The sequence below is a fragment of the Condylura cristata genome, unplaced genomic scaffold, assembly GCF_000260355.1.
Source record: "Condylura cristata isolate star-nosed mole 26May11 unplaced genomic scaffold, ConCri1.0 scaffold00014, whole genome shotgun sequence".
NCBI lineage: Eukaryota > Metazoa > Chordata > Mammalia > Eulipotyphla > Talpidae > Condylura > Condylura cristata.
In genome coordinates this window covers 49,524,324-49,596,412 of record NW_004567115.1, presented here as the reverse complement: position 1 = coordinate 49,596,412, position 72,089 = coordinate 49,524,324, and positions in this window count along the sequence as shown.

Genomic DNA, 72,089 nt, shown 5'->3' with positions numbered 1-72,089 from the left:
AAAAGAAAGAGGGGAGTTTTGCCTTCGTGATCCAGCAAACTCCTGCTATGACGGTACAGGGTGCAGCTGCAGTGATGAAGCTCCTGGAAATTTGTTACCAGGGACTTGAGAAAACACAAATAAGACCTATTTCTGGATATGTCATAAACTTACCGACGTGCTCCTCTATTTTCCTGCAGTTACTGTCAATAGACCCTAAGCCTAGGCAGCTCGTCTGTGTTCCAGGACCCTCTCCTACAGCAGAAGTCACAGCCGCAACGCTCTGGCATTGAATTTTCTACCTTTGACCTAACATGAGCCAGAATGTGACAGAGGAAAAGACATTATTAAAAACTTAAAAGTCATCCCCTAAGGGTTATCTAGCACATATTCCTGGACAGGGCCCAAGACATTTGGGTATATTTCCCTCCAATTTTTTTCTTAGATGTTAGTGAAGTTTCTAGCTCTGAGGATGCCTGGGGGCAACGCGGCTGTTGTGCACGGCCTGACAGCCAGCCCTCCCGCTCCGTGCGCCATCCCTTTGGGACAGAATGCATGGGCTTCTGGTAATGTAGCCTTACTAGCCTCTGAATTTAGAATGCCCTTGACTGAAGTCTGATTTCTGAAGGATCTGGAAATATTAATTGTTAACTGGTTAGTAAGGATTGGTTTAGAAAGTCCAGGAGTCGGGAAGTGCACCACAGGACATGATAATGTAAAAGCACAGGACTGGCAAAGGTCAGGGTGACTGTCAATAGACCCTAAGCTAGGCAGCTCGTCTGTGTTCCAGGGAGGCCTACACTGAAAGACCCGAAGGTTGGACAGTAGAGCCATGTGACAGCTTGCTCTTCACATGTGCAGGAGTAGATACTGACTGAGGGCAGTGTGCCTGTTCCTGTTTAGGTGTGTCCCTGAGGTCTCTGAATTAGCTAGGTCTGGGCTTCCTTACCGTTCACTGGCTCTTTTCTCTAAGCAGGCTTCTCACTGGCAGACCCCGCAGAAGTTCAGTCCTTTCAGGTGGCCTAATTTGACAGTCATCAGAATCACTCTGCCTTAACCTTTTGCTTACAACAGTCACAGGCATGTTGAGGGTCAAAGGAAAAGTGAATAGACTTCACCTTGTAATAGAGAAGGGGAGATTCTAGGACAGCATGGGTCTGGATAGAGCACCGTGGCTATTTTATGGAAAGTACAATGCAGCCATTATCCATGTGCAGGCTATAGTGGAAAGTGGTTCCTAATGAAGCCCGAGCGGTTGGCAGGCTCAGTGGATACAGGAAACTGTACATTATTTAACAATGTTGTTTTTTCTAAGACATGTTGAAAGTCATGATGAAGTTTAAGCATGGGGGTATGAAAGGACGGTTTGGTGCAGCACAGAGAACAGACAGAAAAGCACAATTGGGTGTGAGGAATCCAGTCAGGAAACGAGGCTGCTCAATGAGGCAGGACACAGAGGAGCTGGAACCAGGGCTGTGGAAAGACACGGGAAGTGAGTGGACTTAAGAAATACAGGAGCTGAAATCAAGTGGATCTGGAGAGTGGGAGAAAGAGGCTTCCAGAATAATTCCCGGTGTCTGAGTTGGGATATTATACGAACGGCATCTATTACCAAACAGGCAAAACTGGAAGAATATCGGAGTTTGATGAGAAAGATCACGGTGAGCTCAGTTCCCGATTTAGAGAGAGCGGAATCGGCACCTTCGTGCGTGCACTTATCCTCATGGGGCTGGCCTTCCCGTGAGAGGTCGGGGCTCAATTAAGCATTCGAGTCATCTAAGTAAGGGTGTTACTTGTGGCATGAGCATGAATAAGATTTTCTTAGGGGGATGCAGATATTGATATAGACTGTATAGGAAGACACTTTTGTGAGGTGACAAGAGAAGGTACAGTTGAGAAATTAGAGGTGAACTGAAGAGAGTGGTCACCTAGAAGCCAAGGGCAGAGATGCTTCAGGTAGGGAACTGCTGACACAGAGACTGTGGCTAAGAGTTCACCTCAGGTAAGGTTTAACCGCGGTCCCTAGCTTTAGTAACCTGAGAAAGCCTAAACTTCTTACCATCATGACAGGAATTAGCTTAGTGAAATGAACTAAAATATTTTGTTGCTGATTTTTTAAATTTTCTGATATTTGAAACTAAACATTTCTTAACAAGGAATTGTAAAAAAGGTATGAACTTCAGGAAGCATAAAATAAGACTGTCATTTGAAGCCAACTATTATTTATTCCACTACAGGCACAAGGAAGAGAGAACATCTTGGTACAGAGTTGAAAATCATTACATATTCAGGAACATAATCCCTACCAATATACTTTTGGGGGAAAGTCAGGCTTTAACTACTTTCTTTTGAACTAAATTTAAATTATATTTACTCTGTATTTTACATGATAGCCTTTTTTAATGTCAGTTGGTAATTGTTTATTTTTTAAGGTAGGGATTTCAATACAGCTGGAATATATAAATATATAATTGTGTAATAACATATGTGAAAATACAAAGTATCCCTTAACTGTATTTTGATGATAAAAGCACATTTTCATTTCCAAATGATCAATTTTAATATATTTACATACATAAGATTGTATGTATTTTTGTATGCATGCAAAGTGACTATTAAGCATAATGTAAACGCTTTCTTTTTCAAAATGAAATTCAAGTCACTGATCTTAAAATGAAGAGAACAGTAATACTTTGTCATATTTTTATGAAGAGCATATTTTATTAAGATGAATACTTTTAAATTAAGCCAATCACAACATGGTTATAGATCTAATATTTCTCATATCTCTTTACTTACAAAAATGAATTTTTTTTTGCACTGGCATTAAAATAATGAGAATAAGGACACTGGTTTAGTTTAAAAGGTCTGATTTCTTTTTTCAGTATCCATGAATGGATTCATGAAATCAAACCATGCATTATGTTTAAAATACTTATTGGAACAGCAAATAAATGCTTTGGGAGATACTTTTCGAAACTCAAAGACCTAGAAAGTTAAAAGGAATTTTTAGAGAATTACACACAGCAGTGTAGATCTGCAAATCTAATTATTGCTTGATATGAAGTTGGAGCAGTTGGCTTACTTAGTGACTGATCCACATCAGAGGGGTATAATTGCCCCGTCATCCTCAAGTACACAAGACTAAGGAACAAGAAACAGGCCATACGTCCATTTTGCACATAACAGTGAAGTGTCTACTCCTCAAAGAGAAGTAAAAAAATCAAAGCATTATGGGAAAACCTACAACTTTGTCCAGATTTTACTCCATTTAAAATATATTCTGGCCGTCGATATGATTAATATGATTGATGTGTCTGTATATTTAGCTAGTTTTTATCTGGTGACCCGTGGGTATAAAATATTGGGTCTGATTTCGTTTCCAGAACTCCATATTGAGTTACCTAAGTTCAGGTGATTTGGAAGGAAGCTCTAGTCTCCTGCTTAGATAACAGTAACCTAAACTGCAAAAAAAGGTTGGTAGCCCACCTGCTTACACTAATTTATATATAGTTTTCTCTTCCAAGAGCCCAGATAAAGTGGACATGAAATATAATTGTAATTAGGGAGATGCTGAACTACCAGAAAGTAAATGGGGGTACTTAGTCATCAAGAATACCTGCTGATTCCCAGGTAGAGTTGCTACTTAACTTACCTGCATGCTGTGCATCTACTAACTATTTGTATTTCTGGAAATAACCATTATTCAAATCACTAGTGGCCATCCAATTAAAAATATAACCAGTATATCTCACCTGAACAAGTATGTCAATTGAGCCAGTGACAAAGTTATTAAAAAAAAAAATGAGGTCTGCTGACATTGATGTCAGACTTCACATAATGGTCTACCATTTGCCTTCAAATACAAAGGCAAAGTCAATAGATGAGTAAGTGGGAATTTTTGTACGAAGGCTGGTAGCAGGAGATGACATAAAGCCAAGGCTGGCTGCTGTGAGGACATGCCTCCCAGGGAAGGATAAGAGGGCAGGTCCTTTGTCAGGATGGGAGGCCTAGAATTTACATGTAGGTGGAGCAAAAAAGCTCTGATTCTATTTTAGTATTATTTTTGAAGGGCCGATTGACTTTTCTGATAAGTATGTCAGGATTCCCATGCTCAGGAGTAGTGTTGAAAACCAAATTAAAGTCCAAAATTTCAAAACTGGAAGAGCATGTAGGGAACAGGCTGTATCAGAAAAGGCAGATGACCAACTTATTAGTGAGAAAAATAGTAACAGCCCAGAAGAGTCAACTGGAAATTACATTGAGTTTCTGATGAAAGGGAGTCTACTTGTTATTCCTGCCTAAGATACTGAGGAATCTAAACTGAGGAATCTAAGAGATTCTGAGACTCTAAACTGCATTTTTTGTAGTTTGATAATCTCAGAGGGAAGGTGATACACTTTCTCCTTAGTAAGTCCAGACAAGACCAGCAAGAAATGAAGTTCAGCTGGAATTTGGAAAAACATTACTGACATTCAAAGCCTTTTCAAACACTGCCTTATTGGTATGTGAAGTTTATGGGCTTATAAACTTAGTACAGTTTCCGGTCTGATGATCTATGCAGTTATAAAGTTACAATCAATGAACCAGTTGACATGATCTAAATATAGTAACTATTCTCTTTTTTTTCCTTTACTTTAGAAGCCCTCTAGGCCTTGAATAGGGAAGGAAAGCCACTAAATAGTCTTGGAAAAAGGTAATGTCTCTTGTTCTATATGTGGTTTATCTCCTGAGATTTTTAAAAAGTATAAATACAGGTTAATATCTTTTAAAGGAACTCCAGGCACTTTTTTAGACACTTCGAAGTACACAACTTGTTCCTCATGTACTCATCATGATTGTAGATTTTTTTTTTTCCCAGAAAAGGGAAATAGTAAAAGTCGTCATCGAAGGAAGCTATAATTTACAGAGTGGTTTCTTAATGGTTTGAAGAGTCATTACAGCCCTTCAAAGAAACACCCTTCACAGGGACGCTTGGGTTTCCCGTCTTGTTTATTATGTGGTTTATGACATTCAAGTCCAGGCAGGGTTGAGTCAGAGATGGAGAAAGTGAAACTTAGAGGAGGTGACTCTCACTCAGCACCTGGTGAGGAGCAAAAGGTGGCCACCACTTCTCTTTATGCCCAAACCAATGATCGTTTCAAAAGATTCCCAACCCTGTGCACTATGTGATTTTATTTTTCTACGTCAGACATCTTAGTACTGTCTCTTTCTACACACACACACATGCACACACACACACACACACACACACACACCTCTTAGACACCAAGTCCCACTAATGAGGGAAAATATTATATATTTGAATTACTAAGGTTGAGCTGGTTGACTACAAACAGGGTATCTAACAGGATAAAATCTGCAATTTAAATACAAATACCTTGGTTAGAGATGATGGTGATGACAGTCCTGAATAGAACAAGTAAGATGTTCTTGTTCATTCTAGGGCATGCATTCTTAAGCAAAATTAAGACAATGTCTTCTTTTCGCTTGGGCCTATCCTTAGATCGCTGAGGAATTCTTAACACATTCCTAAACTCTGTCTTATTTTTGACTTTCATGGTCAACATTACATTAGGCTTTCCTTATGGCTCTCTTTATGCAATCAGTCACCCTTCAAGTTTCTCCTTTATCAACTCAAGATAATGGTCTTTTGAACTGATGAGGGAGTGCTAACAGACTTTCCTTGATGCTTTTACTCAGTGAAGCAAAGGGTAACTTTTCCATCCTCCCCAGGCTGGCTGTCAATTCTCGTTTGCTTAGATGAAGCCAGAAAAACTTGAGTCTACTCAAAATATATTGTTTCTAATGTATTTATTTTAATGCCTACATTTATTTTGGTTTAAACATTTTAAGGGTCACCCACAACCGCACGTGTATTAGTGCTTGGAACTTGTGGGTTCATAATAAATAAGTCATTGAATCAAATATGTCTGACAGCAATAGACCTCAAAGAAATAGAAAATGCTTGGTAATGTGAGAGAGATAAGTCGACACCACTTTATACGGCTCCGATATAGTCACCGAAAGGAGAATGTCTCCTCCGCCCAACCCCCCATCCCCAAAGGTGATTGTATCACAGAAGTCTCCTTTCTAAAGACAGATTCTCAATTCTTTGGGAGAACTGATTTTCGGCCAGAGAAGGGCTACAGTGATCAAGGAAGTCCCGGTGGTATAATTTTAGCTTTTGCAGAATTTTCCATTGCTTATTTTCAGCACTACTGCTATTTCATCATTTCAGTGATTGCTCCCCCAGCACTGACTGACGATTTTATTGGATGCAGAAGGGGCTGAGTTGGATTATATTTCACTGAACAGCTACACAGCCTGTGTAAAAACAGTCGTTGGAAATGAAATAATCCCATCTAATTGACTGCAGTGGAAGAGAAACAATAAAACCAGTTGGTGTGAGGTAGACAATCCAAAAGCTAAAGCATAGATGAAACTTCCACCAAATTACTACCTCTGAAGTTGAGATGATAATTTCCATCAAATGGATTAAAATAACTATGGATTAAAAGTTTTGCAGGTTTGGAAGGTATGAAGTTTCTTATTTTATATTTAACATAAAGGTTAAACTCATTAAATACTTAATAAGCATCAAGTTTCTAGGAGTTAATGAACTGCTGCTCTTTTACATAATGAATTTGTAGCAAAATCGGAGGACCCAGTTTGAGGTTGAAATGAATTCCCCGTTATGTCCTATCTTGGATACAGCCTGGTTTTGCTAGCATTTCCATAAGAACAAAACATCGTTATTTGATTTTATTGTCACGCAGACTCATGGACAGGGTCTATTTTGAGGCGGGCAGAAGCGATCTGAATACGGAAGAATGCTGCAGTCTTTTCCTCACCCTACTTCTGACGGATTGCGTGACGCGGCCTAGTTCACGCCATGTTAGGAGCATCCCATGCGTATGACACAGACTCATATTATTTCAGGAGTGTTCTAACTCTTGCTGTACTCCATGGAAGACTTGCATTCCCAAGTTTGGCAGACATGAATTTTGTTCTCTTCTTCACAAAACCACCTAAAGAATCAGTGGCAAAGCGTGTTGAACGTCGGGGAAGTGGACGGTGCCAATGATTTAGCAAAGGCAGTTTCTTAGGCTGCCCTCAGCCAGTCACCCATCTGTCCTGGGCCCCGCACCTGCTCTGGGCTGCACAGTTGGGAACAGTGGGCCTTGCCCTGGGAGCACCTGTCTCGCCTCACAATTCTGGCTTTTTCTTTGCCTGCTCATTTCATATCTCACCCAAATCTTTTCTGGTAGAAGGAAAAAATGGAACATTAAATGAAATCAAACATAGATCACAGAAGGGTGAGAGAGAAGATGTTGCTAGGAAAACCTGGCAATTGTTACATGGGCTCAAAATCTGGTCTAAAAGGTCGGACTCGGGAAATCAAAACCAAGCCCATAAAGTTGGCAGAGTGACCAGCACTGACGAAATGAAACTGCATAAAATATTTTCAATTTATCCAGAAATAGATGAAAGATGATCTGATATGACCATCTTATGCTTGAGAAAAAAACCTGAAGTTCATGAAGACTAAGTATCTTCCTGAGCTCACAGAAGAAATGCTTGTTGACGCTGGAACTCTAAGCATGTCAGTCTGATGAAAGGCTTACATTCTAAGTAGTATGTTATGCTGCTTCAAGGCACCTCTAGAGGGTCCAACATTTTTTTCACAAGAAAGAAGGCAAAAATACAGTTATTGGAAATAGGGTGGGAAGTTGTAACAAGAGTAGGTTAATGATGATTGAGAGGCTGTGAGTTCTGAGCTATTCCACTGAGATCACCTGAGGGAATTGATGTTAATGTGGGGTGGAGTTTTGTTGGCAAGACTGGCTTAAACTTGGCACTTGAGGAATCACTGAATAGGGAACTAGGCAGTTAATTACACATCATAAACAAGAGAAAGGCTACTGAATCAGTCTATTTAGGTAACATTTGGTCTTGATGCCTCGCTAGGGTCTAGGGGATATATTGCAGTTAGAAATGGATTTAGGTAGAGGGGAGAAAGAAGCCTAGTTGCTGAGTTTTTTGAGTTCCCTTGCCTTGCTTTGTGTTCAGTATTGGTCCCGCAGATGTTCATCTGAATACTACTTGTAAGAGGGATCCCTCTTAGTTTGGCAAAGTCATTACTAGTGGAGCATAAATCACTCCTAATTAACACACGGGTCAGCAGGCAATCATCAGCTAATAATGACAATTGCATTCCATGCATGATTTTTTAAAAGGACTTTAAATTTGGCAACAACAATGACTCATATCAGATGTTCATGAGAAAAGAAAATCCACTAAATATTCCACGGTTCTTCAGCAACTTAAAGGCTTTAAGTGGCAAAAAGCAATACTTCTTAAAGAAATGTTGGGGAGACCAGTTGTCTATTATTTTGGTTACTATTCCTTTCACTAGGAGAATCTGTAAAGATCTTGCCCTGATAAGGTTGTGAAATCTTACATAAATCTTCAAATAAATTCCAAGCTGACTTCTTATGTAAATACATCTAATTAATGAATTAATCAAGAGCATAGACCCTATTCTTGAAGGAATAGGAGTGTCTTTATCCTGCTTGTGCCTTGTAAGGCCTTGGTCCCTTGTTATTTAGTCTCTTCTGTTCCCCTCGGAATAATGGTCCTACAGTCCAGGGAAACCAAACCAGCTTTGTAAGAGCACACTCAAGTCAGTCAATGCTCCTGCCTCCACTGGGGCCCTTCACATATACACTTTGCTTCAGGGACACTGGTTTCCTTTTGGCTTCTAAAATATAACTTTCCTCATCTCTGTAGTCTCTGTAGTTGATGTTTTCACCTTGTAAGCCACACCTCTTCGGTCTGAGAACAGTTTTCGCCATCATTCAGACTCAGCTCAAACCCAGCACCAGTGAAGGTGGAGTCCCTGCTGCTCCCACTCTCCCCATCCTCACCACTGACAGCACCCTTTTCTACGCTGCATAATTCAACAACTTGTTATTTGCTTGTCTTTCTTCCTACAGGAGAAGGCATTTTTGAAGGCAGGAATATTGTGTTTTAATTCAGTGTCCCTGGTTTCTCAAGTGAGCCTGGCTCAACCACCTACATAGTAGTGGTGGTCAACCAGTGGTCAGTGAGTGTTCAACTAGTGGTCCATTTGTGGTCAGTGAGCATCCCGATGCTTTCCAACTGTGATCAGGTCCTCTGGGCTACTTGTTTTACCCAAGGAAGACAAAGTCCGTATTTTAGTCTAGAACTCTTTGGAGAGGAAAGGAAGCTTCCAGTGAGATGTCCTGTGTGAATCCAACACTATCTTAGTCTACAGAGACATTTGGAACCTATAAGGAGAGATACCATCCTTCTCCTATAAATCCCTCTTATTTTGAAATCTGAGCCATCTTGAGTTCATGATGAAGATGTAGTCTGGAACCCTGGAATAGATGACTACTTTGTCATCTGTGAAGGGAACATAATCATGGCAGATGTCTCATGGATTTGCAAATGGGAATAAAATACTGAGCAGAGGTTAATCTATAGCAAATGCTCAATTAAAGAAAAATCTCTCTCCCACAGTCTCCCCAAAATCTGGATGCTTACCCCAAATCTGGATGCTCACTTTCAGAATTCAATTACATTCAGGGTTAATTAAGTTTAGGACAGCCATTTAAAAGAGCGTCTAAGGAAAATTATAAACCTACAAAATGAACTCCCATATAAATGATTCTGGAAATAGGACGTGGTTGCAATTTGAGAATGACTTGTAAAGAAAAATATTTGTGCCTACATTTGTCCCCAAGCTACTTCCATGTATATATTCTCACAGAATCCTGTTTTCTCCAGCACTCACCCCACTGTTATTGAACAATGGACTTAGAGTGTATGTTCTCTGTACAAATGGGACGAAGGCAGATGTGTAATTCATTCTATTTTTCTTAGAAACAAGAAACTAAATATAAACAAGAGTAATTCAATTCCAATGAATAGTAATCACTATGCTTTATAATACAACTGAGACAAAAGGAATACAGAAAAACTTGTTACATTCAAATTGTATCTGAAAGGCTTATGGGATAGGCTGTGAAGGACCATTACATCCTAATTTATTCTACTTTATGTTATTTACTTTGGTTTTTGTTAGCTGAACATTCTTGCTTGTGAAAGTCACTTTCATCTCTGAGACTAACAGCCACATACAATGGAGTTTTTGCATCTTTCAATTTTGTTGATTTCTTAATTATTTCTTCTAGTTACAGGAAAATGTTTAATTTATAGATCTTATCAATACAACTATTGACTGCCTCAAGAAAACAGCTTCAGCCTTATAGAGTACAAATTGAGTTTACCAAATAACAAAGAAGAAACAGAAAATACAGCAGAAGAGAGGATTCCAGGAAGCTACGAAACGATTCCATATTATGATCCATAGTGTCTTATGCTGGGCAGTTATTTGGAGAAAGGCACTTCTCTATATTAAAATAAAATAATACATGATGACCATTTAAAATAATTACACGTTCTTACAACCTTCTCATTGCATTTCTCCCTACCCAAGGCATCTGAAAACTTTAATTCTTACATCTTTGATTAGCCCTTCCAATACCAATTTATACTGTCGACATGGGAAATTTCCCAAAGGAAACCGACCCGAACTAAAGTAGTTACTATTTGATTGCTTATTCCAAAACAACCCCTTTCTGATTTTCAATAAGTCCTATAACTTATTAATGTCTTACAATTGTGAAATCACATGGCTTTACATAGTTGATTTCACGATGACAGCGCATCTATACTAAAAATTGAAAAACAACCTAGGAACAGAACGTGATGGCACGATAGAATGAACAGCTTTCGTGGTGAAAGGATTTATATCTACATGTGTATATCTGTAGAAACATATATAGATGTATATATACACATAAACTTGGAGCTAAATATATTTTTCAAATGGAGAAAAAAGCAAACCCATTCTTACTATTTCCCCTAAGTCCTCTAAGTTTCATCTGGGACTCTGCCGAACCTTCTAAATTACTTGTATAAAAAACTGCTGTCCCCAGAGAGCCAACAGGCAGCATTTTTAATTATATGTTTTGCTCTTTGCATATATGTAATTATTTTTTTATAGAAGTTCTGTGTTAGAAAATTTTACAGATAAACCCCCAAAATTAATAAGTCCACTTTAAACGATCAACTTTAAATAATGTTTTTAAAGTTTAAGGCATGGCACATAAGTAGGTAGGGGAAATAAGAGAGTCTTGGGGAATTAAAAGAGTCTTTTATTTTGTGTACCTCCTGGCTGGAATGCAAAACACTGGCATAGAATCACGGTAATTCTTATGACTGCTTTGAGGAGTCACAAATGACTGTGCTTCTGAAATCCGTTCATTAGTTTATTTAAATTTATTATGTCCATACAAAAATGCCTTGCCACAGCAGAAACAGAAAAGCTGTTCTTTCATATTTAACAAGTAATTAATTAGCAAGAACGTGAGTTGCTCACTGTTACTATTACAGCAGTGCAGTTTTTATGTTCGAGAAGCATCATCATCTACTATTTTCCAAAAAGATGCTGTTTAAGTGGGTACGTCCAGCTTATCACAAAGTATACTGACCCCGTAATAGGAACCTAATGAGTGAAGTTAGCATCTGTACCTCCGAAATAAAAACTTAACATCAACATGCCTATTAACAAAATGAGAAAAAACTAATTAAAGCAAATTAGCCTAATGTGCATATGCTGGATAAGACAGATTACTTCTAAAAATCCGAGAAGATAATGGGACCCATATGGGATATGTTTTTGGCATTTTTCATATAAATTGGACAGTTTTAGAGGATAAATATGGTACAAAAGTCCTTACAGGCAATTATGTCTTTACAATGCTGGTGGCTGACATCATAAAAGTATAATTTTAATTGCTATTAATTGCATTAAGTCTACTCTTATTGAATACTTAATGCCATCTCTGACAGTAGTACTAATTTATATACTTTAATGAAGCTTCATGGTAGAAGTTTGGAATTATAAGCCACTTAAACTATGTCTTAAATAGTACATTTTATCTGTCAAGAAGTGCTAGATAGGAAGGCATTTTATTGAATATTTTTTCCCCTTAAAAGCAGGTTTGTGTTCCCCCTGCTTTTCTGCATGTGATAAAGTAATGTTGCTGGTTTTTTTGTAAGATAATTTTTGAAAAATGCTTCTAGGGATGTTTACTATGTGTTTAAAGCACCCGCTGGCTTTCTAATGTGTCACAAATTGAAATACACCTGATAATAACAATACTAAAACTATTAACTTGCAAAATTTAACTGCGATAATTCCAGCCATCCGATTCTCAGGTAAATAGTCATTTATAGCCCATAGACTGCAAAGAGACTCGGAGTAAATAACAAATATCAGAAAAGGCAGAAAAGGTTTTGAATAAAACAACCAGATAAATAACTCTAGAGAACAGCATGGATCGGCTGGCACCCACAGCGATTCTTCTCATACCACCAGTTAGCAGAGGTCTCTGCTGCCGGTGTGATTTGCATTATTAAATTATGAGCAATTCATTCATCTCAATCAGTGCTAGTTTCAATATTTGTGAATTAGTAATCTGCCTGGTTGCACTGGTGGAAGAGGGCATCCATTATTGCCTTTTCAATTTGTTTTCATGTTCATTTACTAAAAACATACGATTTGAAGTGGTAAAGACACCCATACATGAGCTAAATTAAGTGCAAGAGAAATCTTTGCTGCAGGTACTGAGACTTTCGGTAAATTCTAGCCTGTTATGTCTGCGCAGAAAGGCATGCTTAATAAAGTGAACAAGCACAAATGTCAGGTAAAATATGCCGTGTACTTTTATATGCCCTATCGATTTTTCCTATAATTAAAGTGATGAACACACACTGTTGGGTAATAATGAAGCTAGATCTTCTTTTGAGAATTTTTTAAAGGTTTCGCAAAGTCAGTTTCAGCCTGTTGCCCAATTTGGTAAAATATCTTTGCTCAAATTTCCCGAGGGACATTTGAGGAGAAGGCGAGATTGTGAGCAGGGGAAGGCAGAGGATTTTTGGTAACTACAGAAGTCCCCACCTCCCTCGCCTCAGCTCTTACTGACTAAGAAGGCAGTGAGAGACCTGGGTACAGGTGTTTGGTCACAGTCCTGACCAGCAGAAGAACTAACTCCTTCCATGCTGCTGTCCTGCCCATTTTCATCCTCAGCCTAACTTCGAAGGCTATTTTGGATTTCAACCTCTTTATTTTCTCTTTCCTGCTGAGAGTGTCAACCAATTAGTGCCACTTTCCATAACGCTTTTTCACGAGGCTGACACAGCCCACAGGAGCTACACTGAGACCACCAACCCATTTCACATGGGCCAGCGAGTCTCCACTGGACGGTGACAACTTTTGATCACAACGTGTTCAGGTTCAAACCAATTACTTAACAGTGACAGGTTCCGCCCTGCCTGGTGAAGCCGGGGTGTCGTCCAGGGACCCGGGTTAATTAAAACAACAACTAGGCAGAGAGCCTTTTACATAACACATTTCCACTGCTCTGCACACCCTGGTCACCGTGAGGGAAAAGACAAGCCAGCCAGTGGGAGTCAACACTGAAGCTGAGCGTGGGGACGGGCGTCCCTGGGAGAGGCAAGGAACCAGGTGAAACTGGAAGGCAGAATAGGAAGCATCTTCTCATTTCTTTCTCCATTAAGAAATTGAACTACTTTGGAGAAGGGTTTTGTTTCTCTTTTTCGGTGAAATATTTGTTTGGAGAACAGTTTATTTAATTTGTCCTTTCGTCTTAAATTACTTCCTAATTATGAAAGCAATCCACGCTTACCACTACAGTCATTGGAAACACAGAAAAGCCTCCCCCAATCACGTACAATATGGAGGAAATAACTCATGGCTAACTGTCGGTTGGATAGCCTTCTAGATCCTTGTACCCTTAGCGCCTTTCATTACGATGTCGTTTATATTCTGCGGACTTGTTTCTTATCAATGATGCTCTTCAATGATACATGGACTTTTTTTTTTTTTTTTCCTTGCAAGTAACCTACTGTGTCTCTAAGGTAAAGAGACAAGGGGTGTTGTCAGTTGATATAAAATATCTGTCTGTATTACTAGTTTTTGACTTCACGTTCCTTTAGTCGTAAACTTCAGACAGTAGGCTAGGGGTGGGTTTCTGTTCTCAGTAAGAAACTACTGACAAAGCCTTATTAGCAGTGCATGCTGCTTATTGCCAAACCACATGATAGACAGACAGACAGACAGATAGATGATAGATAGATAATAGATAGATGATAGATAGATAATAGATAATTTTTTTCCTTCAGTCACCTCTGAATTTTTGGTATTCCACATTTGCAGATTTGATTATCCAATAAGTTTAGCCCTGCCAAGGATTACAGAATTGCATTTACAAATCAATTTCTGTCCAAGTGATGCTGTAGGTAACCTACTCCTGCCTTGCTGCCCCTTTACAATGGGTTACTCTTGAACCATGTTATATATTGAACCCAAAGTTAAAAAAAAAAAAAAACAGTTAGGTGGATCTGGAGACCTATCTGCTCCTGTAGCTTTAGGTGAGCTCCATATCACTTCTATAGAATGGAATATCTGGACCTATGGCAGGTATTCCTCAGGCTTAAGGTCATAAGGCCTTGATTTGCTGTCTCGGTCAGTTGGCAAGTGTATGCTAGATCTGATTGAGGACTCCAGATTCTATTCTGGAATTAAGAAAAGAAGGGAAGCAGGGAAGTTGCGTGAGGTGTCCATTCCAAGAGCTGTCTGCACAGTTCTATCACCTGCCTGTGGCCAGATTGAATGTGCTACCCCCAAGAGAAGTTGTTCCAGTGACATCTGCATTATTTTGTTGGTCCACAGATTATCCCCAAGAGTACCTCAATTTCCTTGTTAACTATATTTAATGAGGAGGCTGGATGAAGTACGTGGGGTCCATCTCCCCAAAAGGACAAGATAGGCTTTTGCAAGTTGTGCAGAGCAGACCCAGGCCAACATGTCATGTTGAACTGTGGCGCTAAAGTCAGTGAGGCCCTCTGGCTAGAGAAGGAGCTCTTCCCTTTCCCCTAAGCGTCTCCCTGAATCAAAGAGTCCGTCACTGTTCACCCTTGGATGACCTAGAAGAACACGGTTAGGGTCTTATCTTGTCACTTGAGTCTCCTTGTCCCTCCTTGGCAGCCACTTCCCTTAACTTGGGTGACTACTCCTTTTCTGCTGGCCCAAATCAGGACCTGCATGTTCCTGCTGGTCCCCCAGACACATGTTTTAAGATGGATCCTTCCTTCACGTGCTCATCTGATGCTGTTCTGATGACTCACAGAGCCTGAGAAGAACCCAGAGGATTGGAGGACTTTCCCCGCACCCTGACAAGACCTCCATTCACAGGGTGTGCTTCTACAGAGGAACGCCACGCAGCCTTCTGTAATGCTTAGCACTGAAGGTCGCATGCTGAATAAGATATCCGCATGTGTGATAAGCAAAGGTTAACACTGACTCCTCTCTGAAAATATTGATAATTTGGCAACAAATCATTTGTTTACGTACAATAAAACAGATCTACTCCCACCCACGACTCCTTCAACCTAGTTTGGCAAATGCATTACTCTTTCTGAAACGAAAAGGGCCATAATTCGAGCAAAATTACTTATCTATTTATCGCTTTCTATCAAGTCAACACTTAACTATGCTCAATTATTTCCATCACTTCTTTCTGACTTTTCAGATGGAAACATCACAAAGTAGGTGTTGGTGGGGCAGGCCTGTTCATTCAGACCAGAGCGTGGCAATTTCACTTGGAGAGCTGCAGACTGAAAACTGGGAAGGATCAGGGTAGCTAGCAGGAACTGACAGAGGATGTGCTGGTCCTCTCAGGGCCTGTGCACAGGCAGGCAATGTGACTTAACCTTAATCTCTTTACGTTAACAATCCCATGGAACTTCGGGGGGAAAAGATACCCAGTTAAACGGAGCTGTTGTAAGTGGTTTCAAGATCCCAGGATATCATGGGACACTGGAATCATCCCTTTGAAAACTGCAAGTTTAAGCAGCTCTACAGATATGCACAGCAAAATGTCTCAAGATTGTTCAGCAGCTTGTAAAACAGTATCTCTCCAATTCACACCTGCCGACAACACGTTATTCTTCTTGCTGCCTCCCTCTTCAGCCCTCACCGGAAGGAGATGCCTTTTTTGCCACCAGCGGGAGCCAGCTTTCCTGCAAACGCCTACCCGAGGACCACCCTCCGATCCTCACGCATCCCTCTCAGGCCTCAGCTGCTCCTGCCCAGTGTCCATGGCCAATAATTTGCCTGTCCCTGGAAATGGATCTTTATGCAGCTATCATAAACCATGCACCCACATTCCACGCCCTCTGAGCCCCTTGAGGGCAGACCAGTCCTACTCCAGCGAGCATGTCATAGAGATAAAGCTGGTCCCAACATGCCAGGCACAGAGCAATAGGATATAGAACCTCAGGTAAGAGGGAGACGCCAAGTTGTCCTAATCACCCAAAGGGGGCTCCATGGTGCAGGATACCCCCCTCAATTTAGAAAACCCTTGGGAGGTCCAGTCCCTGGATACTCAAAACCTTTGGCTCAGTGGCGTCAATGCAACACTATACACGTGTCTACGTCCTCAGGAGGGGTGACCTGCACAGCTGCCTGTGTAGCAGTAAGGGCAGACTTAAATGACCTGAGGCCAGTTCCTTAATACAGTCATAGCTCAGTCCCTTCATTTGTAAACTGGGAGTAATTAAAAAACAGCCTTAGAAGAAGATTGTGAAATCTCAGTAAGTAATTTCCTGCCAAACATCTACAAGAGTGGTTGGGAGTCGTCTGTATTCAATTAGCATTACATCCAATAATAATTATTGCTAGTATTATTTCATCATCATCGTAATCATCACGATCACCATCATCATCCTCCGAAAGAGAAATGACAGCAATAGAAACAATCAGAAGGTTGGAGGCTTTGGTTTCTCCCTGACAAATTTTACTGACTTCTTCAGGCAAAGGCAGCGGAAGTGGGAGATGCGGTGATTGAATGGGAGCCCCAAATGGGTGAAGTGTTACAGCGCAGAGAAGGATTAGCAAAAGTGATAGGTAAGGGGCTGTTAAGAGAGGATGCTGATTAAAGATGGAAGGATTTAAGACGGTCTATAGCATGGTGAGAACGAGGCGATGATAATGATGGCGCAGCAGGAAATATGATGCAGGCAAAATAAAATAAAGCGAAAGGAATCAGAGAACACTAGGAAGTTCAAGAAGTAAAAAGATATGCCAGTGGAGGAAGAAGCTCGATGAAATGAGATAGAGAAGCTGCAGAGATACGGGGCATGAGGACAGGAAGCAAGGGAGAGATCCTATTTCTTTTGGAAATTGGGCTGGGAGTTTTAATTTCTTTTGACTGTCATTTAGAAAATCCCATTTCCTCATTTAACCCCCTACCCCATTTAATTACGCTCCCACCCTGTTTCCAGCCTTCCCCTGCCCCTCCGTCTATCCTTTGACTCACATCCTTCTTGCCTTCTCTCCCTGAGATCAAGCTCCGTTCTTTCCACAGACACCAACGCCATATCCCACCAGCATCTCCCTCTGCCCTTATTACATTTGCTTGAACATTGTCACTCATCCAGAAAAAAAAAACCTTTTTTTTTTTTTGGCTCAGTTCTGCTAAGCCAAAGGAAACTAGGAATGTGTAACTTCAGCTATGACATTTTCCTTATGCTGTTGTCTGACAGAAATTTAGAAAAATAACTAAACCAAAAGGTGATTCTGCCAGAGTTGTGCATTTTAAATGGCAACTTGAAGGACAGCGCTGGGTGCATATGTGGAGTGTGGCTTTCTGCTTCCTCAGGTTTCAATAGTCACCTGTGGCCAAGGAAATAATGGTCAAGGCTGTGGAAAAGGATTGTCAACCCGAGCAACTGCGAAGCTCAATTCCTTTGAATTTGTATCAAACTGAGAAAAAGATTGTTTAGCCCTACAGCCAGGTGTGGGGGAGGCTGTAGAGAGGGAACAGCCTTTTATGGCTCTCTGAGGAGCACTGTTGGTTCTTCTTCAGAGGATTTTCTTGTACAACTGCAAGGGAAGCTGTGTTCACGTTTCCTGATTGTTAGGGGCTTGAGGTGGTGGGAAGGGCAGGGACTCTGGAGTCAGACAGCCTAGATTCTAATCCTGGCTTTGCCACTGATTAACCCGATGACCTTGAGCAACGAGGTCAGAAAAAGTAGATGGAGGTTAAGGCAGAACAGGTCAGGTTTAAGCTAGAATTTGATGAATTTAGTGTTGGGGTGAGTTGGTTTTGAAATCCTGTTGGTAGGTAATCCAGAAGATAAGTATTATGGGCATTAGAGATGATTTGGAAGAAAACAAAGCACATTCATTCCCCATGATTGCCTTATATCTGCCGTTCCGTGGTTTGGCCCAATTTTTATAGAACTTACTCCATTTTCACCACTACATACTATGAACATGTGCCTTTCTGTATCGATGCATGTCTAGTGACAGCATTCAATGGTTGTGTAGGATTTCCTCTGTTCACTCTCAAGCCTGTGGGCTTTCCACATGGTAGGCATGATCTCCAGAAACACAGTGGGGACATGGAGTTGGCAGAGTGGGCTTTGGTGCAGGGTGAGAAAAAGACCCCGTTGCGAAAAAGGAGGGTAAACTTAATGGTAGAGGCTGAAATAGCACAAGTTTTGAGACTATTAAGAGAGGTGCCGGAGAGCGACAGTAAGGAGAAGCACCCCTAGCTCTGGAGAGGAGGTTGTGAATTAATGGGCTTGAGAAAACAGTTGAAATTGGAGGTATGGATGAACGAGCCCCTGGAAATGATGGCAAGAACAGAACGGAGCTGGGCACTTGGAAGACACGAAACACGCAGGAGATGAGGCCAAATAGTGAGACATACACGACGGAGCGGGTCAAGAACACACAAAGCAAAGCTGGCCTCTGAACGCAGCGGGGACATTTTGTTCTTCAAGAGAAAAAGCAAGGAGAAGTCAGCTGAAATGAATATTTTTGAAGTACAGAAGAGGGAAATCGGCTGCCTTCATCATGTCTGCACGATGGGAGGTGGAAATAAGAGGCCAGCAGAGATGCCAGGTGGAAGAACCACTCTGAGAAGGGCTTTAGATTGTCAACAGAAATCACAACCCATGGCCATTCAGCCAGCTAGAGGCTTAGTAGGACAATTAATTTGTAATCTATCCAATCAGTGCATTTTGACTTTGATAAAATCACAACTACCAGCTCAGTGCTCCACTGAAAGATCATGTGAAAATGCATGAGAAGACTAAAAGTGCAGTAATTTGAGGTAAGTGAAGAAAGAGACCTTCACTAAATAGAAGAGCAATGGAAAACAGCAAATTACAGGATGCATGGGCTTTAAAAACAATCATATATTACACTTGAAAGTTGCAAAAGATAACTGATGCAGTGTTAGAATGGGAAAAAAGGGATGTTACAAAACAAACAAACAACAAAAAAAAAACCAAACACCTCTGAGTTCTTTGCCTTGCTCACTGTTTATTTAAAATACAATCTGCCTGACAAAAAAGCAAATTTGCATGTATTTTCTGGGATTCACCAATCACTCAGGATAAGGTTCACCCCATTGTTCTGCTTATGCAGAAATTAAAGCAAGGTTGGGTGTGTGTACTAGATTTAGATCCTCAATGTCTTTGACTCTGCAGATGTGGCTTTCAGAGAGCCCTTTAACTCTGATCCATTTCCCCTCATTCACAAAACCAACAGAATAATCTCTGCTATTTCAGAGATGAGGATTATTTTACCCAGTGATGATTAATGACCTGATATCAGTAACGCAGTCTCAGCTTCTTGCAGGTAAAAGTACACGTCCCGAGATTCCCCTATTAGCCTGTTGTTTTTCCTCTACGGGAACCTTAGGTGATTTTCCTCCAATAAAGAATTGGAATGTTTCTGGGGGGCTTGTGATGTTCTGGGGGCATGGAGTTAAAGGCATGTGTTGAGTTTTGCCTTTAAAAGTTACTGCACAAAACGTTGCATGGATAAACATTCTTTTTCAGGAATGCCATTTTGTAAAACAGCAAAGTCCCTATTTTATGTTTTCAGACTGCTGTATGTGGAGAGAGAAATTAGCTACAATTCAAGGGATGCATAAGAGTGAATGAACATTTCCCTTTCCTTAAGGATCTTGTGAATGTCTTCCTGTGAGTGACAGCCACGGTGGGCTACTGCAACCCTTAGCTAGTGATTATTCCTACCCAAGCATCATTCTATTTTTCTACTCTGTTTATAAGGTTATTCTGTAATCATCTCTCCAGTGAATTATTTTTACTTTCACACAGCAGTGGACACTCGGAGTCAAAATCATTTCTTTCTGTTAAAAGTCACACACGACACTTTTTTTAGACAAAAAGCAAGCCATCAATAGCCTAGGAAATTTTGGCATGGCTTTTAAAATTCATGCTTGGTGCATTTATGTCACAGTAATTCCATATACTGTTACTCCATCATTTACTAGAGATTACTAAGCATTACAATATGCAACTCTGCCCCTCTTGGCTTTAGATGAATGCGCAAATAATATATGGTTTATAATCCTTTGCAAAAGATTTTTTCAAAGACACCACGAAATGGAGCACAAAACTCACATAATGGGAGTAAGTAGCATTGAAAGCATGATTCACTGCAAACTAGAATAACTCGAGAATTTTAGAGCGGAAAAAGGGAGTGACTTTTTCTTCCTGCGGGCAAATTCTCTAAACCCCTAAAACAGAAAATAACACCATTTCTGTGCTTATTTATTTTACAGGACAGTTTACTTGCAGACCTTTTCTATGAATCTTTGGATTTCACGGTTACAGGAACATGCAGATGCGATGTGTGCTCCAGTGATTTTGAGGCGCACTTTTATTTACTTGGATTTGTATTAAACACAACACATGAGCAACAGAATGAGTCAAAAAGAGAGAGAATGGTGGCCCAAGCGCTGTCAGGAATGAAGTGTTGCTGTGTAACTGTGGTGAGATCAGAGGAAAATGCAAAGAGCCAGGAGGATTAAAGAAACTCCAGGAAGCTTTAGGAGACCCACAGAATAAAGGGACAGATTGGGGGCAGAAAGAATGAGGAGCGATGGGGAGCGACATTCCCTTCCCCAAAAGGCAGACTCACACCTAAAATATATGGAAGAATTTATACTCACAAAGACTGGGATAATCAGAGTGAAAACAATTATATCTCTTTTCAAGAAGTAGAGGTCAAGGGGGCATCTAATCACACGTTTTAAAAACACTTCATTGTATGGTTTGTTTTTTTTTTTTTTTGACTGCACAGACACAGAGCAGAAAGATTTGAGATTTTGAGACCAGCTCCTTATATTAAAACTGGATTCAGCTGTGTGCTGTTTTTCTGTATAACATTTTTTTTAGTAAAATATAAGGCATACACCTTACTCTAGCTGCAAAATAATCAATCCTAGTGGAAATAGAATAAGATGTAAGAAGTAGAGTTGATAAATAGAAATGGTTAAAAAAATCGACTCCTCTAACTTGACAACTCCTGTTTATATTGTACTTAATAAGTCTCTTGAAAAGGTAAGATGCACTTTGACCTAAAGAGGGAACCAAAACGTAACTCTAAGTAACTCTAAGTAACTCTAAGACTTAGCAACCCTAGAGGTTCTAAGCAAGTGGATAAAATATTAATAAAAATGATCGCACATTTCTGTTGCTGAGATAGAAGATGCTGATTGCAAATATAATCACTTGAGATGTATAAGCAATTATATACTAAGCCTTGGATTTCAGTCATCCTGGGAGAGGATATGAATATAATGGCAGCTAAAAGCTACCTTGAAAGTGTAGCCTATAGTGTCTGAACTCGCGTGTTTGTTGAGCTGTGTCCTTTCGCTTAGGTCATAAGTTCTCATGTGAGAATTCCTTCTTTTCTATAACATATTGCTCATGGTGCTAGGAATAGAAGATACAGAAGGAATAATAATAATAAAAAAAATTAAATACCTACTCAGAGGCTTCTCCTGACATTTGAGCAATCCTGATGCTCTTTGGCTGAGAATAACTTGGCATTGATTCATGTGTGAATGTCTTCCTATTCTTCCATTCTTTATTAAACAGCATTGTGTTAAAGTACTCTGGCATGCGGAGAGGTAAGATACAAACGCTTGGACAAATCAACAGAATGGCCTCTTCCGGGGCTGGAGTCAAGACAGCCCCCACCGTCGACCACTTTCTGGGTATCCCTGCAACCCCAGAACCATCCCAATCTGTGAGTAACAAAGGTAAAATTAAAATCAAGTTCTTTGCTTTCAGCCAATCATAGGATCCACGTTTATTTCTTGCAACATTTTTTTTTTCTTCTTAGCACTATGAAAACAGATTACCAAAGGAAAATGTGGTGGTAGGTGCATATTTTTTAAATGAAAGAAATTGTTCCCCAGAACTTTTCAATAAGAGAAAGCATGTGACCTCCTTTCTGTGAGACCCACAGTACAGTAAACAATTGAATCCATATTCAGCCAGATGCTTCCAGTGTGTAAATTACTCCCTGGGTAAATGTTAGGCACTTCTGGAGGGGCATTAACTCTTTCAGGCTTCGGGTATGCAATTTAGTAAATTACTGCTGCCTGCACTTAATGGTGCTCCAGGGACTGAAAAAGATTAATGTAGCTCCAGCAGTGCCTAAGTTACTCTCAGGGAGAGCATCTGACTGAGTGGAAGGAAGGGGCTGGTGTCTAATCATTCTTTGTAAAAGGAGGTATTCTTTAAATTTCTTCAAAATAAAGTTACCCTCACGGTGAGCACATCACCTTCCCTCCTCAGAGGGCACAGACTAAGACTCAGAATGTTTTGTCCCCATTTCAGAGACCAGGTTTGTTTTTGGAAAGGTTTTCTCTTACCTCTGTTTTCATATTTAAAAAAATAAAAGTAAAAATCACAGCAGCTATGAGCTCTTGTCCAACATGGTCTTCTGTTATTTTGGTGGAGTTGAGTTCATTTTGCTCAGGCGCCTCTCCCATTCCCCCCACTGAAACCACCCCCTTTTTCCCATTACTTCTGCGAGAGCCCCGAGTTTCTCTTTCATATTATCTTCTCTTCTGCTCCCACCTGTCTTTATGATGAACCAGCACTCAGCTCCCTCCCCTGTCCACACCCACAGGGCTTTATCGATTCCGCTACCCTGACATTAAGTCTCTGGTGTGGGTGTGATCTGCTCCTCCAGGCAACCAGCTACTTCCCCTTCTACCCCCTCAAATTCAATTCCAGGCTCTGGCTTCCCTGAGCTGTGACTCCTTTTACCAAGTGGAGGTCTCAGCCCCATTCAGCACCTAATGAAAACAGATGCAGCCCATCTCCTGAAGCAACTCATCACAGCTCATCTTCTCCAGCCCTGGGGCCTCTGTCAGCAGCCCGGAAAAGCCCCCACCCTGATAATAATATAATGCTAACCCCTCCTGTCCTCAAAGTCAGCTGGCCAAGCACTTGCTACTTTTTCTCACTGTTTTCTTCTTTGCCTGTCCACATGAGCCCTGCAAATTTCCCCACTCTTAACTCTGTCACTCTGGGCCCATTTGATTGTTCTACGCCTGATGATAAATTCTCATTTTTTTTCAAAAACCTCCCAAGTCCAAGCTCTAGTTGACTCAATGGAAGAATTTCAATATCCACCCCCCATTTATTTTGATGAGAGACTTGCTTCCTACAGAGAATTACATATAAAAAGAAGTTTATACAATATTCATGTAATTTATCTAGGATCTCTTGTTTTTTAATACCTCTACGTTTTGGTATCAATAGGCTTGAATATTCATGTTGACTCGTATTGTGTAAATTTTTAAAGTACAGAGATTATTGCTGTTACATTTTAATAATAGGTGTTCATTATATATAGGTCCTGAAGCCCCTGTGCTGAGCCAAACGTGACTGGAGTTACCCAAAAGCAAATAGGAAAATCAAAATGAGCATAGAGAATCAGAAGTCATAAAATGCATGAATTCATTAGTTATGAAGAAATAGAGTTAGTTAGAGAGAAATTGGTTTTAAACGGTGCGTAGACTCTGGAGAAGATGGGGCATTCCTGCTAGAGTAATACAACACTACTTCGTGAAAAGATTTGGCATGCAAGTTGAGGTTTCAACAGAAGACAAGAGAGCAAAGAGCAGGAACAGTAGGGACAGAGGGCCTGGCCGTGGAAACCAGCTGGGCAGAGTGGACAGTGGGTCTCTCTTGCATAAGAGCAAGAGAGACATTCTCCATTTCCATGACTTTTCATCTGTGGCTCCATGTTTCTTCAAATACCATCTCAGGCACAGTTTAATAGACTCCTCTTGAGTCTATTTAATTTATTTGAGTAAAAGCAATTTTGAAAGAAAAAAATGGGGCTATGTCTTCGAGTTTTACAAGGATGGGAGCCAAATGAAATGCTGCTTGTATAAAAGTAAAGAATGACCATACCTGATTCAATATAAACATTGGTGCTTGTATTCTAGTACTTGCTACAGAGCTAATGGCTATCTTGGATCTAAAAATGAGAAACTAGATATATGGAAAAATTCTGTGATTTTTAAGATCATAAGTTTTAATGTGAGTGAGCTAATTTGGTCCAATTTTCCCATTTAATAAGGATTCCAAGTACGATTATGGTTCATGTACTATTAGGCCCCACATGTAAAATTGCCACAATTCAATTCAACCATTTTTGATCTCCTCCAAATAGACCATTGCATATGGTTCAACTTAGACATTTCAAATAAATATGTTTGGCTATTAAATTTCATAGATGCAATTTAAATAGATTCAATTCTGTCCCAGTCCTGGCTGGGGTTCTCCTTCCAGACCCTAGTTTCCCAGAGGATACAGGAACTTGGGGGAGGCGGTCCCCCACCTGGGAAAGGCAGGCATCTGAATGGAAACCTTTGCACTAGGAGGCCCCTGACCCCTGAGGAGCCCATCACCTGTCCACCTGGGAGATAACACTGTGGCAGCCCCTGCCTCCTGCCCACACTCACACTGCCTTGGGCACTGGGATACTGACATTCTCTTCCCCGAGGCTTACAAGACTTGATCCCTTAAGCCAAAGAAGTCATCACCTTCAAGGGGAGGTTGCTAAGACAGACCCAGGAAAAATGCATTCTAACTTCTGTCTGGGGTCAAGGCATTTGTGTTCAAAAAGAAACTTTAACTCTGCCTGGTTTTCTGGGTCAAGTCTGGATCTTAAGTTGATATTGGTGACCCTACAATCACATGGGATACAGTCATAACCAGCAGTTAACTCATCATTTGCCTGGGGAGGGGTGGAGGGAGAGAAAGAGTGAGAGAGACAGGGACAGGGGGAGTGGGGAGGGAGACAGGGAGAGGGAGAAGAGGGAGAGGATATATTTGATTTCACTGGAGAGTGATTATTTCTGGATCTGTCATGTCAGCTATGTGATAAGTCACTTGATTTCTTTGGGCCTCAGTTTCCTTAGAAGGGTCCATGACCATGTGGGCCCCCCCATACGGAGTGAGAGGGAGGGTGAGGGCTTTGCTCACTGCACATTGCTTGGGGCCTGGGACTTGGCCCAAAGCCTGCAAACCTCACTCCTCCTCCCAACCCCACCCAAGCCAGATGTCCTGCCAGCCTCTGGGCCTCTGTGCCTGAGAGAATAAAGGTTTCACCACCCATCTCAGATTTTCATTTGATCTATCCTTTCCTCTTTTCGTCTCTAGGAAGTGTTTTACTTCAGCCATAATTTTTTTTCTACTTTAGAAAGCCAATAAGAATTAATCAATCAATAATTGCCTTGATGGGGAAAAAACTCATAAAAGTAGAACCATAACAGGACTTGAACTTAATAACTTTGAAATATAAAGGGGAGGCTTTATCCATGGGAATTTACAGATATTATTTGGCCACCAGACGACTTCCATATTTCTTCATTACTGCAATACAAACATAAGAAATACGGGGGAAAAAACTGTATATAAGTGCTATAAATTTCCAGTTGAATTCCCCAGTCCATACCCTGGTGGTCATCCGAGGAGTTTTTATATATATATAAAAAATCAGGCCTTAATTTAATGTATATTTTGCTTCTTCAACAAAAATGTGGAATAGTTAATTTTAAAAACCCTACAAATATTTGCACTATTTTTCCTTTTCCATATAGGACAAATACCAAATGCATTTTCTTACATGATAAAGCCATCTGCAGTTTCCAAAGTCTTCTCGACTCCCAAATATTAAATTTTGTAACCCCTCACTCATTGTGTCACTTCTCAAAGGTCTCCTTTCCGCCTCTTACAGACAGAGCGCCCGGGGTTCACAACTGCCTCCTCGCCGTCTGATCCTTTACTCTTACTTTGCTGTGTTTCTCCTGGGAAGTGTCCTTTGGCTATTTTCCTTCTGGAACCTTCCATCTAGGCCTTTCCTTGCATATATTCATTCTTCCTTTAGGAAAAGAAGAATCAGTCACGACATGCCCTGTCCTCCTGAAGCCAAACTGTCAAAAGCGGTCCTGCCCCAAACCCTCTGCCTCTTGGTTCCTTGCACTGCAGCTGTAAGAACTTGGCCACGACTGGATTTCTCTGACTCACTTCTCTTCACAAAGGGAACAATTCGATTCCATGATGAAACAGGCCCCTGCTCGTCCTGAAATTTTGTAATTCTGTTTTTGTATATTATTTCCTCTTTCAGGTCCTTTACAAGGATTCATGCTGCCAACTTCCAATCTCCTTGCTTATCTTTTCTGCCTTCATCCCCCATCAGATCTCCCTAAAATGACATTATCCGGTCCTCCCTGGTGGCGCAGCGGGTTAATGCAGCATTGAGAAGCTAAAGCCACTTCAGCACGAGTTCGATCCCCGCCTGCCACGGAGGTGACCCACAGGGCCCGGCAGACAGCTCCTGACCCCCTCGTTGCTCCCCTCAGAAGTGTGCTTTGTTGATCTGCCTGTTCTGCTCCCCACTCTGTCTCTGGAGAAGCCTCTCACCACCTCTGCACCTCTGGCCTGTACCCCAGATCTGTGTGCATAAATAAATAAATCTTTAAAAATAAATGACATTATCCTTTTGGTACTTTATCCTCTTTGCTTCATGGACTCTACTGGGAAGGACATGGCCTCCTCCTAACGTGGGCAAGTCTCACAGCCTCTCCTGGCTTTTCCTAGTGTGTCTTTGATTCTGGCCGCTCTTCGGTTCAATTCTCTCCCTCCCACCGGGGCTGTGAGCATTATCCTTCCCCTATTCTCTCTGGTTTCTTTTTTCATCCCATCTCTGATGACTCAGGGTCCAGAAGAAAAGGATCAGCTAGAGGGGAGACTGGAGAGAAGGGAGACCCTTTGTCTACTTAATTCCTCTGGAAAATCTATAGCAGAGACCTGAGTCCTAGATCACTCTTCCCCTTAGGCCCAAGCTTGGGCCACTGTAGTTCTCTCTTTTTGATTGTCTTCACATTTACATGACAATACATCCTCTCTAAACTTCACTTCCTTACTAGTAAAACATCCTCAAGGAGGCTCTCCCTGGTGGTGCAGTGGGTTAAAGCACAACACTGAGAAGCTAAAGCCACTTCAGCATGGGTTCGATTCCCGCCTGTCCCGGAGGTGACCACATGGCGTGGCAGACCTCTCCTGGCCCACCCGCTGCTCCCCTCAGCAGTGTACTTCGTAGATCTGCCTGTTCTGCTCACCCCTCTGTCTCTGGTGAAGCCTCTCGCCGCCCCTGAGCCTCTGGCCTGTACCCCAGTTCTGTATGAATAAATAAATAAATCTTTAAAACAAACAAACAAACAAAAAACATCCTCAAGGAAGCCTTTCAAATGTTGTCTGTATTTTTCCAAAGACCAAGTCCCCTAATTAATTATTCTGTGCTAATGCTAAGACAACACTCACATTTCCTGTGACATGATAGAAATGATGGGCTTGGAACCTCCGTTTGGACAGATGGACAGACAATCTTAGAGTCAGATCCTTGTCTTTCCTACTTAGGAGCAGTGTGACTTTGAAAAGCTGGCTTAATCAACTCACTGGCAATTAGGGTGTTTGCCCTGTGACAACTTTTCAAAGTACTTAAAAGAATGATGCATCCAGGGCCCTCCCTGGTGGCGCAGCAGGTTACAGCACAGCACTAAGAAGCTAAAGCCACTCCAGCGAGAGTTGGATCCCCAGCCCCGGGGGTGACCCACATGGTCACAGACCTCTCCTGACCCTCCCGCTGCTCCCCTCAGCAGTGTACAGTCTCTGGTGAATCTTCTCACCACCCCTGCGCCTCTGTATGCGTAAATAAATAAATCTTGGAAAAATGCATTCACTTATGGAAAGTGAGGACCAGAGAGGTAAGGTAGCTGGGAGAAAGTTGCAGAGCTCAGGAGGGCGAAGAGGAATAAGCAACTGCTGCTGGTGATAGGCCAGGGTTCTGCTCCCATCTCTACCCAAAAGCCAATTAGCAGAGACAGGCAATGAACAATAGGTGCTTTAATTTTCCAGATTGCTGGCTGCTGATCTGAGAGAACAGGAGGGCCTTTCTGCCACCTCATCATGAGCTGGGCTTTTTGTCATGAGTGAAACAAAACACTTACAAGCAAACAGCCCATCCTAGTTGATGTTCTTGGCCGCCATCACATTGCTTAGTGTGTGTTCCATAATCAGCTCTCCGTATATGGCAAATAATTTAGCCCTTGTTTTTCTCTTACTGGAGACTTTTTCAGTCATCTTTGCTAGCTCCTTGTCACCTTTCTTTAACTTGGCAGCATCAAAGAACTTGGCCCCTAACTCAGTCTTCATCTCTGCCAGAATCATGCCTTCAATATTATTATCCATCTATCTTCTGACAATTCCTAAATTCATATCTTTAGCCCACACTTGGCTCTTGAACTTTTATTCATTTTTACATAATTGCCTACTTGACATTCGACTTGATTTCTAATAAACATCTCAAACTACCTACAACTACATTTGCTTTATCTATCCATGATCTGCTTCTCAGCTGACAAGTGATACTCACTTCTCCTTTAGACCTTGACTTAGGTATCACCTTCCTCGTGAAGCCTAATTTGACCTTCACATAAAGGTTTATGTATTTATTTATGCACAGAAAAACTGAGGTGTACGCGGTGACAGGATTCACCAGAGAACAGGAAATGAGAACAGGCAGCTCTCCTGAAATATACTGCTAAGGAGGGCAGCAAGTGAGAAAGGAGAGGTCACCTGCACCCTATATAGGTCTCCTTCCTGGTCTGGGATCGAACTTGGGCCACAGTGGTGATAGCACTGAGACTTAATCCCTAGGTCACCAGGGAGGCCCTTGACCTTCACTTAAAACAACATTTTTCCTCCAATTTCTTGTGACAGTTGCTTCTATTGTTCTGTCTTTTTGTTTAGTTTTACCTTCCTCATTTTTCTTCTCTTCACTTACTAACTTGCTATGATTCCCTTCATCAAGTTTGTTCTTTGTTATCTATCCCCTCCAGGAGAATGTGGGAAACTTCATTTTTTTGTGAAGCTATATCCCAGTACATAGACCAGTGTTGGCAAATTAAAAACACATTTAAAAATCCATTACCTTCCAGTTATTTGCGCATCAGCATAGAACTCTACTATGTAGCCTGTCAGGGGAAGATTCTAATGACTCCTTTCAGAAATACCAGGGCTTTGCTTTGGGTGTTGTGCTATTGGCATTATAACATGTAACAGCACTGGTGGGCCTTTCTTTATAGTCCAGTTATAGTTTTAATTCCAGTTTCATCCACAAAATATTACTCTACTTAGGCTACCAGTGGACTAGATTCCTACCTTAAGGTCTGCTTAACACTTCCCCTCTAGTCCAGGTTCTTCTTTGGTGTAAACCAGTTCTCTCTCTCTCTCTTTCTCTCTCTCTCTGTCTCTCTCTCTTGCAGAGAGCAGGTGAATCAAGTACGGTTTATAATCATGTGAAAAGGATATAGATCTTAACTCACAGATTAAGTTGAGTATAGAATATTGCACTTCCTTGTTTTCTATACATTGACTTAATTCTGAATTCAACACAGGGCACTCCTGGGGTTAGCAGATTCAATTGCAGTTGAGATGATTTCATAAGCTCTGGTTCCACAAATGGTGAGATATCAGAGGTACCTGTCTCCCAATCTCTGAGCACCAGTCTACAATATGGCCTTGGATACCTGGCCTTCCTATGTCTCAGGTCTCTGTGACATAGAGTTGAAGACTTTTTAGGAGAATGGAATTCATTCCTAAAAGTTCAATCTCCTAAAAGTGTCAGCCACTCATCTTCTCTAGGATGTTTCTGAAGAACACAAGATCGTATTTCAAAGTTACCACTGCAATAAATTCTTCTGCTACTAATGATGGTATAATGAGTTTGCATTGTTCATTACAGAGAGATTTATGTTACTTTCCCTCTCTACCAAATCTCTGGAAAGTCGTTTCCTATATCTTTTATCTCCTTTTCCTCTGTTGCATGACGAGAAAAATAGAAGATGCCAGTTTGCTCTTATAATCTTTCTGAGTGGAACCATAAGTCATTTACCTTCATGGCAGCAGAGAAATTGTTGCTATTGTCATAATCAAATGAAGCCAGTTATAGCAGACTCTTGTGCTCCTCACCAACTAGGGCATCTCCCTTACCCCATTGAGCCTGCATGTCTAAGGAGTTGCAAGGTAGTGTCCTTTTTCCTACTCAGGTGTTCTTGTTTACTTAGTGCATACCAGTGCTCTAGCTTTGGTTAAGCATTACTAACTTTTAGTTCATTGGGCTTTTTGTGAAAGGTACTCTGCTAAAGGGAGAAATAAAGCCTACTTTAATAGAAGAATATTATTAAAGTATAAAAAGCCATGCTTAGTCTAAACACACAGTTGACACTCAAGCAGCAAATTTTTTTTTCAGTAAATACATGATACAAACTTACAGTATTATTAATACATTTCTGTACATTATTTTCTCTTCCATGTCATTTTCTTTCTTGTAACTTACTTTATTGTAAAAATATAGTCTATAATAATAAAGTGCACAAAACCTGTATTACTAGGTGCTTATATTACTGGTAAATAATAGGTTACAAGAAAAGAGTTGGGGGATTTTTGACTGTGTGAAGAGTGGGCACCCCCAAACCTCTGTATTGTCATTGTTCAAGTGTCAACTGTATCATCTTTCTACAGTAGGCACATGGAGAAAAGTTGGAGCAGCCATTTCAGAGCTGGCTGGGGAAGCAGAGATGGAGAAAACATTCTGGGATAGAGAAGTGGAGGTGAGGCTGAATGGTTCACAGGAGACCAATCTGTCCAGACAGAGGAAGAAGAGATGACACAGGAAAATGGACCCACATGAGTGCCCTTGGGGGCCAGCCAGAGATGCTTGGTTTGATTCACAGGCAATGCGAACTCTCAGTCAAGTCTTGGCTGGGCAAGGGACATGAGTGTTCTGTGCTTTATGAAGGCTGGTCCTGCTTCAGAGAGGGTGCCCTGTGCTGGGGGGGCGGGTGGTGAAAGCAAGAAGACAAAGAGGCAGATGACTAGTAATCAAGGGAGGTGGGTCGGTAATTCCTCTAGAGGTTGGTTCCTTTTGTTTTGGATAAGGGTATGCTTAGCCCTCAAAGAGCTTTCATTTCTGATTTTAAATTGAGAGAAGCCTGCTAGGCAGGTAGGAAAGGAAAGGTGCTTTCTCCACCTTCTGGAAACCCCTGTAATCAGTGAATACAGCTATGTTTTTGTTTTTTTTTTTTTTACACGGCTACATGGAGTAAGTCACTTTTTCCTTCTTGATTTAAGAATTTCTACACTGGATATTGCCCTTGTGGACAGACAAGTGGTAAAGTAAATATGCAATGGGTGGATTGAGTACAAAACATTAATGATTTTAAAAACAGGCCTATCGGCTGTTAACCTTTGTTAACTCCACCAGATATTTATGGCTTACTATTGATTTGTCAATTGCCATGAATTTTTGTAGCTCAGCTATTATGTACTATGATTTTGGATAAGGATATTTTCTGGTTTTCTTGCTTGTTCTCACTCTCTGCTGTCCCTCCATTTGTTTATTTAATTTGTTTAAAAGATTTATTTGTTTTTGCATACAGACCTGGGGTACAGGACAGAAGTGCAGGGGTGGTGACAGAACTCACCAGAGACAGAGTGGGGAGCAGAATAGGCAGCGACAAAGTGCACTGCTGAGGGGAGCAGCAGGGGGGCCAGGAGAGGCCTGCCATGTCATGTGGTCACCTCTGGGGCGGGGCTCCAACTCATGCTGAAGTGGCTTTAACTTAGTGCTGTGCTTTAAGCTGCTGTGCCACTGGGAGGGCCTGTTTCTTTAATATTTTTTAATGCCAACTAGATGCCAGGCACTATGCAAAGAGGAACAGGGGGTAATGTGTCGACAGAGCAGACCAAATGTGTCCACATGAAGCTTTTTCTTTTCAGTTCCATTCTGATTGAAAAATACATCAACTGTTTTGGGTAATAAATGTTATTTTTCTTTTTTCTTGCAATGAGAACATTTCAGATTTATTCTTTTAGCAACATTCAAATATACAAACAGCGTTAATAACTGTAGTCACCATGTGGTATGTAATATGCCCAAAACTCACTTATTTTATGACTGAAAGTTGGTTCCTTTTGATTCCCTTCACTCCTTCTATCACAATCTCCTTTAAATCTCCGGAATATCGCTTACATGCCCCAATGAAGCAACTGCAGCATTACAAAATTATTTACTTCTGGGCCCTCCCTGGTGGCACAAAGTATTAAAGTGCAGCACCATGAAGCTATCACATCCACTGCAGCATGAGTTTGATCCCTGGCCCCGAAGGTGACCCACATGGCACGGCAGACATCTCCTGACCCGCCCGCTGCTCCCCCCCAGCAGTGTACTTCATTCATTAACCTGTTCTGCTCCCCACTCTGTCTCTGGTGAATCCTCTCACTGCCTCTGCACCTCTGGCCTGTACCCCAGTTCTGTATGTATAAATAAAAACATCTTTAAAAAATACAAAGTAAAAATTAATATCATCACACAACTATAGACTGGAGATACTCTGTAAGGGATGAGGTGGGAGAAGGACCAGGACAGAGATGGGAAGAGCACAAGACTATAGAGATGGTGCATGGGTGACTGGTGGTGGGGATTTCACAGGGAAACCACACACTGTACAAAAATGAACGATGATATAATGATATGTTAATTTTTTTAAAGATTTATTTGTTTGTGTATACAGAACTGGGGTACAGGCCAGAGATGCAGGGACAGCGAGAGGATTCACCAGAGAGTGGGGAGCAGAACAGGCAGATTGATGAAGTACACTGCTGAGGGGAGCAGTGGCCAGGTCAGGAGAGATCTGCCAGGCTATGTGGGTCAGCTCCCGGGCAGGCGGGGATCGAACTCATGCGGAAGTGGCTTTAGCGTCTTAGTACTGTGCTTTAACCCACTGTGCCACCAGGGAGGGTCCGTTAATTTTTTTTTTTTTTAAATTAAAAAAGCAAATCATGGTTTGAACTGTCAGCAGCAGACAAGGTCAAGGGATGCTGAAAAAACAGGCAAGTGTGGAGGAGATGAAGGTGTGCAGGGCCTCTGTCTCCCTGGTTAGGTGGCCCCTGAAATAACTTTAAATGTAGACTTTAAAAGACATGTCATCAGATCACATAAAGGAAGTGGTTATGAATCACTGATGGTGGAAAAATTCTCAAGGAGAGTTCTAAAAACTGCTTGATGTTTTAAGCAGATGCATTATCTTTCAAATTGAACCGTAGGAAGTGAAAGTTTTAAGATGATAGACAAAAGGGTATTTTTTTTTTCCTTTTATCTTGGTAGTTGGGAGAAAATTTCCATCACAAAATTCCATGGTCAGCAATGATGAAAATAATTTTAGGTAGTTTAAAAGCTTGATTATATGGCTCTACCTCCTTTTAATAGCAGTTCCCTAATTTGCTACAGAAATTGACAGTAAATTTCCATTAATTATAATTCAGTTTTACGTATATTGGAAATTTCACCTTAAGCAATTATTTATTTACATTTTACAAATGCTCATTCTTATTTAAATGACTATTGATTTTATGAATCAATAAAAGTCAGTGCATGCCTGGAAGAATACTATTTAGCTTTTATAATAAGCAAGTGTTTGAGATGAAGGTGTTATCTGAAAGCTATCAATTATGGCTCAGAGATTTGTTTTGTGAAATTATTCTAAGTGGAACAAATGAGGATCTGTCTTTGAAAGTTATTTCATAATTAAAATCAGGCACAAAGAAACTCAATTCTACTTATTCCTCTAAACCTTATTTACTTGAATTTGCTAATAAATAAAGAACATGGCTTAATTTATCTTTAATTTAAATCAGGTAACAAATTAACAAATTAAACACTGAGATTCTTAATTGTTTCTTGTCAGGTGGTATCCAAACTTGCAAAATGTTTACCCACCTGGGTGAGATTTCTGCAAAGTGAGAAATAGACCTTTTACTTTTATATAATTGCTGAAGTAATAGGACTTTATTTGGTTTGGGGCTTACCAAATTGTGATGTATTTTAACACAGTAGATAGCAGCATCTTTGTTGTGAAACACCAGTGGGTTTAATTTAGAAAATGCTTTTTTATATACTTAGGTATTCTGAATTCATTTGCATTCTAACATCTTTTCTTCTGTGAAAGAAAAGTGTTGCAGTTGGTGGTCAGGTGTGTGTTACACACGAAAATACCTGTACCATCCATTTTATGATGGTAAAAGTTGAGAAAGACAGGAGATACCTAAAAGTCAGTATATATCACTGCAGCTGTAAAGAGGAAGGTCCAGAGACTCACTGGTCTCATGTCACATGATAGGAAAGGGGGTTAGTGTAGAATTTTCCAACCAGCTAATTTTAAGTTCTGTGAGCATTCAAAGCATTTCTGAGAACTATTATAAAATATGAATGATTTTAATATATTTTAATGATCAATGTCAGGTTGCCAAGTAGTTATCAATTAGCATCAATTTTAGCCAACATTTACTTGTTTAGCCATGGAACAATATATTTGTTAGATTTTCTGGATCCTTTAATTTTTCATTTCTGTTTTGAAGTTTAAAAATATATATGCTAGACCTCCACCGTGGTGGTGCAGAGGGTTAAAGCACAGCACTAAGAAGCTCAAACCACTTCAGCATGAGTTCAATCCCCACCTGCAATGGAGGTGACCCACATGGCGCAGCGGACCTCTCCTGACCTGCCCGCTGCTCCCCTCAGCAGTGTACTTAGTTTATCTGCCTGTTATGCTCCACTCTGTCTCTGGTGAAGCCTTTCACCGCCCCTGCAACTCTGGTCTGTACCCCAGTTCTGTATGCACAAATAAATACATCTAAAAAAATAAAAATAATGTATATACTAATGCCACAATTTGAAAAAGACTGTAATCTACATATATATCTACATATGTTTATATGGGTATGTAAAGATTCTAAATTTTCTTTCAGTTACAGTAAGAATACTCTACAGACCTAGCCTTATAACAGGATTTTAAGTGCATAATACAAAAACCTTGTTTACCATAATCCCAAAGCTTTACAGCCAATCCTTAGAATTTAATCATCTCACATATATGAAATTTTCTCCCTATTGAATTAAAAAAAAAAGATATTCAATGATTATTCGTGGGTGGTGTGATTACTGGCTCGCTTTTTTTTTTTCATTAAAAATTCTGTTTGTGGTTTTATTTTTGGTAAACTGAAGTATTAATGCTGTAGATGCTTTTCACTGATGAATTTTTGACTTTATGAGCTGAGGCAAAAATGTTTGGAGCAACGCACAAAGGAAAGAGTTTCAGTCTTGCTTCTTGCTGTAGACAGAGGAGCACCGAGTTCCCCATGATCCCTCACTTGGCAATGGCCAGTGACAAGCAAGACCTCATATCAGTCCCAGACTAGATGCCCGCTATCAGTGTCACTCAGGTATGGCTACAGTAGGATCTACTGAGGGACTCCAAGCATGGAGCTTATCAGCCAAGAAAATGGTGGCAGTTCTTGAAGATGCTTATGGAGCTTAGCCTGGAGTTGTCTCCACAAAGTATGGTGTCAAGAGGTCTCAGTTTAGGTACGAAGCCATCTCAGTGAGGTACCCGCACAACCCATCCATCCAATGGCTTGAGCGAAAGATACTGCAGATAACTGCATATACTGGAGACACATATAGTGGAGGGGGCCTTTCAGGAGCTCTTGCTGCTTAGGTACTGCTAGAAAAATGTGTTTTAAAAGGTTTATGTGGCAAAGGAATGCATGTGTAGTATGTGTGTATGTGTGTAAGAGAAAAAGAGACACACACACACACACAGAGACACAGATAGAGAGAGAAATTCCATCCTCACAGGGAGTTCAGGGGTAAGGGAAAGCTTCTGTGTCCCTTAAACACTCAGAGGTGGTGCAGGACACTCAATGAAGAGCCTCCATCAGTCAAGTAAAGATAATGTTTCCTACTTTTGTGTCAAGGGGTGTCATAGAGGCAACAGGCAATTTACAGGCTATTGTGGAAAGGGCTGGGCACATTTTTTTTTTTTTTTTTTTAGGGCTGGGCACATTTCAACATGGACTTGTTTTTATTCTCTCAGAGATTAGCCTGGTGTTAGTCCACAATGCCTTCAAATTATATTTGAAACAAGCACTTAACTTCATTCACTATGCCTTTTCTAATTCTTTGTTAGAGTCTTCCATTTGCCCCGGGCCTTCTGGGAGTTAAGTTTATTTCAGTTCCTGTTTTATTCTCCTGGACTCGTTTTATTTGGAGAAGACAGAAGACACCAAGTAAAATCTTGAGTGGATTTTTTCAGCCTTCTGCCTGCTTGACTTTTATAGAAAATGAGAAATAGGCTCTATATTAGCTGTGGCCTTCTGAGGTAATCTAATAGAGAAAAATCTGTGGAGAGCTTGGAGAAAAGCTCCATAATATTAAGTAAAGAAAAATACTCTGCCATCTGGCCTTCTAGGGGACAGACCTGGGGATGGGGTGTTGTTTGTTTTCATCTCCACCATGTAAAATTGAAGGACAAGGAGATCGTTGTGATGTCCACTGTCCACTAACTCACTCCTCTCAGTATCTAGTCTCAATGCTTTGAGGTTTGTGAACCCTCATGCCTCACCAGATCTGTGATTTCATTCTGTGGTAAAACATAGCTGTAGTTTCTGTTGTCTTCTTTGGAAAGAGTGACACAGATGCTGGTTTACAGCCAAACTGATATGCGGGCACGGAGAGAAGGGAAGCCTTGCATGTTGATGATGGGAATGCAAATTGGCACAGTTACAGAAGTTATGGAAAACAGAATGGATGATTCCTCAGAAATTAAACGTAGAAATTCCATAGGAGTTAATAGTTCAGTGCGCTTATTTACCCAAGTAATTAAAAAAAAATACGGATTTGAAAAGATATGTACACCCCCATATTTTCTGCATCATTATATACACACATTGGAAACAAGCTGGAAACATCCTAAATGCCCATGAACAGGTGAGTGGATGAAGAAGATGCGATGTAGATTCACTGTGGAATATTACTCAGCAATCAAAACATAGACAAAACCTTGCCATTCCAATAACCTTTAGGATGAACCTATAGGGTATTACGCTTCATGAAATAAGCCAGATGGAGAAAAACAAACACCATATGATTTCACTCATATGTTCTACATAAAGAAACACATGAATGAACTAAATAAAAAGAGAATAAGTTTTAGACCTTACTGGTTACCAAAGGGGAGGAAGCTAGGTGGGAAAGACACATAGCGAGGGGCCCACAGTGTGGTGAGGGATAGAACTGGACTTTGACTGGTGAACTGAGGCTAGGAAACAGACACTGACTTATAAAGATGCACATTTGAAACTCACATGATGTTATAAGGCAGAGTGACTTCAATTAAAGTGTCGCTATTTTGAAATCCCTATGGAATAATGGACATCCAAGAATACTCGGGCTTCTAGGACCTTTGTAATGAATGGGTTGGATGGGTACCTATATGTTAGTATCCCTCCAAGTAAGACAACTGACTCCAGGCCATAGAAAACATAGGACACCACCTGTATGAAATTTCTTGTTCAAAGTATCTTAAAGTCCAGACGATGAGGGACACTAAAAAGGAAGGTGATTATTAGAGAAGACACAAGTTGTAGGAGAAAATTAATGCAATGTATGACTCTGGCTTGGATCCTTACTTACCCTACTGTAAAAAGCACTGCTGAACCAATCAGAGAAATTCCAGCGAGACAGAGATCAGCTGACTGTGTGGAAGGGGGGATATGAGCATAGTGGTGTTAGAAAAGAAGACAACGGAGAAGGTAATAATGATGGCCTTCCCCATTCTTGTCTGTTCAAAGTGCTCATTCCTGCGAGAAGTCCTGTGGCCTCTTGCCTGGAAAGAAAAGCAGCCAGATGAAGGATCAAGGGCTGAGAATGTGACTTCTCATGGATTTCTTCCTCACGGGTTTAGGAAAAAATAACGATTTACATGTCCCTCCAACTGCTAGCACTAATGATGGACTGCTTGCCAATGTCAATCAATCTACTTTCAAAGTTTTGTAATGAAATGTTTACAACAGCAAATATGTCAGGAATTACTTAGAACACTGGAGAGAAAACAGGAGTTCTACATGTGAGAATTTTGGTGTTTACTTTGATGCTCTGACGATAACACCCCATCCTCCACAAGCGAAAACCCGCACATGTTTCATTGACTTGGAGACCTGGCGCTGTTCGGAAGGGCCTGGAGGCCATTAACTAACCGACGGAGCCAGACTAAAGCTGCTCCTGGCAGCGGCTCCCTTTCTTAGCAGACGGTCCTCCCCCCCCACAAGTCGATGGAAACCTTAGCCTACATGCACTTTCCACTTTGATTTTCATGTTTGTTTTTCCTCAGCGTTTGTCCCAGGATCTGTTTATGCTCTCACCTGTGGCAAATGCATGTTTTATAGCTGCGTCCCTGCTGGCTCCTCTCATATGTTGACAACAGCCAACCGTGCGTGCTGTCTACAAATAACACCGTATCGATGAGAAGAAAATAACTCCATCAACATAGTCGCACACGAATGTTGGAATAACTGTATTTTTTAGCGCTACCCCGAGAAACTGGGAGTGTTGAGGGGATGAGGAGAGGAAGAGCGGAATCCGGGAGGGATGGCTGGGTGGGGTGGGGCGGAAACAGTGTCCCTGTACTCTCCAGATACAGATAACAAAAGAAAGGCACACAGCGCGAGATGTCTTCAAACAGAATGCGTGTGGAAAAGCCCATTCAAGCTGGAAGATCTGACAGACGAACAGAAGCAGCAGCCACCACACGGAGGAGGCAGCTTACTGCAGACCGAAGTTCTGAAAGCTTTGTAAAACGCTCCCTCATCTTTCTGACACCCAGTCCCTCTCCTTCTTTGTTGGTAGAGTGACCGCTGCCGGGAGACACTAGGTGGGCGCAATTGGACCAAAGCCTCTGTGGCCACTGCCTAAGGTAAGAGAGACATCTGTTTTCCAAAACCATCCAAAGGCCTTTTTTTTTTTTTTTTCACCCCACCCTCCTCCTCAGGTACATATCCTGTCCTTAATCTTTGGGGCCCTTTTACCAAAGACCTCATAAAATCAAAAGGGCACGTCTTTAATGTGAATCATTCGATGGAACATTCCAGAAGAGGTCAGCTTTCCCCTGGCTTTCTTGGACTCAGAGTCTTTTTCTTACATTGAGTATAAAACACCTCATAAAACATAAGAGAAGAGAGATTTGGGCACTTAGCCCTGACCCACATCTTTTAGGGGTCATCTTCCTAGTGCTAACTATCCAAAATTAATTACTCATAACATAGAGAACTCTTTATAAATTCCCTGTGAATACCTAAAGTGATCATTTTTCTTTGCACCTACTTATACAACAAGCATCCATTAAGTTTTAATTATCTCTCTCACCAAGCCTTTCATGTTTGTTCTCCATCCAGGGCTAGGGCCTTTGAAGATAGAGACTTGGATTTAATATATACAGTTCATAGAAGGACTCACTTTGGGCCATACAGGTTCAGAGCTTGTTGATTGAAGCTACGAGGCCAATAAACTCCTCATAGAAGCAAAAATTCCAATTCTCTTTGAATTCAAATGACTGTATTTTCTTAGGGAATCAGGGCCAAATTTGGCCTGCAGTAGATATATCTTTCTGGAATAGGAACTTGATGATGAGATCAAAGTTTAAAAACAGCTTGCTTTGTTCTTCTGGGGCAAATTCAGCTTTGAAATTTAACCGAAAATATTTCTGGGTGTATGCGCTGGTGCTGAAGAAACACAAAATTGACTCAGAGAAAGAAAGAATGAGAGAGGGAGAGACGTTTTGAAAACGAAAATACACCATTAGAATCTCCTTGATATTCAACTTGTCACTGATTTATTTTAATATATGACTTGTCATCCTGAAATATTGCATTGTTCGGCATTTTATTTGTTTATAGTGACTCAAGGCGGTGTGTGTGTGGGGGTCCCCATCTGCCACTGCTCCCACACAGCATTATGACCCAATCTAATTACTCCTGTTGCTGCAGCGGGATTATGTTGTATCTTCAGAAGAAATCGATTCTAAAGTGTATTCAAAGAAACCAGTTGACAATCCACGTCAATGCATTCAATAGAGCAAACTTTTCTGCCTGGAAAGTCTTGAGACCCATCACCCATCAAGGGCTGGAGGAAACAATTCTCATCTGAGTTCTAGTAACTTAAGAGCAAAGAACAGCTCTCACTTATCACTTCAACGTAGATGTGGATGCGTTTAGGAATTTTTTTTATGTACCATTTATTTAGCTTTATTTCATTTCCTTTAGTCTACGTGTTGATAAGGAAATTGGTATTTGAGTACTGGCATTTGCATTTTAAGATGCTGAAAACCTGGCAAGAAAAAAAGTGCCTCTTATTTTAAGCATCCCTAAGTGTCTTATATACAGTTAGCTGTGACTATAAGCTTTACTTTGGAGGCGGAGAGCAAGCAGCCTGTGTGTGAGTGCATGAGTGCCTGAGTGAGGGAGGGTGTGTGTGTGTGTGTGTGTGTGTGTGTGTGGAGGAGCATAACACCATATAGTTCAGGCTGGTTTGTGTTATCACATGTAAGATAACAGGCTCTTAATCTTAAACCTCACAGCTGGATATTGTATGGAGCTGATAGAACCTGTTTTACTCAAACCAAGTTCCTTATTTAATCCATTCCGACGGGAAGCAAACTCTCCTGGATGATATTTACTGCAATTAACAGCCCCAGCCATATACCCAAAGTGCCACCGCCAGTAGCCGAATATATTTCGGACTTGACGCTTTGAGACAGATAAGAGACATGCTAAGTCACAGGCAACAAAGTCCAGGGATGAGATCTGCTTACCCTCTGGCTTGTACTTCACTCAAACTATTTGCTATTAATAAAATTCTGGAATTTGGATTTTGGCTGACATTTTCAAACTTCATTTATATGATAAAAATGATTTGGATGCATTAAAATTAGAGAGGGAGAGGCAATTAGAATAACTTAAAATACAGTATGAGTATTTTATTTTAGGTGCCTTGCTTATGTCGAATTTATGTTCCTTAGAGCTACACATAGTATAGAGCACTATTAAGTGGACTTAACCTGCCTCCAAATTCTTTTCTGCGTTCAGAGATCTAGTGACTCACTATTACATCACAGAACTACCTGAAGTATCTTTTTTTCTAACTGATAAAGCAGTCATTAAAAAAAATCGTAATCTAATATAGTGGTAGCCAGGTGGCTCCTTCCTCCCTCCTCCTCCCTCCCTCCTCCCCTTCTTCTTCTTCCCTTTCTCTTTTTCCTCCTCCCATCTCTTTCCCTTGCCCCTTCTCCTCACTCCCCTCTCCTTCTTTCTTTTAACTTATTCTGAATTTAGTCTCCTGTTTCCACTGACACTGGATAAGGGTTTTGGCTTAACATAGAACATTATTTTTCCAAGATCAATATTAAGAGGTTACCATCATAAGAGGAAAATGAACTTCAGCAGCAGGTCAAGCACAATTTTTACTCTTTCTAGCAATAGTCTGAAAGTTCTATGAAGCAGCCTTGGAAAAATATCCCAAGTAATAGGTTTTACAGAAATTTTTCTGGGACAGTGTACCTTCGTCATTCAGAGATCTTTGAAAACATTTAAAATTATATTTTAAAAATTATGTTTGGGAACTTGAAAGACTTTTTTTTTCTGAATGCCGTGATTAAAGTCATTTTAATGGGAGAATAATAAAATACATTCTTAGAAAACACCTGCGAATAATTGCCTATCCCACTGGAGTCTGCTTTACGAGTGTGGGGCATGAGCTTTCCTCCTCATTTTGCTCAGTTCCAGGACAGAAGAGTGGGTACAAGCTGAGAGCCAGAAACAGGCCGTGTTAAGCAATGTGCCAGAGGTTTCCAATTATTTTAAGGTAGAAGGTGCCCAAGGATAACTGCTTACATCTTTACTTATTCCTAACTTGGTTCTCACTTTCCTAAGTATCTTCATCACACTCACTCTGAGCGGGGTCCTTTGCACCCCGGGCTAGATCAGACTGACACAGCCATTTATTCAGTGATGTCAGGCTACCATTAGCCAACGACAGAGGCAGAGAGAGCTGGGTGAGCAGCAGGTGGCATATTCTACATGGCCAGGGTTGCTGGAGAGAGAACACAAAAAAATCTTCAGGGATAAATAAAAGAAAATACGTAATGCAATCAGTTCTCTAATAAAAAAAGACATGTTCAAGTAAGCTTAAAAGCCCATTTATTCTACTTCTGTTCTAAAAAGTATATATAATCATTTTGTGAGCAGTTGATAACTTGCAACCGAGACTGTCTGTTACGGTGGTAGTATACACAAAATTATAGATGTTGGCAGGTTTCTCCATTGTTCTATGGGAGACTATCAACCTTCTTTATTTAAAGGCCAGTATGTCCCCAGGCAAATTGAGTTTCCATGCTCAGTTGATTCAGAACCTATTTCAAACAGAGGCTGCCCACGATGTCAAAATGTATGCTGATTTTGTGATATACATCCTTTTCCAGAGGATGAAGTCTAATCCATTTGTGACTTGACGTGGATTTAAAGTTGCCCTCAAGAAATAGCTAGCTGGTCTATAAGACCACTGAAATATTTCACATTGAGATAGCTTTCTCCTTCTCCTTCAGTTTTCTGATCATGAGTCACTGAAATTATCTTGAAAAAATGGGAAAAATATGTCCTATTATTGAAAGAATTCATTACATTAGTATAAGGCAAAACAGCCTCCTTATAATCAACAGTACCATTTTGAGTAATTTGTTCCTTTTGACATTTTCTAAAAGAATAACTCTCCCTACATTAAGGCTAAATAGATGGAAAACGGATGAAGTACAAGAATATACACAAATTGCCTTTTAATTCCTATTTTTCTTTAAAAAATATGTCAAAGACAAATCTAAGTGTGGTTTAAATATACACTTTGCTTCAAATGTTTAGGAAATGACGCCTAACATGGAGAAAAATAAAGCCATTAATTTTCCATTTGCATAACTTGTCCATGAACTTTACTTGACACTTCTCATTGCTTTTACAATATACAGTCCAAGATTCTAGTGAAAGGAGGTAAGAATTCAGCTTTGCTGCTGCTTCTTTTTTTTTTTTTTTTTTGCATTTTATGGGACAGGCATTTATTTTCCTCAATATCCATTTTACGTGCATGGGCTTGTAACCTAATCCCCGTGCTGACAGGGCAAGCTTACTTTCTTGGGGTCATGATCTGTGCAGGCCTCAACCCCTGACCTGTGACTGCTCCTTTACCCCACCCCAAACCCATCAAGGCAAGCTCTGGCCATGGCTCTCTAGAGCCTTCTGCCAGTAGACTTGCCCTAAATTCAGCCTGGCGGGTGGGCGGGGGTGGAGGGTGGGGTGGGGTTGGTGGGTGGTTGGGGGGTGGTGGGATTTTCCCTTTCCTCCCTGAAGCCAGGATGGAGGCTTCTAGACCTCCAGCCTTCCACAGACCTTTTCAGAATACCAGTTGCTGCACTGGCCTCTGCACTGCCTCTGATGTCCCCAGCAAGCAACGCTGCTGGGCACTGCCCAATGCCTCTGAGAGCTGTTTGCTGCTGTCGAATGCCAACATCTCACAAAAGTGACCCCGTCTCTGGCTGTCTGGCACTGCCTCTGAGTGGGGCGGAGCCCACTGTTGTCTGATCCAGCCTTTGGACAACAGCTATGGGCTGTTGCGTATTACTTCATTTTTCATGATCATCTGTGGACACTATTTGGAGGTGAAACAGCTGGCCACTGGTGGCCTTGGAAACTCTTTCCTTTTTCCCACTCTGCTGCTGGCTAGATAAAGCGTGCTCTTGGAGCCTGGGTCTGAGCTGTCTTGCAGCTGAGCACAGTGGAGGGAACCCACTCTCAGCTACCTGCCCCCCGCCTTGGGCACTGTCCCTCTGGGTATTTGGGTGCTGTTTCCAGCGCTCTTGAAGTACCATAGGCTCACATCTGTTATCTACCCAACTTCCAGATATTTCCACTTTTCATAGATTTTGCAAGTTCTAGCTAGACTATTTTACGTGAGATTATGTCATCAACAATGTAAAATCTGTAATTTGAATTTAAAACTTTGCTTTCTAATTTTTGTTGTGTGTTTCAGTTTTCCCTCGCATCACAAAAGAAAAGCGACCATGCCCAGTGCAGGATGCTGACATGCAGTTACATATTAAGAAGCTGGATGCCCTTTGTTGCTTTCATGGAACCTTGATATTATTAATTTCAGTCACGGAGCTTAAATTTAAGTGTATGTTTTAATTCTTTTTCCTCTTCCCTTATTACTGGCCTTCTTCAAAAGTGTTGGGTAACTCCTGTTTAACAGGGACTGAATGTCTGAGATATTGGAGTCAAAGAGTTATCAAAACAGAGGCTTCTCTGACACCAGGGAGCTATCCAGTTAGTGAGAGAGATGGACAGTCAACAGACACTCATGGGTTCCTCTGATTACAAAGTGTGATAAGAATGTGGACAAAAAGCCTGGGAACAAGAGTGAGTTCACTAGGATACTCACTTTAGATGAAGAGTTGAGGAAAGGCTTCTTTGTGGAAGTGGCCTTTGAATGTAGTGTATTGCTATCAAGCAGCGCCAGCATGTTTTTGAAGTATAATACATGCTGAGATTTAGTCTATACGAAGGTGTGAGCTAAAAATTGGTAATTATGACCTAAATAAGTAAATAAAGGCAAAGGAAAATTTAAAAAGCTTTGGTGTTCTATATAAGGATCTTTATGGCTATCCTTGTATATTACAGGTTTATTAGTGAATTAGTGCATTGTTTCGATAAGCATAGATTCTCAAAGGTTAATCATACATTAACCTTGTGCACTGGATAGGCAGTTAATATGTTTAATACATATTGATTGATATTCTACTCTACGTTGTAATTCTGAGACTATGAAATTGAAGGAGGGTCTGCTACTGACTTCTATAATATACAACTTAGTAGACACACAGTTGGGATGAATATTCTGTCTATGAGATATCTCTTGGTGATAAGTCAGAGTGGTATGGAGCAAGTAGGAGAGTCAGCATTCCTGACATGAGGTTCGGGGGACATTACAGGGGGACTCACTCTACAGGAGCAGAAACTGAAGCCCAGAGTTATAAAGGGCTTGCCCAACTTTAATTATCTCAAGGGTTGTACAAAATCACTCAGAAATCATACCTGGCACAGTGTAAAACAAGCATTTTCTACTCAAACCATTACTGTTTTTGTTATATTTAACCTAATGTTAATTTAGGATAATATTTGTGTCCTACAAAGTTTCAATAGCTTAAAACTATCACACAGCTAGAAAAATCAACTCTTAAGGCTTGATAACAGTCTTAAAAGACAAAACAACAAACAAAAGGAGCTGTAAACCTGTCATTTATCTTTGAATCTTTTTGATACTCCAATTTTCTCTGCAGAAGTTCTTAACCATCCCTGTGGCTGCCCAATGGGAAAGATGGAATTAGAGCAGGAAAAATTACATGACCACACTGAGGAATGATGGGAGACGACTTTCATTTAAAACTTTGTATTTGAACTATTTGTCTTTAGATGTAAGTTACCATCTCTATCAGAATCTAAGAAAACAGAAAAGTGCAAAGAACTTCAACTTAATGGGGGTTATTTGTGATTTCCTACAAAGAAAGTCGATTTCTTCTAAAGGACTGTATCCTATGATAGGTAAAATTATCAGAAGATAATTCGGAAAAAATGGCATAAAAATGCCGGAAGAAAAACACATCTTAAAAGAGATCCAGAAATTCAGCACAATCTTATCTCGAGTTAGAATCCCAGTTGAGGCTGGCGTTTTGCAAAGCATTAAAACAGGAATGATTAGTGGACTGAACCAGGAGGCTGACTTCGTCGATCATTCTCCATCAAAACCCACATTTTTAAATAACAGGACACCACTGGACCCAAATTCAATGGTTTCCTAGAGACCAATTTTTACTGTCAGATGTTAATAAACTAGTGTCAGCATAGTTGGATGATTTAGATGTGCTCGGGTTGTTAGGCTGTGCAGGGTGGTTCATCACCATTGTGAATGACAGTGGTTCGCAGCTATGATAAATGTTTCCCTCTGCTGATATACAGGCACGTTTAAATTACATTGCATTACTATCCAGTGTCTTTAAACAAGAAGGAAATTAAGCTTCAAGTTTAATTAAACATTATTTTAAAAATTGGGTTTTGGTATATAAAATTCACCCTCTGATTCCTCCAAGTTCTTTCCTTGAGCAAATAGATTGCACGTTTCATTGGGATTTGCCCTTAATTAATCCTGCACTTGTGATCCACCCCCTTGCTGAAAGAGTCGTATCCAAAGGAATGCAAGCGTTGGGCATTAACTTCTGTGTGTGATGTTGGCGGTGGTCCACGGGCATGGAATTCAAAACCCACTGTACACAGTAATGTCCAGAGCTTAGTGCTGTATGGCTGAGAGACAAAATAAACTATACAGAACAGCATCTTTGCATAGTCTACATGGATTTACACCCGGCAAATGGTCTGAAACTTTCATAATGCAGCATCTGCTTTGGCATCCGGTCCAGCCTGTTTGATTACACCGGAGGTAGGTGATTGCAGCAATGCCAAGCAGAGCGAGTAAGCAAAAATCGTCATTTTCCAAATATTGTTATTTTAGTAAGAGCGACTTACACAGTTTATCTCTAACATTTAACAGACACTACTTCTTTCTGTTGTTTTCGCTATTATCCTCAAGCTGGGACTCTCCTTATTGATATAACTTGACTGCCTTTTAAATAAGAAAAGGGTTTGAATTAATACGGATTTGTGACCTGTTGACCCTTACCGAGGAGGACACACTTAGCACACACACTAGTCACAAACAAACAAAACCAAAAAAAAAAATGCTGGTGGCATTTAAAATCTATTAGGTCGTGCAGCTAATTTTTTTTTTGTCTGTGTTTGGCCCAGACTGTCAGTGCCTCCGTTCTCAGTCTCCTACTTCAGGGCTCTCAAGAATACCAACTGATGATTTTCTGCAATCAACCAAACAAGATCCTGTACCCCCTGGCATTTAGAATGGTGTCACAATGTTTTAAAATTATTTTACTTGTTGTTTTTTTATGTAGAAGAACTCAGGTGTGGTCAGCGGTTTGGGGGTGAGAGGATTCACTAGAGACAGAGCAGAATATGTGGATCTACTGAAGTGCACTGCTGAGGGGAGCCGTGGGCCAGACAGAAGTCTGCTGTGCCATGTGGGTCAGCTACCTGGCCCAGGAACTCAGGCCTTCAAGGTGTTAGTATATGACTTAACCCCTGTGCCACCAGGGAGACCCCTAAAATTTTTAGTATCTTTTTCAATTTAAGATGATTTTTCTAATCTTTAAGTGCTTTTCACTTTTCTGACAGCTACTGACTACCTTCTATGTGCTAGGCTCGCAACATTTAATATGAAGGTGTAGACTGACATGAGAGATGGGTATATGTCAAGCATGTCCACAGGAAACCAAAGACAATTGTGGGATTTTAAGAGATTGTAAATGATTGTCCTCTTAGCTTAGTCTAGCTTGTGCCATTTAACCTTTCTTGACTCCAGCTTACTTTGAAAATCAACTTAAGAGTTAATATTCAGGGGTGACTGTACACAAGATAGCTCTGAATTAATCTTCTTAAATACCCTTCTTCTCATGCATCCAAGAGTTAAGTGGTTCTCTACTGCTTACCACTTCAAGTGAATCTACCAAATTCAGTATTGGGTCCTTTGTAATCTGTATCCATATGGCCTTTCCAAATATCAAATATGTGTCCTTTCACTCCTTACAACACATTCTCTTTTTAAAAGGAATTGTTAAATATTACACTTTAAATTTTATTTATCTTTAACATAGACTTTTAAGAATGATATAGTTATCTGATCTGTAAAAGAATGATTTTGAATGGATACTGAATAATTTCTTTTCATTCAATACATATATACATATTTAGTCTTAAAAGTCTTGCATTATTTCCATGCTAATAATTGCAAGGTATTATAAAATGAAATGAAGATTTGAAATGTTTTCTTAAGCATTTCCTTTTCTTAGGAGGAACATACCTTGACATAATAAAACCCATACATGACAAAGCTGCAGCTAACATCATTCTCAGTGGTGAAAAATGGAAAGCTTTTCCTCTAAGATAATGGACAAGACATAGATGCTCACTCTTAGCACCACCATTCCACACAGTATTGGAATTCCAACTCACAGTAATTGGACAAGAGAAAAATATAAAAGGAATCTGAAATAGGAAAGAAGAGGTAAAACGATCATGATTTGTAGATGACAAGACAATATACATGAAAAAAGTAAAGATTTCAACTAAGAAACTGTTGGGTTGTTGGAAAAGTCATGATGTTTTTTTTTTTTCTGTTTTTTACACATATGCATTATGACTTTTCCAACAACTCAATAGAAACAAATCAGTACAGGGAAGTGGCAGGCTACAAAGTCAACATACAAGTCTGTGGCATGCCTGTATGTAAATGATGAAATAGAAGAGAAAGAAATCATGAAAACAATGCCATTCCTAATAACACCATTAAGAACTAAATATCTAGGGATAAACCCACATCACTGTCCACACTGCAGTCAGATTACCCTCTGTCAGGAATGCTCTGCCTCATGCTTGTTCTCACTCCATTAATTCTACAGAAGCTCTCTCGACCTGATAAGACTTCAGATTTTTACATCACTATCCTTCTGCCTGGGAGGGTTCGTTCTCTCTTTTCAAGTGTGGGTCCAAATGTTTCTAGTTCAGAAGGCCCAGTATCAGGTTCCTATCATTCATTAGCTACTGTGTCTGAGATAGGAAGGACAAGGAAAGAAGTGAGAAGAAAAGGTAGAAATGGAGAAAAAAAGATCTTGACCTCCCTTCCCCCAATGTGTTTAATTAGTAGAAGTCTCCTTATCTGTAAATGTAATAAAAATTCCTTCAAACTTTGTAATTTATTAATGTCCTAAGATTAAAACACACACATACACACACAAAATCCTGTAGCTTTCAAATTTAGCCTACTTAAAAGTACAAGATAAATTTCTCAGCTAATGGTTAACAAACTGTTTCATCTAATATTTATCTGCAATGTTTAAACTAAAAATACCAACCTAAGAATCAGAGCCATATCTACACAGTCAAGTGATTTTCAACAAATAGGGTAACTCAAAGGAGACCGGACACACTTTTCAATGGGATAATGGAAAAGGGTATACCCAAATGGGAAATGCAATGTATCTCATTTATAGGATAACTTGTAAATAAAAATGAACTGAAAATAGTCTATATAAATAAAAAAACAACAGATTTAAATTACAAAGATCTGGAAGGAAACAGAAAAATCTTCATGACCTGTAACTACCTGCATTAATTCCATGTCACCCACTATACCTCAGTTGCTCAAGTGTGAATATTTCTTAGGATAGAAAAAAAAGAGACAATAAAATAAATCGAACTTTGTTAAAATGAACATTCAACAAAGAGTACCACTACCACAATGAAAAGCCAAACATGATGAAGTAGTCCAAATGGTTTCTATGAGCATTAATTATCCAGTAAAAGTAAGTTCTAGTAATAAAAGCCCAACATTAAAAAGGAAAAAAAAATGTGACTGGACACTTCCCATTTATAATTAATTCAAAGGAACTGCCAATAAGCACATTGAAAATAGGCTGTTATCATTAGTCACTGAAACAGAGCAAATTAAGGTCTTAGCAGTATAAACTCAAGTATGGTTAAAATTAAAGAAAAAAAAAAGACTGAATATACCAAGTGTTGGTGAAGATATAGAATAATTGGAACTCTTTCCAGATGGCTAGTGGGGATGTAAGCCATTTTAAAAATCAGGTATCCAGTTTCTTATACATTTAATCTAAGTTTACCAGGTGTCTTGGTAATTCCCATTTATGCATTCACTTGGAAGAGAAAGAAGAAACCCAGTTTCCAAGTCTACCTGAAATGGAGTGACTAACCAACCATTTCCAGATATAGCTCTTTTTCATTACACAAAGGAAAGCATGGCCTTTGTGATTTAGAAGAGGAGAAGGAAGAAGAAAAAGCCCAGATTTAGAAACAGACAGTAATTCAGTGCAGAAAGAAAGGGGACACAAATAACAATATGAAAGTTTTTCCATGTGTCACATCCCTAATTACGTTTATGAGCTTAAAAGCCTGCTTGACTCGTGAGAGGAATTCTGACAAGGATGGAATAAACCGCAGCCCTTTCTAAAGTCTAATTCTGTGACTATAACGCCATTCATGTAATACGGTAAAATTGTAGACTTTCAAGTATTTTTTAAAACACAAAATATATCCTATAAGACAAGCAGCAAGCATTAAAAAAGTCTGCGTAACAGAATTCTCCACCCACAGAAGTCTTTTACTGTAACTTTACAGTTTCCTATTACATTTTTCTGAACAAAAATCATAATAGGCATCCTCCCTAGCTTTTCTCATGTATTGTTGTCATTAGCTTAAGAAAAGGACATAAACGTTTGATGATAAAAAAAATGTACCACAATGTACAAAGTAAACTTATCACACTACACAATGTACAATGTACTTAGGTGTGAATGGCCAGTAGAAAAGCTCCTTCTGCTCAAATGTGTTCTCTGCTCAACCAGCGTAGCGGAGGGCACAAGGTAGAGTGATCAGAAGTCCGTTAGGCAGCTACAGCCCTGGAGTGCAGATTTCAGATGTGGACTTTGTCACTCCCCCTTTATTTTGATTGCAGAACGAACTGCAAGTCTTAACACCAGTTGACAACATCACGGTCCTCACCCATGGAATGTCAACCTCTGTCAACATGTCACACACAAAAACTTGTAGGTTGCATAATTCCTGTCTGTACTTTCACACTAAAGCTCCTGTTCCTGGCACCTCTAATTATGCGACACAACATATCACTTCTCTTCTCTTGCAACTCTGATGATGGGGCCCAGGGCTAACAGAAATGAAATAGAGGTTATCATCTACATCCGCATTTTTGCTCAATGAACCTGGAATGAAACAAACAAACAAAAAATGTGTGTGGGTTTCATGTAAGATATTTAAGAATAAAAATCATTGAGTGCAAAAGATATTTTTAAGCATCCAATATTGGAATGAAGAAAGAAATCTGGGAAAGTCATATTATCCAAATTAAGAACTCAAACTTGATCGAGGATATAGCTTCTTTTCGTACTATTTTTTTTTCAGTGAGATGACATTAATTCATAATACTGTATATGATTTAGAGGTAGATGCTCAGACCTCATCAGATAGATATAACCACCCCTCCCTCATCTCCTAACACTTCAAATCCTCCCCCCTACTTCCCCTCTCCCTTTTACTCCCTCCGCTAACCTCACTTCTACCAAATGCTAGTTTGTCTTGGGTTAGTTTTTTGCTCCTTTGTTTTGTTTCTTTATATACCGCATAAGTTTCAAGTTGCTCACCATTTGTTTTTCTTTTATGGTTGTATCTTCTTATGCAGTCTCTTAGTGTAGGATAGAGAGGGTTTCAGATGTTTGGGAACATACATTCACTGTGTAACTGAGAATTCTTACTAGGTATACTCAATAGCTACAATATACAATAATAAATGACTTCTTTCAAGGTTTTGTTTGTTTGTTTTTGTTTTTCTGGCTGAGCATCTAGTTTTCCGCAGTGCCCGGGATGCTAGGACAGAAGCCCAGACAAAATGCCCTCATGGAGCTTACGTTCAACTGGAAAGTACAATAATAAAAGGACACTGGATACATGACATTGTCCTATGGAGCAAAATAAGGCAGGAAGAGCCAAAGGAGTAAAAGACAAGGTTGCTATTTTATAGAAAATGATCAGGAAGAGCAAGTGGGAATGCTTAGAGGTCAGAGATCACTTGGCATGCGGAGAGAAGGACTAAGAATGAATATTGAAAGGTGAGCATTTAGAGGGTATCAGAGGGAGTTTTGCATCTTGGAGGGCCACTGAGAATTTAACTCTGCTTGAGAAACCCAAGCATTGAAGAAGATAAAGAATGAGTTCTTGTAGAAGCAATCAATTGGCTGCTTTCAAGTCCTGGCTATTACATTAGTCAAGGCACGACATATGTTGACTTAAGCCAAGGTGGTAGAAAGGCAGGTAACGAAAAGTGACCTGATCTTAAAATTTATGGAAGTAATAGGATTTGCTGATGGATTTGGAATGTGTTACGAGATCGAGAGAGAAGTCCAGGATGACCCTAGGCTTTTGGTTTGATTCATACGCAACATTTCAACAGCAATTCCTTCTTTTGATCCCTAGTCTTCTACCTTACAGGCAAGCACAATAAAAGGGCTATAAAACCTAAACCTCTTGTAGTTGTTCTATTAGGAAGATGATGGACAGAGGACATCTATGGCCTGGAAATAAATCCGGTTTGTATTTAATTCATTTGAGAAATTGTTCATGAACAGTTACCCTTATATACATTCTGCATGTAATGCTGACAAGTTCAATTTCTGCTTGGGTTAATGGCCACATAAATGTCTTTTACACGAGTTAAGGTTGCTTGGAGGCAGGAATGATTTCTAATTTTTCCCTATGTTTTGCATTGCTAGATTGGTTTTTTCAAACTTGCTGTTTAAGGTCTAGCCTCCCCTTTGTACTGGTGGGTAAATCTAATTAACATTAATGAGAGTTCTGTGCACATATTGACAGGATAATAGACCTTTTAGGATGGTTCCTCCCCTCTTGCACTCCCACTCCCCCACTGCATACTAACTGATTATTTCATTAGGCAGCAATATAAACTCAGGCAGGAGAACACACACTTTGTGGAAATTAAATGGAAAAATCTGCACTTATCCACACGCTCCTTTGCAGGAGGGTGAAGAGAGTGGGGGTTGCCACATAACCATCAGAGAATCCAGTTCTCTTGAGAGGAAAGCTTTCATAAAGATAATCTTCCCACTCTATTTAGAGTTATATGCTCACCTATGGTTTAAAAAATCGACAGTGTCCATGACATCTCATTCCAATTTTTACTGGAAGCAAATTGGTAGAGAATTAAGGGGGACATCAATAAGTCTGGGTGACTTTGCACTTATAATTAACACGGGGGGAGATGTATTGCCAACTCACGCAACAGCTCCTGGAATTATATAAGCATTACTATGGGCACTAGAAATAAAATTGGAGTATGGGTTTTGCTTTTTAAAGCTCGCCATTTACTAACTGCCTCTATCAGCTGATGAATGTGTCTGAGTGTCACCTTATTCTTAAGGCTAGAAGAAATTGAATTCACCTTCCACTGGCTTATCCTATTAACATGTTCTGCACATGATTAATAGTAGAAACATGTTAGTCTTTATTTTCACCTGTGAATCAAATTTGGAAAATGAAAAACTTCTCATTCTCCTTAAGAGTGTTCATAATTACTGGAATGAATTGCTGGATGGCCAATGGCAGACTAGAGCTACGGCTCAGATTTCTCAAACATCAGTGACCAAAAGCATTGGTGCCTTGCTGAGCTGTTAGGTATTTTAAGAGTCAGTGCTCACTTTACTCTGTGAGACGGGCTCAGAAAAGAAGTTGCAAGTGAAATTTATTATTTTTTTTTTCTTTTGAGATTTGAGAGGTTGTGAGTCCTATGGCAGAAGTGATATACTAGAAATATCGAAAGCCGGCAGGTTTGCCTGAATCTAAACTTTTCGTCTTTTGGGTGGCATCGGTTAAATCCATCAGTTAAGAGAGCTTGACCCATTTAGCCATGCAACAGCTAAACCCTTAAGCCTTACAGATTCATTTTACAGTTCAGATTTTGCCACTGATACTGCACTAATTCAGACTCAGAGGTCAACGTGTTAGAGTGAAAGGGGCTTTTTTTTTTTTTTTTCTCTCTCTCCTGAGAACTCCAGGAGCAAAAACAGGTGCTAATGTCTCTAAGACCTCATTTTTCTCTATTTTATTTATTGGCCTAATATTGCTGTACTTTCATAAAGAATAATTCTAAATACACATTGAGATGTTTAATATGAAAAGTGCACAGCCTTTTCATTGCTTTAATTTAGCAACAATCTTTAAAAGTATGAATGAGTTAATAAAAACGTGGATGGGGATAATTGAAAGAGATTGTACACATACTAGTGCTCACAGAGATCTCTGAACCAAAGACATTCATGGAAAAGCTCTAGTTTGTGGATCATAAAATTTGGCTAATAAAATAATAAAATTCTGGCCCTTCCTGGTGGCGCAACAGATTAGGACACCGCACTGCAAACTGGCCGCAGCCGCCTCTGTGAGAGTTTCGATCCCAAGCCTGGAGCTGACCCACAGGGCGCAGCAGACCTCTCCTGTCTCACCCACTGCTTCCATCAGCAGTGTACTAAGTTGATCCTCCTGTTCTGCTCCCCACTCTGTCTCTGGTGAATCCTCTCACCGCCCTGCACCTCTGGCCTGTACCCCAGTCCTGAATGCATAAATTAAACAATCTTTGAAAAATAAAATAATTCTGTCTTTTCTAGTAGAATACTGTTTTCAACAGGAGACATGACAGTTCTCTATTATTAAGGCAACGCTGACTCCACAGTGTACAATGATGCCTCTCTCTGAGTTGAAAGCAACTTGTTATTCTAACAATGTGGCCACACATGTGTCGTGTTTATGGCCTCACTGCCTGAGTCAGGCAGAGCTTAGGAAGAATTCTGTGCCAATCATTTTGGGGATAAGAGTAATTATCATTAAGCCCATTCCAGAGATGAGAAAATCGAAGGTCAGAGCAACTTAATGAATTTCCTGGAGTCATCGGAGTGTAAGTGATTTAACCAGGATTTGAACTCTGTGTTCCTGAAGCCAACCACAATGCTTATTATGCTTAATGGAGCATAAAAGAATTACAAGCTAGATTTAAGTATTTTTTTTTCCCACATAAATTAACAAGTGGATGTCATTTGACATATGAACCATGGTATGGATTTTATGAGATTCCTTTTGACTCCGTTGCTTTTTATTCCCAGTGCTTTCTCAGATTTCTCAGGATAAATTATACACACACACACACACACACACACACATTTCTCTGTAAGTCACTATTCATTTAGAAGTCTACCCATTCATTTTTTTCTTCTTGTATGTGAGTTTTTTAAAAAAACTATTACCTCCTGGGGCCCTCCCTGGTGGCGCAGCAGGTTAAACGCAGCACTGCAAGCTGGCCGCAGCTGCTTCAGTGCGAGTTCAATCCCAGCCCCGGAGGTGACCCACAGGGCGCAGCAGATCTCTCCTGACCTGCCACCTCAGTAGCTGCTTCCCTCAGCAGTGTACTTCGTAGATTTGCCTGTTCTGCTCCCCACTCTGTCTCTGGTGAATCCTCTCACTGCTCCTGCACCTCTGGCCTGTACCCCAGTTCTCTATGCATAAATAAATAAATCTTTAAAAAAAATACTATTATTTCCTATTAATGCTGAGTGAAGTAAGTCAGAAGGAAAAGGATAAGTACCAGATGCTGTCACTAATAAACTTAGTCTTTTTTGGCTTTGTTTCTAACTCAGAGGCAGAGTTAAGAATACACACTGATCATAACTAAAATATAAAACCGAATGTGTGATATAATCAGAAAGGTTTGGAGAAATTGCTGCAATGATCCACACCTGCTCAGGCGGTCAGAGAAATGTCCATAAAGCAGGTCTGGAAAGATTACTGAATTCTGATGGACAATGATGTGGGCGATGATCTTCTATTTCATTACCCAAAGTTAAAAAAGATGATAATATCCTTTTTGGTGAGTGTGTATATGGGTATTTTTATATACAGCTGATGAGGTGTAAATTGATAGTCTTTTGGAAGGAAATAAAGTACTGTTGATGAAAGCTAAAATACATTATTAAATTTGGCTTAGTCATTTATTTTTGAGAGAACATTCTAGATCTTTACTCACAAGTGTGTAAGAAAATGTTTACAGCATTATCATTTGTAATGGTCAACATGTAAACAACCCAATTTTCCCAGAACAGGTGATAGTAACCTGCATTATTACAAAGAATGGATGTATACAACATGAATTTATCTTGAAGATGAAGAACAACAGGGGTCCATCTGTATAAGTAAAGTATCACAGAACAAAACACCACATACGTGTGTGTGTGTGTGTGTGTGTGTGTGTGTGTGTGTGTGATCTAGCCCAGGCGGACACCATGAACCAGTGTCCAATGTGAATATATAAATGCAGACATAAGTACATGTGCTGGGCTTGACACTACTTTCTATCTTGTCTGCATTGGGGGATTTTTTTTTTTTTTTTTTTACAGTTATCACATATGTATCCTGTATATAGTTAAATGAGTAGAATGAAAAAGTCTGTGCTCTGTCAGCTGGGGAACAGAACATTAACTGCTTTATTTCATTGACCTGCTTCCTTCCCACCTATGCTTCTTCTTCCTAGAACTCCATCCATAAGTAGTTTGAATATCTGATTGTGAAAATTACACAGGAGGTTTTCGCTGGGCAACCTGGTCAAAGATTGAGGAAAGTGGTACCAGACAATGGGCAGAGAATTTAGCTAACCTGTACGTGATTCATGTTCTTATGCTTTACATAGTCCTATCTTCTCAGCCATGTTGGTACTTGCATGATTCCATCCTGTCCCTTAGAGGAAATGATAAATCTTCCCTGTTTATTTACTCTTCTTCAAACTGTTCGGAATGATTTTGTCTTTCTCCTGATTCTCAGGCAGCTTTGTCCCTTTTTTTCTAGGAATATTTACTGCCTGTTGAGGGTAGCTAGTCAGCCCATTTTAATCCTCAATTTTAAATTGAGTAGTCTTCCTACATCACCTAAGCATCTTCCAAAACATTAGCTTGCTTACATTTTACCATTTTAACAAGCCCTTGAGTTTCCTGTCTGAAATTGTGCTCCTCAAACTGGAAATGATAGGGTGCTTCCCCTTTGATTTCATCACATTCTGGTTGTTACTCATGGAGGAAAATGTGAAAACTCTTTTACCAATAATGTACTACATCGAATTCCTGGTACTGTCTTCTCTGAGATGCATCTGACAAGTAAATGGTGGTTACAACTGAAGAGGTATTTGCCATAAAGGTTCTGCTCTGGAAGGAAGAGAAGTGGGAGATGGCAAAGGTGGGGTGTGGCTGCTGGAATGGGCTGGCAGGAATGACAGGAAGGTGTTCAGCCTGCAGTGGTCCCAAGTTCAGTCCACAAACCCTCAGGAGGATGGGATGTTGCCATTAAGTCCAGAGGTTGTCAACACCAAGGTCTCTTGAGGGCACCATAGAGCAACCTACAGAGAGGGTTCAGCCCTTGTCACCTTTACAGGGAGGGAACTTGGTGACTCAGGTAAGTGCTTCATCATCAGCCTGGCCAGTCTGAAGGATCCAAAGACTGAGCCCACAGTGCTCTGCTGTCTGGAAGGGGTGCATCCAGTGCACACCCCTTAAGGGTTTGGATTCACTATGAGCATAAGAGAGACAGTGTGGGCCTCTGAAGTTTGAGGAGCATTTTATAGGTAGTTGAGTTCTGTTATGAGGTGGAGGAAAGACCTGGAATTTGAGTTATTGTGGTTGTGGCTAATCACCCACAGGCACAGAGGGTGGGCCCCAGGACACTTCTTACACTAACTTAGGGGCTAGACTAAAACATCTCAGAGAGTCAGCTGGTCACGTCATAATGAGGTTGAACCTTGGCTGAACACCAATGATAATGTCTTTGCATGTTTGTTTAGTCCTTTCTACAGCCCATCAAACAGTAATTTTAAACATTTAGCCCCAGATCCTTGTAAACATTGAGTTATGGCAAGGAATCCCTAGAATCTGTTTGTGCACCCAAGGAATAGATTCAATATGTAGATTTAATTCATAATTGCTGCACATACCTCTGTTTTTGCAGTACATATTGAATTTGCAATGAGGTGAAAATTCATCTACCTAAAATGAGTGAATTCAGAGTAAATTTCTGCGCCTACCTTTTTTTTTTTTTTCAGAACCAGTTAATGCTAGAGGAATGATCATTGACATGAGATGCCATTTGGGGTGGAAATTCATCTACCTAAAATGAGTGAATTCAGAGTAAATTTCTGCGCCTACCTTTTTTTTTTTTTTTTTTTCAGAACCAGTTAATGCTAGAGGAATGATCATTGACATGAGATGCCATTTGGGGTGGAATTTTGGAAATATCTCACTAAACCCAACCTTCCTGGTCTTTGGCTTGCAATCTTATGGGCTACAAGCCAGAAAAAAATTGACCAGTAGGGACAATCCCAGACAGATCAATATCTGGTTCTTTGCCAATTTTATTGAGGCACAGCTGACAAATATAATTATGATACAGTTAAAGAGTATAAAATTGCATGATGCATGTACTCATTAAGCAATGATTCCTACAATCAAGATAATTAGCACATCTATCACCTCACATAGCTTTGGTTAAGATCACTTTTAACAGATTTCACAAATAATGATAAAGTATAATTGCTTTTCTTTTTATATTGAGGTAATGTCAGTTCCCCTTGTTGTTCATATTTTGGGAAGATAGGGTAACACCCCCTTCAAGTACTGCAGTGAAGTATTATTGATGCTTGTCACCATGCTGTATCTAAGGTGTCCTTGACAGTAGATTCCCCTTACGTACAAACTGAAAGCTTGTGAAGAACAGGTTTTTTTAAATGGCCCACTTCTAGGTATCACTGAGCATCCTGGCTTATTTCTAACTTATTTCTTGCTTAAGTTTACAGACTTTATAATTTACCCACAACCCAGGGACTTTCAGAACAGCGTAAGCACCAAAACCATTATTTTACTCTAAAAATCATTTTAGTTGACATCAAATCAGTTTAGCCAAAGATATTTTTCTCCCAAACGCTTGCATGAAAAAAAAAGTTTGCATGATAATTGTTACAAATACAATCTACTTTCCCCTTTGAACATACTGAGATTGTCTTCAAAATTTCTAGAAAGTAAGTGCCAATGTCAACATTATTAACCTATTTGCAGAGGTATAGACTTAATGATTCTCTTCCATTGTGATTAAATTTTAAAATGCCTGGAACTAATTAAAATGTAAGCAACTCTAATCCTAAATACCTTTAGAGTATGTATTTTATTTTGCATCAAAATGAGTACAGGAAATTGACTTTCAGACTTTAAAATAGGCTCTTTCCCACATTCTATCTTGTTTCAAAACAAAACGTTTTAAATAGACTTTTTACATATAGGCTTGAATAACTTAACGATCAAATATTTTCCAAGTCTTTTATCCTCTAGATGTTACTCCCTTTTTCAGTTTACCTAATTGTTATAAATGCTGATGTACATTATGTGTAGTGAACACTAAGAAAATTTAATATATTTTATAATATTTGGCTGATATGCTTCCATCCAGCTGTACTGTGGGTGAAATATCGAATGTCTTGGGAATTGGTTAGTATCTACATGCTCTCTTGGTTCCTATCCCAGGACTCCAGAAGTGTCCTACAATTCAGAAAGTGAGGGGTGTTTGATGTAGTAATGCCTCACACACTCAGGAAGCCTGAGGAACCTTGTTTATCATACAGGTTACTAAAGATCACCCAGGATGATGTGACTCATATTCAGTAACTTCTAGCTCTGAACTGAGCTTCTTAAAAGTTTTCAAACAATAGCACAGCATAGCTTAAAGAAAGGCCACTATCAGGGTAAAAGAAACTGAAAAGGGCCTTCAGAGGACATCAGAGTCACTGGGGAACACTCGGCAGAGTGACACAAAGAGACTGAGATGTGACTGTCATTGAGGGACATGATTCCCTGTGCCCTGGCCCCGCACAGTGAGGAGAAGGGAGCCTCTGTCAATGGCCGAAGCAGACACTAGAAGAGACATCTCTGTATGACATACACTTAGGAGAATCTAGCTATTCTCCAGGGAAGAGTAAGGAAGTTGGATGCCTTTCTAGTGTAAAAGTCTGAGAGAGATTTCCGGTCTCACCAACATGCAGGTGTGGGGGTCATTTTAACTGCAGCCTGACACCCATGTCCTGCCAAGCTGTTCCACATTCTCCTCTTCCCCTGAGCTAGGTGGTCCAAGAATAGGCCACCCCTCTCCTTTCAGCAGAGATGGCTGGAATCTTAAAAACTAGGGAAAGAAGATGGAGAAATAAACAGGATTTAGAAGAAATATAAAGCAATATTGCTTTTAGATTATACGTTTCCAATCTGACCGTTTTTGGATCTTCTTGGTTTATAGGTTCTGATGCTGATACCAAAGCACTGAGAGATCAGCCATGTGCAGCCCTGCCTCTGGGGTGATTCATGTCTTCTTTGCCTGGTCCCCTCGTGGTGGGGCATCACTTCAAATCTCCAGGAGGCTCTCCTGGGAATCTTAACATGGTTGTGGTGAACAGACAAGCTACATACCCCGTCTAGAGCACACCTGAGGACCTGATACCACCAATTGTTACAGGGCAGGGAGAGGGGTACCCCAAAGCCCCCAAGAACCCTGACTGGAAGGCATATTCTAGTGCGTAAGACCTTTAATGGAAAGGAATTTTAATACAATGAATGTGCAATACAGAAAAGACAAAGACTATAGTTTCTGAATCAAACCCCCAAACTGACCCATCCCCTCATGAGTATAAGTCCAGCCTAAAGGGGTGGCCCAAAGCAAGGCCTGAAAGCCCCCAACAGCCTGAAGCACCTCTGGCCGGGACCCACTGAAAAGGGTAAGGAATGGCCAGACAAGTCTGGGAGGAGAAGAGCACAATCAAGGCCAAGGTAAACGCTGCTGCAGTCAGCCTTACTCCACAGGGCCTCAGGCCTCCCTCTGGCTCCCATCCTGCCTCCTTCCTCCTCAGTCTCCTCTCCAGGTTCTTCAACCTGCTCAGCTCCACCCTCCTCTGGGTGGGGCAGGAAACCTGGAGCCTCCCCTTTTCCTCGGGAGACCCCTGGTACAAAATGAGCTCCCCTACGTGTCAGCCAGGGTCAGAACTCCCCACCTGTGGGACTAGGATTTTCACCCTCTCTCGCCATAATAAAGCACCACCAAATACACAAAACAATACCAATAAGAGGAGCGTATTTCTTGCACAGCAGAGACATCGATTTTTTTGTTTTGCACGTAAGCATGAAAATGCACAAGATTATTATCATCATTTTCAGTTACAGTCATTTCCCCCAAACCATCTCTTTTTTTTCTTGTCATTTATTAACCCTGCAAAATAGAGATATCGGCATAGCATATAGGCATAGCAGGCTGAGGCGAAAGAAATTCTGTTCTTTAGGGCGGACATACAATTCCCAGCAAAAAACTACAACAATGTATCATTTATGTTTCATATTGCAATAGGACTTCAAGCCCTTTCTAACAGCCCTTTCAGGAAATTGAGAGATTATTCTTCCTATTAAAAGAGTCTTTTATTCTGGGTGCCAGCTCTGGTTCCCAGGGCTGAAATATTGCGTGAAGCTTTTTTTTCCCCCCCTACCACAGAGACATTCACTGTGGAATTAAATTACAAATTATGTACCTGATTCTCCAGAGCACTAAAAAAAGTCTCAATGCCTGGAAATGGGTAGAAGGGCGCTATGTCTGTCTGTTATTCCTAAACAGACCCATGAGACTCCATTGCATCCACGGAAATTTCCATCTGGTTGCACACTGAACAGATAATGATGCATGCGATCAGGAATCGTGGGTGGTGCTGGCAATGGCCACACAGCGGTCATAATAGTGACCACTATTACACCATAATAGTGACCTCTGTTGCATGTCCACAGCGTTTGGTGTACACTAGTTCTAATGCTTTCAATTAATCTGCAGAGAAGGAATTAGTCTCCCCATTTTCACAAGAGGAAGTTGAAGGGAGGTAGAGAATTGGCCCAGCTAATTGGGGAGACAGCTAGAAGGGAAGGGTGACCCTCTGGTTCCCAAAGTGGTGGTTTTCGGGAACAGCCCCATGTAAACTGACTCACTTTAATGTCCACCTCGTAGGTTTCCCCATCTCTGAATGAAAGTGTCAGCTCAGTGCCTCTTAGCTAGGTAACGCTGGCGAGCTGAGACTATAAGCCCTCAGCAGCACTAACACCGCGGAGGGAAGCTGAGCTTCTGGATGTCCCCCCCACACCACCAAGAGAGGATGAGGGACCAGATGTCCGCACAGGCGGACAGCGCTGTGACGCCCCGCTGGCTGCACCCCGGCTTAGCATCAAGGGGGGCGGGCAGCAGAGCCCAGTGAACAGGGAGGAGACCACTCCTCACGCCCCTTCATCCTCGTCGTCAGCGTGGTCACTGCCTCTTCTCCGGGGACTGAGGCAGGTGGAAGAGGCGTCTCCACTATCTACTGGGGTCATACATTTACCGGAGTTCGCAAGTAAGGGCTTCAGAGCTGAGCAATAAGGAATCCAAGACAGTTCAGCTTTTCTGGTAGGGCAAGTATAATAAAAAGGGACTCCGGAGTCAAACAGGCCAGAGGAGGAACCGGCAGCTGGGCCTCCGCGCCGTAACCGTCTCTGCTTTCCTGCGGCCCCTGGCTCCTTTTGATGACCCTGTGTGCAATCCACAGACCCTGCTCACCGTTTGGCTGATGCATCTGTGATTCTTCCACTTCTTTCCCCACTGGCCTTGCCTGGTTTGAGCACCCCCACCCCTGCTTAGGAATCACACACACACACACACACATACCCGCCCACAGGCAAATGGACACTTCAAATTGAACTGGATCCTGCCACTCTCCATTAAGACCCTCCCTGGCCCCCGAGACATGTAGAATGAAAAGGAAACCTGTTCTCGGTCCGGGTCTCCAGCACCTGAGAAGTCACCTTGCTCCCCTCATCTCAGGCCGCCAAAGCGTTCCTCCACACCGGCCTTCTCTCTCTTCTTTGGCTGACCCAAGTTCACTCTGGAGCGGAGCACCCCACCCTGCTTCCTCTGCCAATATGTGCTCCCCATGGCTGCCTCCTTATGCTCCAGACCTCAGGGTTCCTGGCACCTCTTCAGAAAGGTGAGTCTGGCCACCCGGAAGTTTGTTGTTACAAAGGAGTGACATGGGGGCTTGGTGTCTATTATTGTTAAGGATAACTTCTACGTTCATGACTGTCATCATGCCATTATCATCAAAATCACCCAAGATTGTTCAATGTAAAGTGTGCTGAGAACCAATCAGCCTTGCAGAGTGCAAATCACTGTGTCATTTATAACAAATAATGTGCGACAGGAAACCTGTGTCCCCATCACCTTTGCACCTTACTAGGCTGTGACCTGTGGCTTAGCCTCCCTGCCTCTCTTGAGCTCACTTGCAACTTTCTTTGGATCCTGGTCTGGGACTGCTACTCCTAAGCGGCCTGTCCAGCCTCCATTTTGTCACCTACGGGTCTGTATTCCTAAAGCAAGGTCAGAACTGCCTGGCCATAGGAGCCCAACTCTACGATGTACCTTCCACATCAACTAAGAGAGCAAAGCTGGGTCACCTTGGGAAGGGTCTGCATCACGAGGTGTGACAGGGAACGCCCAGGGGGCTGAGGACGGATGCGTAAACTTTCTCCTGACTTATACATCACAAGGTAGACCGGAAATGTGAGCGGGGTGGGGGTTGACTGATGTATAACAAAGGACCCCAGAAGCTGATCAGTGGAATGCCTTGTTGATGAGATTGAATTCCTGACTGGGGAATTTGGGCTTGATCTCTATTACGATACCAAACTGTCAGCAGATGAGTACAGTTCCACACTTCCCTGCTTCTTCCACTTCCCATCTCCTTTTCTGCTTCCCCATATGGTTTATCAATAAAAAGGCCAGGAGCCTGCTCTTGGGCAGCACCCTGCACTATGTAGCCTGCTCCACGACTCCCGCCTCTTTATCAGTGTGTGTTGCCCGGGCGCAACATCTGGTTGAAAAGTTGCTGCTTCAGGAAGCACCTGGGCTACCTGTCAGGCCCCCTTCCACTGCTGCCATAATTCCCTGGATCTCCAGGAGAGGACTAATAGAAAGAAATGGCACTGAGGCAGAGTGTGGAGTGGGCACGCAAGAGGGCATTCCCACATTTTACCACGTCATTGATTGTTACAAACTATTTCATGCCAGTCTGACCGTCTAGCAACTTGTACACCCTACTTCTCACTGGTCCAAACGCCAGCCCCATACTGAACCACAGTCACCTGGCCACTGATATCTCCTTATGAGTACCTGCCAGATTCCTGCCACCCACAGTCCAAAGCACATGCTGAGGATGTCAACAAGGGCATGACAAAGTGGAACAGAGACACAGTTTGAGTATGGAGACCCAGGCTAGTAAGATAGAGGAAGAAGGAGAGGGTTTCTGGAAAAAGCCTGTGGGGCTTACTCCTGTCATGGGACAGATCTCAGAGCTAGAGGTGAAGGTAAATGAGAGCTCTACTGATAGCTACTCTTTGCATGGAAGTACTGTTTTATAAATTTTTGTATATTACTATTAGTAATGCTAGTCACTATAATTACTAACTAGTAATATTAGTACCTTATAACTACTAATTAGCAATACTAATTATTAAGAGTAATATTTGATGTCTCAGGTTAACTTTATGGGGGGGAGGGTGGTTAGTGACTTGTTCAAGATGACATAGCTTTCTATTTAAACATTTGCAAGTGATATAAAAGTATGGTATAAAATGTTGTTCCTTTAAAAAAGAAACACAACACCTTAGCTCCATGTAGATAAGTCTTAATATTTCTGTCACTGCTTTTTTATTTGTAAAACGACACTAATAATTCCACAAATCTCTTTGCTGGGACTACCAAGCACTTTAAAAACAATTACAAATGTTTGTATTTCCATAGAGACACAGGTGTTATGATTAATAAATTGCCTTTTGATTTATACTTCATTTTGCATATGTTGAAAGTCCCCGTAAAACAAATAGGAAATGAAATATCAGTAACCTGACTGAGAGTCTCTTAATTCACTGAATAAAATTCACGGGTAACTCAGAAGTTTTCCCCGCAAGAAAGGGATGTCCTTTCTCAGATTTCTTAGAAAGAAACAGGGCTCACTGAGTCTTTTCTGGGTAATCAACATATAGAACTTAAGCAAGTCAAGGTGATATAATTTAGCTTTACATTCAACGGGAACAAATGGGTTTTACCTTCTTATGTCTGATGCTTATTTCTTTTCAAAGTAAAATAAATGCAAATGACAATGCAGACTTTAGTCCCTTTTGTTCCAACACTTGAACATTACATTCTTCATTTTGAAAGCCCACAATCCAACTAATCTGACATCGCAAGTGACCATCTTTACATACCTTTAGTTTAAAAAGAAAAAACAAAGAAGAATTTGCCTTCTGTAAACTCTTTGATAAATTCTTTTGAAATATAAAGTCATCCTAAAAATTGAGTTTTTTTTTTTAAGCCCTGGCCCATCTTTTATTTACTGTGTTTCGTTGTAGACAAATCATTTATTTTCTCATTCAACTGCCATCCATAACAATAATTTAAAACCAGCTAATAAACATTATGGTTTGTTAGAACTGCTACCGATTAAATCTTAAGTGTCTAATACATACAAATATAAACAGAATGTAATTAGAGCTATTTAAAGAACCCATTTTTAACTTAGATTAACCATACTTTCCATTTGCCGAGGATAAACACTCATAAATGAAACCCATTGCTGAGCAAGAAGCAATTACTTCAGTTTAAAATATTAATATGCACCGCCTTTTAAAAAGCCATGGAAAATCATTTATGCACTGTGTTGTACAGACTGCAGCCATACCCAAAAGGAAGAATGGGGTAACATTGTGAGTCCTAATCGAGCAGCAATCAACTGAGGCATGGCATGTCCTTATCCTTTATGAGGCCCATTAAACTCTTTGCTTCGATTAGCACAGATTTCCAACACAATATCCCTATCTACATGAAGTGTGATTTAAAACCACACAGGCGCATGCTCAGAAAGATAGGGGAATGTTACTGTCGACATAATAACCCAATCAACCTGTTTTCCAGGGAGAAAACGGAGGAACATCTACTCAAGAATTTGAGTTTATTGAATAGAGACAAGAGAAGGAAAAGCAGACACCTTGCACAGCACATTTCTTGCCTAAGAATAAGCCCAAAGAAACACCTTGATGGAACGGCATTAGTGAGTCAATGCTACACTATTTTTTTGTGAGATCAGAAAGATGATTCCAAACCTTGGTTTGTCTGGAATTGTATTCAGTGTAGTAAATGCATGCCTTTTTAGTGGCTGCTAGGAGTTAACCACAGGCCAAATTCAGTTACAATGAACATCATTATCACAGAATGTTTCCAAGCTGAACCCCAGTCTCAGAATAGGACTTTGTTGATTTCATCATTGTAATGCCTTGGATGGAATAGTCTACACAGACCTATTAACCCTTGGGTGCTTGAAATGGCCACAATTTTTGCAATTGTTGCTCAGGTCTGCGAACATATAATGATGCTGGGTGGAGATGTGGGAATTTTCATATCAGGAGACAAAAACCCATAGAATAGATCAGCCCCCTTCACAGCACCTCTGGCTCTGAGTGCCGCTGGGATTCTCTTCAAATGGGGCTCTTTTACTCATTATATCCACATTTCAAGGCAGACGAATGGAGTTGGTCACAGGCAGTTAAGGTGACCTGTTAATGGAATTTATGATTTTAGGACTTTATCTTCTGACTCAACATACACTGTTATCCTCAGTTATTTTTACTCTGTATTATAGAAAACTATTTTCATACAAGAGCTGGAACTGCAGTGGCAGTGATTCTCTGGCTGCTCACAGGCATAGTTACCAAGCACTGTCACATCTCTTCAATGATCTTCTACTCTCTCCTGGTTCCGAGAAGGTTCTTGGGGCCCTGGTGCGAATCCCCAGTCCTTTCATGCTACATTGTCTACATGTCTGTCCTCAACAGAACTCCTTATCACTGTCCCTTTCTTATTTTTCTCTGACAATACCTTCTGTCCCTTTCACTAACCCTGTCTAGTACTATTTCAGCTAAATATGCATCTCTAGGCATTCGGAAATAAGGGCTAATAATGCATGTTTCCATCCTTTGTTTGAGGTATATTTGCATGTAGAGAACTTTCTGGATAAATGGCTAACTCACAGTATTGCTTCTAACGGTTAGCATTGCAGGTTGGTTTAGAGGAGGTACTGAAGTTTGGAGACTTTTGAATACGCACTGTGCAGGTGATCGCATACTTGAGCAAACTTTTAAAGCCACCCACATTTCTCCATTCATCATTTTTACATAAGAGGGCGAGGCCAAGTGACTTGGACTTAAAGCCATTTCATGCCCAAACAATGTTGAAAGACTTTCAGCCAAATTCAAAGAAGTGATTTTACTCAACAACCTCATCGTCTCTCCTAATTTCCAGAAACAGGAAAGATTCAAGGGATTGGCTTCTAACTGTTCAATGCACTGAATCAAATAACTCGAACACTGTAATAGTGGAAAGGCTTCTTCGAGAGGCTTGTGAGAGAGGTGTAACCTTTACATCCCCACCCCCACTCACTGCCAGTACCACCCACCCAAGCATGACAGGGGGTGGCAAACGCGGGGCCATGGTGACCAGAATGTGGTCTGTGGAGTAGCAGCTCCAGCAGCTGTACTCTGTAACTTTGTAAAATGTTATCACTTGTCAAGAAAATAGCCTGAGTTAGCTGATTTTATTGTTTGGTAAATGCTTGATAGCCAATAGATTTAACACATTGTTAATTATCCTATTCTTTTTTAAAATAGTATTTTCATTTTTATAACCCAGAATATTTAGAAGCTAATTAGAAATCCAGTAATGTGAATTGTAAATTATGTGTAATTACAATAAACGACTGAAGAATAACACACATTACTTATAAATTGTAACACTGTGATAAATTAAAGCAATTACAGGTAAACCGATGATGCTCTTTAATTAAGTACTTATGAATGAGAATGTGTGCTTTGCATTTACAATAACCAGGAAGGTTGAGGAATGCACTTATAGTTTATGCAGAAATCGATTTTGCACTCTGCTGATACTTTGCTAAGAATAACTGCTAAGTTCATTACTGTCATCATGCCATTATCATGTAAAAACACCCAGGATTGTTCGATGTAAAGTGTGCTGAGAACCAATCAACTGTGCCTCAATAGAATTATAATTATGTCACTATCTCTTCTCATGACTTTATGAATCTGAGAAAAAGTTCATATTTCCACAAGTCTTCAATATTGGTTGCAAAGGCATAGAAGATGCTTTGTCATGAGTTTATTGAAAATACTATTGTATTTGACATTAATAAGGCCATTCACCCTCATAATGATCTTACTGCAGCCTTCCATTTATAAGATTACAGCAACAGTTTTTATGTTGCCGCATCTGTTTATGTTGTTATATATTGTAAAGTTGAGCTAATTCCTTATGAAGTCTAAGTTGTGACCAATGTCACAGAGGAGTAGAGACATACAGGCCTTCTTTCTGCTCTTAGTTCCAGTAACATATAGATACATATGGATGTACATGAACAGGTCTCTGGAGGAGAAAGAACAGAAGTAGGTAAACAATGAAGATGTTGGAAAAGTCACATGACCTGAATTTTAAAATATCCTCAAGCTTATTTTAAAGATGAATATTTAAAGGAGACATACAAGACAAACTAACAGAAAGAAAAGTTTATGATCTCTGTAAGTATAAATGTGCTATTCACTGCTTTTGAAACATTAATAGTTAAAATTCTTCAAGAATTTATGAAAATCTAGACTAAAAGTAACACAAGAAAATCCCAAATGCAGTATTGTGAGTACCTCGAATGACAGATCAATTGAGGAAGTTGTGCATACGACAGAGACTACATATATGACTGATGAGCATTTGGTCAGAGAGGTTTAGCTTCTCTGCAGGTTAAGTCAGTCAGTCTTCAATGTTGGAAGGGAGCTGGCGGGAGACTCAAGGCTCCTGGGTCAGAGACAAAAGACTTTATCACTCAAAGCACAAGCATTATGAGCCTCAGCTTCTGTGTGGGTTTCCCTGGTCCCCACTTGGGAGCGATACAGAAGGTTCCATTGGATTTGCATTGTAGGTGAGGAGCACTGAACTTGGGGGAATCCATCCTTTTTATAGTAAACAGTGAGCGAACTTGCTTTTTATTCCTGAAGCAGACATTATGTCATCTCTCCAGGTTGCAGTCTAGAAACATGACCCTGGGAAATGGCCCTAGTAAAGCACAGTCAAGACTGCTATTCTCCACAAACTCAGCCAGACTGTGGGAGCCCAGAGACCAATGGGACCTGTCTGTCCCAATAATCAGTATAAACAAATCCATAAGTTTGAGGCATGGATAGGTAGAAACATAGCTTTCATCTCCGGATTCATGTTTAAAACTGTCCCTAGAACCATGCCTACCTTCTCTATGTGTTTAGCTATATGTTATTCAAAAGAGCTATCCTCTTCTCTGTACCTCTCTTCAAATGATCTGTATCCAGTCTATCGTTTCTCTTAAACTATTCTCTTATGTCATTTTCTTTCCTGTCTGCAGTTCATCTCTTACCTATTGGACTTACCTACTCTTACTGAAATAGTATTTTAATGTTTGTTGACATCTTGATTTACTTGGTGTACTTAATTGTAGAGTCTGATAATAACTGTAGAGTCTGATAATGGGGTTTGATAGGTGAATCCATACATACTTATTAAAGTGAAAGCACATATGAAGTCATCATATATTTTTATTCTCTCACTCCAAAGCCATTCTCCAGCTTTTTAGCAATTATGTAGAACGAGCCAGGTTTGGGCAATGGAGCCGCAATCTGACATGTTCACAGACATCATGATGTCAAGGCTGTAAAGTCATCTGCAATCAGGACCTAAATCTTTCCTAATCTTTAATCCTCAATCATGGAAAGTGTGTTGACCCTCTGTAATGCACACTCATTTCTTTTCTCTGAACTAGTATTCTGTGTTCCACACTGAACAGACATGTTGGTCTCTTGGGCCAAATCTCATGTTGTGCAACTTCACTGAATGAGCAGGACTAGGAAAAGCACCGAAAGCACAATTCTGTTATTTCCCTCTCCTAGAGCCTTTCAACTTCCTTCAACATGCTGTATTTCCAGATCTGAAAGTTTTACTAAAGTGGATGAGGCTTTTAAATAACATTCTCCAGCCCAGGCTCATGGTATGGCTCACCGATTTCCCAAAGGAAATCTTATCCTCTCTAATCTGATTAATAATCCTTCAATTTCCCTTTCATATGTTGGAGATAATATGTGCTGTAGCATTGGGTGGGGTGTGTGTCTCATCTGAATCTTTAAACACAACACAGAATAAATACCTTCATAAAAACTAACATTTTTTTCTTATTTAACTATTTAAAAAGTTAGTTTTACTATGTTGTGAGCATTGTGAGAAAGTAGGGGTTGTTTACATTTTTTTCCATCAATGGATTTGAACTTTCAACTTTTATGTCCTTAGGGAAAACGGAGTGATATGAATGTACTAATGAAACAAGTAGATGGATGTCTCTTATGCCAATTTATGGTCTTAGATCTTTTGTCATAAATTACTTGTCCATATATGGGTGGGTTTATTTCTCAGATCTTAATTTTGTTCCATTAATCTGTGTTCTTGCTTTTATTCCAATACCACATTGCTTGAATTACTATCACTTTGCAGTATAGCTTGAACCTGGAGAATATGATACTTCCATTTTATTCCCTTTTTTCCTTATCAGTTTGGTTACTTGGGCTTTTTATTTTTGTAGTTTCAGAAATATTTATGATTACTTTATTCGATTTCAGTAATGTCATTGGGATTTGTAAAGGTAGTCCCGAATCTGTGTATTGTTTTAGGTAAAAATGGCCATTTAGGTTGATTCCATGTCTTCCCTATTGTAAATAGAGCAGCAGTAACATAGGGGTGCAGGTGTCCTTTTGAATCAATGTTTTTGTGTTCTTAGAGTTAGTTAGATAACTAGGAGTGAGATTGCTGTGTTATATGGAAGGTCCACTTTTAGCAGGTTGAGAAACCTCCAAACAGGTTGCCCCAAAATAGATGACTGGATTAAAAAGATGTGGAACTTATACATAATTGATTATTACCCAACAATCAAAAAAGATAAACTCCTGCCTTTTGTAGCAACATGGATGGAGCTGGAAGGGAGCATGATTAGTGAAATAAGCCAAAAAGAAAAAGAAAAATACCAGATGGTTTCACTAATAGCAGGAGCATAAGGGACTGGGGTTGGGGGGGGAGGGAGGAAGCAATTGTAATAAAGAAAAAATGAAAAGCAATGAACAACTGTATACCAGACACATTTTATGGGGTGGAGTGGGGGACGGGATCAAAAATGGGGTGGGAAAGATGCATGGGACTATGGTGATGGCACATGGGAGAATTGGTGGGAAGTCTACAGTCTACGGGGATTACAACTGATGGAATAAGGCATAAAATGAAGAATGATGCAAAATTAAATAAAAAAATAAAGTAATAATAGATTATTAAAAAAATGGCCACTTAATAATGGCAATTCTTCAACCTATGAGCACTAGGTACCTTCTCATTTTTAGTGTCTTCTTCATTTTCTTTAAGTCACACTTTACAACTTTTTAGTATATAAATAATTCACTACCTTGGTTAGATTTATTTTTAGATATTTGATTATCGTGGGGCTAATTGTAATGGACCATTTTCTTAATTTCTCTTTCTGATGGTTTATTGTATGGGTACAGAAATGCAACTGATGGTGATATATGTATTTTGTAACTTTACTGTAATTATTA